This window comes from Elaeis guineensis, chromosome 1, assembly GCF_000442705.2.
Source record: "Elaeis guineensis isolate ETL-2024a chromosome 1, EG11, whole genome shotgun sequence".
In the NCBI taxonomy this organism is placed as follows: Eukaryota; Viridiplantae; Streptophyta; class Magnoliopsida; order Arecales; family Arecaceae; genus Elaeis; species Elaeis guineensis.
In genome coordinates, this window is record NC_025993.2 from 115,335,591 (window position 1) to 115,396,538 (window position 60,948).

At 36.0% G+C, this 60,948-nt stretch overlaps 4 protein-coding genes and 1 long non-coding RNA gene across 6 annotated transcripts; 4 read left to right on the plus strand and 1 right to left on the minus strand.

Moving 5' to 3' along the window:
* The first annotated feature begins 7,566 nt into the window (after nucleotides 1-7,566).
* LOC140859111 (cytochrome P450 71A1-like) lies at nucleotides 7,567-9,654 on the plus strand. Of its 2 annotated transcripts, XM_073260620.1 has the most exons (3): nucleotides 7,580-8,317; nucleotides 8,393-8,610; nucleotides 8,824-9,654. In XM_073260620.1, exons 1-3 carry the CDS (start codon nucleotides 7,729-7,731, stop codon nucleotides 9,439-9,441), a joined length of 1,425 nt encoding a protein of 474 aa, XP_073116721.1. In that variant the 5' UTR covers nucleotides 7,580-7,728; the 3' UTR covers nucleotides 9,442-9,654. The 2 variants fall into 2 exon arrangements, with proteins under 2 accessions (XP_073116717.1, XP_073116721.1); XM_073260616.1 differs by having other exon boundaries at nucleotides 7,567-8,610.
* Nucleotides 9,655-44,578: 34,924 nt separating this feature from the next.
* On the plus strand, nucleotides 44,579-46,687 carry LOC105038724 (cytochrome P450 71A9). Its single transcript, XM_010914588.3, has 2 exons — nucleotides 44,579-45,641; nucleotides 45,857-46,687. Exons 1-2 carry the CDS (start codon nucleotides 44,769-44,771, stop codon nucleotides 46,472-46,474), a joined length of 1,491 nt encoding a protein of 496 aa, XP_010912890.1. The 5' UTR covers nucleotides 44,579-44,768; the 3' UTR covers nucleotides 46,475-46,687.
* LOC140859112 (uncharacterized) lies at nucleotides 45,666-46,400 on the minus strand. The gene is made up of 2 exons (XR_012142595.1): nucleotides 46,263-46,400; nucleotides 45,666-46,123 (listed from the first exon to the last, which is right to left on the minus strand). It is a non-coding gene; the product is annotated as an uncharacterized lncRNA (long non-coding RNA).
* A 5,183-nt stretch (nucleotides 46,688-51,870) lies between the features above and the next one.
* On the plus strand, nucleotides 51,871-53,869 carry LOC105037438 (cytochrome P450 71A1). The gene is made up of 2 exons (XM_010913102.2): nucleotides 51,871-52,820; nucleotides 53,030-53,869. Exons 1-2 carry the CDS (start codon nucleotides 51,936-51,938, stop codon nucleotides 53,615-53,617), a joined length of 1,473 nt encoding a protein of 490 aa, XP_010911404.2. The 5' UTR covers nucleotides 51,871-51,935; the 3' UTR covers nucleotides 53,618-53,869.
* A 4,811-nt stretch (nucleotides 53,870-58,680) lies between these two features.
* Nucleotides 58,681-60,207, plus strand: LOC105038821 (myb-related protein 315-like). Its single transcript, XM_010914727.2, has 3 exons — nucleotides 58,681-58,813; nucleotides 59,211-59,340; nucleotides 59,497-60,207. The coding sequence occupies exons 1-3, from the start codon at nucleotides 58,681-58,683 to the stop codon at nucleotides 60,047-60,049; spliced, it is 816 nt and encodes a 271-aa protein (XP_010913029.1). The 3' UTR covers nucleotides 60,050-60,207.
* Nucleotides 60,208-60,948: the final 741 nt, after the last annotated feature.

Sequence of the window (60,948 nt, forward strand, 5' to 3'; positions counted from 1 at the left end):
TGCATATTGTGGGAATCCTCATCGGCCTTCTTCTTCCGCCCAAATCTGATACTCACTCTAGGTTTATGGGATTCCTCATCGATCTGGCTATCCGCATCAAATGAAGATTTGTATCCATATTATTTTGGGTTTATAGGATGTATGATTGTGCTTGGCTTTCTAAAAACTACGAAGGTACTTGCCTTTATTTGTCACTAGTTGTGCCATACGGTGTTTGTTACTGATTGTGCCCTCGGTCAAATGTTGAGATTGATTTGGAAGGAATTTGGTAGAGGTTTTTATTGTGTTGCTTATATTTAATGAATAAGTGATACTGCATATTCAAAATATTCTTGATGCCTTGCTAAATAATGGTTTCATTTGTCTGTAGTTGTGGCCTAGGGTTTAGATATGGCTATCGATTTTTTTTCTATCACATTTCGTTAGGGTGGCAAGTTCATATTCAGACCTACAGTACAATAAATTGGGTGCCAAATTTCTATATATGATAGTGTTGATCCTGATAGAATATCTATTCTGGAGTTGGAGGGCATGTTAGAGGATATTGGAATTTTTAACATCTCAATTTTCATAAACAATGGCTTGAAATTTATCTTTGGAGATCAAGATATGTTAAATATGATTGTAGACATTCCAACAGATGGGATGATATTTATTTATGTGGAACACGGAAACAAAAGTGACAGTAGTCATCAAGGAGCTGTGCTGGAGCCGGAACCAGAGCAGCAGACTGAATTGCAGTCTTGTTCAATTGCAGTCCCACGCGTTGGCCCTGTCTGGGCCGCGCACTACCACTGCTCCGCCAGTCCGCCGGTGGTCCTCCGCCCCTCGGATCTTGTGCCGACTTCAAAATTTCGTATCTCCTCCATCCGAGCTCCGTTTGGAGTGATCTTAGTCTCGTTGGACTCCATTTTTCGCCGCGAACCTCGCTGTAGGCTCAATGTGGACTGAATCTCGAGGCGTCAAATCCTAACACTTTGCTATTACAAAAAGATACTACTGATATTCTACATCGGAAGGCTGTAAGAGTGAATCCACTATGTTTCCTCTAGGGTGAGGAAGAGGAGAATGGCAACCATCTCATGTTTGGCTGCATCTTCGCACAGCGTTTTTGGCACTATCTCCTTCAAAAACTGGGCATTTCTGAACTACCGCTGGATGTCAAAAGGGCCCAGATCGAATGGATACATCAAACTCTTGTGAAACAGCTCTTCCCAGCAATCGAGGGTTTGCTGGCAATTGGTTGTTGGATGCTGTGGAGAAAAAGAAACAATCGAAGATTTAACTTTGAAGCTAAGGCTTTAACTGAATCAATAAATCTGGCTGTTTTCTTGTTTCAAAGATGGACAACAGCGCTAGCGGCAAAAGGTGATAAATGCAAGCTAGTAGCAGCCACTTTGGGCTGTTTAACCAACCCAAGGGAAATAGAGGAGAGGGACGTTTGTGGTTCGTTATGGAAACCCCTTGCGTGGAAGGCGCACGTCCCACGTAATATATCATGCATGGCGAAATAGTCACATAAGATGGGATGGAATTTAGGAAGCTGGGTTTGTAAATTAGTTTACTCTGAAGGGAAATGGGGTGTCACCGTAGTGCAAAAAAGAGAGAGGGTGGGGACATGAGGCCTCTTTATGATTGGTCACCCAAACGTATTTGGTGTTTAAATCGTCCCAATCGTGTTGTGTTCTTAAAATAGACTCTGGTGATTACTCATCCAGTCATTTTGAATAAAAGATAGGAAGTGTCTCACTTCCACCACCTATATCTCAAAAAAAATATATGTTACTAGGTAGGCATGATTATCCCACACCTGCCTCTCTCATTAAACGTATACTTCACTTCTGCCAGCTTCAGCCAATCCTTACAGTTCGGGGTATATTGCAACCAAAAAATGATAGAATAAACCAGCTGGTTGTTCAGTTTTGGCATCTCATTATTATTATTATTTTTTGATTGAAATGGGAGGTGGAACCCACCCATGTTTTAATTAAGCATGATGAAGATTTACAGCGTAACAAATCAAGCTGAGGGAGCTAGATTCGAAGATGGCAGAGAAAATTTACATGTTTTTAGGTTTAAAAGAAAAAAACTGTAAAAAGTGATCATGGACTTCAGGTTTTCAAAGTTTGAAGTCACAAATTATAGGTTTTGTTAGGGCATATGTGATTTGGTTGCGGCTCTTTGGTGTGACCATACAAAACATGAAATTCAATCTTCAGGTGACGGGCTACCAAAAACTCTATTTTACTCTATTAGCAGGTCCCTCAGTGAATTAAACAGAGGTGTAGTCAGCTCTTGTTTCCACCATTTAGCAGCTTGAAGCTAGTCTTTTAATACTAATACTGCCAATCCTATCTCAATTGTCTTTCCATAGGAGTATGCTTCAAAGTTAAAAATCCTTCTATTTTGTTCCTTCCATAGACACAGAATTGCTGAAATTATGCTATACATTTCCTGTTTAGCATTTCTTGTTTTCAAATTAATCATCCAATCGCCCAGCAGGCCTTGAACAGTAAGTGGTAGAGGAGGAAGTGAAAGACGCTGTATGATCACATTCCAAACCTGAGAGGAAAACTGGCATGCAAGGAATAAATGGTTGACGCTTTCCTCTGCAGAACAGCACAGAGGATAGTGAATAGGTGCTGGGAATTTACACTTACGTAGATTATCAGCAGTGAAAACTTTGTTGTGAAAAATTAGCTACATGAAGATTTTAACTTTGGTCGGGATAGGCAGAGACCAAATAATCATGGGGAACCATGAGACCATCCCACTATGAATAAAGAACTTGTATGCACTGCTGACAGAGAAGATTCCATTGACTGTCTATCTCCAGCATAGGGTGTCAGTATCAGAAGAAAGGTGAATAGATCTTAAAAGAATCTACAAGTGGTTGAATTCTGATCTAGCACTAGAGTTAAGGGGGTCTCGGAAGTTCTGTTGTCTATCTGCAGCATGAAGAAATTCATGGACTATAATATTCAATGAAAGTATAAATCTAAAGAGGTTTGGGAACAAGTCTTGCATATAATTTCCTTCATACCAGCGGTCAATCCAAAGAGAGTCCGTTCTCCATTTTCTAATCTGCTTTCAATGCAAACATTGAACAGTGGGTGGACCTTTAGGATACTTTTCCAAGACTGAGATGCCTGCAGAGATCGTGATATTAGCACTGTAAGAACATTCATGTCATCATAGTATGCATTTTGAATTAACATTCTCTATGTTTTTGTAGGTTCATTCATATATCTCCACCATCTTTTAAGGAGTAGGCATTTGTTAAAAAGTCTAAGGTTTAAAACACCCTGAACTCCAAGCTTCTTTGGCTTGCAAACATTTTCCCATCTTAGTAAGCAATGTCCTCCGTTGCATTGCTTATGCCCTCTCCATAATAAAAAATTCTTTCTTTACTGTTGTGGGAAGAAGGTAGCTTGACATCCAATATGAAGGCAACGATGTCAACACTGAATTAATCAAGGATAGACATCCTCCCATAGATAATAGCTTACCTTTCCAAGAAGCCAATTTCTTGTCTATCTTTTGTATTAAGTTCCAGTCTGTGATAACCCGGCCCGATGGGCCAAAAGCCCACTAAGCCCACCTAGGAAAAAAAAAAAAAAAGAGAGGGGGGAAGAAGACTCCTAATCGGAGTCTTCTCCTTCCCCGATCCTGATCGGAATCAGAGTCCTACGGTCATTAAAAGACCCTAGGACGAGCCCTATAAGAACCCCCCTCCTCTCCTCTAAGAGAGGACACAACAGTCACCGACGATCGCCGGAGTTCTTCTCTGATTTTTTCGATTGAAGCCGTGGCCCCTCGACTCGTGCTCGCCGCGATTTCACGCCGGTGGGGGTCATTGGAGGCCATGGTAAGTCCCTCCTCTTCCTCTCTTCTCTCTCTTCTTTCTCATGCCTGTGGACACGACCGCCGACGACAGGAGCCATCAGATTTCGTCGGAGAAGAAAGCCCTGTTCTTCTATCCCTTTTCCTGATTTTTTATGGCACCGACGGTCACCGCCGACCGCCGGCTTCGGCCTCCGAGCACGGGAGAGTCGCCCCTTCCCGTCGGTCACCGTCGGGTGGGGAATGGCCGTGATCGGCCAGTCAAAGGCACGGGGACCTTTAGGTCCCCTGTTTCGGCCAAAGAAGGCCACGGGAACAAGAAAAAGAAAAAGAAAAGAAAAAGAAAAAAAAAAAAAAAGAAAAGAAAAAAGAAATAATAATAATAATAAATACATATGAGAGAAAGTTTCTCTCATCTCTCTCTCTTAAGTCTTTCTCTCTCTAAAATTGGACTTTCTTTCTCTACCTTCTCTCTATATTTTCTCTCTCTAAATTCTCTCTCTATTTTCTCTCTCTAGACTTTTTATCTCTTTTTATGGATTTTATCTCTCTAGGATCATTCTCTCTCTCTGATTGCTTTATAGACCCTAGGATAAACTTGAGATGAAAATATGATGATCTGAGACTGCTCCGAAATTCGTGCAGTAGATTGGATCCTGATCCGATTCATATTCGAAATTGATAACATCGATCATGGTTAATCTATATTAAGTCACCCTGATATAATCTCTAATGATCTCAATCAGATATGTGTGTGTGTGTCAGATTCTCTAGCATCTGCTTTGTGAGGTCTTGAATTGGAAGTCTCTCTTCTCCAAGACTTTTTCATGTTTTTAGTTTTTCATTTGCGATAAAAATTTTGCCTTATTTTAAAATCATTGTTTAGAATTAGTTATATTTGTGACACATGGTTTGGTCACCTAAATTTTGAAGGGTTGGAAAATCTATGTATCTCATCTCATCGTAACCAGTCATCATTGTTTGTTCATTGTTTTAATATGCAATTATGCATGATTATCCCACACCTACCTGTCTCATTGAACATATAGGAAATGCTATGGCGCTCCAAAGGCCAGTATCGTCATTTTCTTTTATAAAAAAATTTCACCGTTCGATTAAGAAAGAACGGTTGTAGATGGGACACCGACTGTTCACGTGGCTGGTGCAGGTAATTGTTTCAACATCCAGAGGCAAATTAGCACTTTCTTACCGGATATCATTTTTTTATTATCCGAAAGTGATAGCCGGACATCAAACAGCTCCAAAATCTATATGGAGACGCCCTGCCTTCTCTCTTCAGTCTTCTTTTTCTTGGGCAAGGGGCCCGGCTGTTCTCTTGTACCTGCTACTGCTAACGTGGGAGGTGGGGTTTGGTTTACCATGGGAGATGGCTCCTCGGGGGGAAAAGAACCACGCCAAAGAGTGAACGTGAGACAGAGCGAGAGGAAGGGAGTTAGAGAGATAAGATGGTGGGCTTAGGCGCCGCGGGGATGGAGCGGGCAACCGGACGGTGGCGGCGCACGATTGGACGCACCGATGAGAGAGAAAGGCGACGGAAGAGTTTTTCCAGAAAAAAGAAAAAAAAAAAAAAAAAAACAAATGGATATGGATGACCGGTTTAGCAACCGGCTGGAAAATAAATTTACTTTAATAACCCTATCTAAGCAACGGCTAGGATGTATTCTATCTTCTAATAAAATATATTTAAAAAGTACTCTGTTCTGCCAGCTTCAACTTATTGTGGTGTAGAGAAAACTTCTTTAATCTCACATCGATTATGAGTCAAAAGGGAATATGGATTATATAGATTGAAATCTTCTCTCCCAATGTGAGGCATCTTTTAAAGGACAAAATCGTGACGCTCTAAATGATCAAGATCCATTGAAGCCTAAGATCCACTGAAGCCTAAAGATGAATCAAAATGGACAATACCTCACGTATGCAGAGACGAAGGCATAAGCCAACCATCTGGTAACAATTCGACAAAGTCCCAGAAAGAGGAAAAGAGAAAAGAACTCGAAAGAAAGACGAAGTTGACTTGAAAGTTGGGAGCAATAACCTTGGGCATTGGGGCAACAATCCGGCCGAGTCCCAGCACCAAAAGCAGTGAAAAGTAAAAATTTGGCTGAGAGTAACCCTATATATAGGATCCCCCTCAACGGTCAAGATGAAGACGGTCAAATCGAAGATTTACCAGATAATGACACATGGCAACATCTGGACCGATCATTGATCGGACGGTTCGACGCACTTGCCCCAGATTAAGCCACGTCACCTCTATCCGTATGAACGATTCCGATCCAATAACATTCGGACACTGACAATTGATACTGAATCGTCCGGTCAGTGTGACAGAGATACGATAAAATAGCTGATCACCTATATCTCGAAGAAAACGGTATCAAAATCGGGATTCGATGTGACAAAAAATAACTCCATTCATCCAACGTGACAAACTACGTGGTAATATACACGTCAACTCATCTTGGACTTGGGAGCAGGGGGCAACTGTTAGGATAAGTCAATCAACCCCCGACTCAAGTCAATCGACTACCGACTCTGACTCAACAATAGCCGACCAATCGACTGAATATGCGATTCTGACTCTTCATCGACCAACCGAACGAACCACACCGACCTATTGCCGACTGACCGACTAATGATTCGACTACTACCGATCGACAGCGAACGACTTAGATCTCGGCATAACAGAACTACTAGCCGACGATCGCTCATGAATTCTACCGATATATGGTCAGTTATACCGACATATGATCGGTCCGTTAACTCAGATATTCTATAATCGTCATGAACGGCTATCGGCCGCATGTCACGATGCAATCAGTGGGAATTAATGATTCACTACATGATTATGATTCGATAATTTAGCATCGTAAAATACGGGATCACGTCCGACAATTACAAAAACCTCATCTACAAAAGGGATAAGAAAAACGGGACTGGTAAATAAATTCTGGGCTAAAACTCTGCTACTGTTTACATTCAACTCCTGTTTACCAACTTCTCTCTCTGATTTAAGCATCGGAGGGTCTCCGCCGAACACACATTCGATCTATACGGATGCTATTTTGTAGATGTTCATTCTCCGTGATAGACGATGGAAAATTGGCTGCAACACAGCTAATCTTTACAGCTTCGGGTATATCGCAAACAAAAAACGATAGAATAAACCGGTTAGTTGTTCCGTTTTGGCATCTTGTTAATTAGTATGGTTTTGGATTTTAAAAACTACGGGTAAATAATCAATAAGCCAATCGAAAGAAGATGGATAGAAAGAAGATGCCATGTTATAGGAACTTAAATTAATCTAAGAGGATCCCATCAATCCTTCATTCTTTTTATAATATTAGATATTTTGGTAAGAAGTAACTGTCATCCGCCTAACATTTAGTTTCCATAACATCTTAAATTAATCTAAGAGAACCTCATTACCTTAAAAAAACAAAAACAAAAAGACAAATCTAAGAGGGCCTCATCAATTCATCATGTGTTTTTCAATATTAGATATTTCGATAAGAAGTCGATGTTCCCCACCAGGCATTTAGTCGATGTTCCCCACCAGGCATTTGATAAGTTGTAGTAGCCTTCCACCACCCTCACCACCTGGTCAAACATTATCTGAATCTTATCTCAAAAAAACATTATCTCAATCTAGTTATGTCCAAATACATGTGCTCATGTTTTGAAGACTAGCTTGGATTTTCTGATCACCATCAGCCAAGGAGACCATGGGTCCATACCATGCATCCAATTAATAACTCCTGAAATACTAAGAGTCCACAATGGATTGTCCTCTCTAGGAACAAGGCTGCCACAAATAAGATCAACCTCCAACTCTTTGCCTTGGGGTGCCTCCTAGTAATCATGGCTATCTGCATCATATTTGCATGGCTTCTTTTTGCCACACTTGCCTCCCTTCTTCTTTCTTTCAGATACAAAAGAATGGAACAACGAAAGGCAGTGTACAAGCTCCCTCCTGGCCCGAAGAAGCTTCCCTTAATTGGGAACCTGCATCAAGTTGGTAGGCTGGCTCATCACTCCTTATGGCAACTCTCTCAAAAATATGGCCCTCTCATGTATTTAGAACTAGGTAGCATGCCAATAGTGGTAATCTCATCTGCTGAGATGGCCAAAGAAGTAATGAAAACTCATGATCTCGATTTCTGCTCAAGGCCCCGCCTTGTTGCTGGCAGCAAATTTTCTTACAACTGCTTGGATATCAGCTTCGCACCCTATGGTGAATATTGGAGAGAGATAAGAAAGATATGCATCCTTGAACTTTTCAGTGCCAAGAGGGTGCAATCATTTCAATTTATAAGGGAAGAAGAGATTTCACTAATGATCAATAGTATCTCCCTTTCTTCAGCAACTCCTATAAATCTTAGCAGGCTGATGATGACACTGGCAACTAATATAATTTGCAGAGCTGCGATGGGTAAGAAGTACCAAGAAGGTGATTATGAGAAGGGTATATTTCACAGGCTTTTTACCGAATTGCAGGCTTTATTAGGCAGTTTTTATATTGCAGACTTCTTTCCATCAATAGGCTGGATGGACAAGCTAACTGGACTTGCAGGTAGGCTCGAGAAGAGCTTTAGTATGTTTGATGCTTTCTATGAGCACGTCATCGGGGAGCACATAGACCCTGAGAGGATAAGACCCGAACATGAAGACATAGTTGATGTATTGCTTCGGTTGCAAAGGGATGGACATCTAACAAAAGATCACATAAAAGCAGTGCTGACGGTATCCGTTTCTTACACCCTCATATTCTTCATCAAAATTTGCAAAGTCAATTTGCTTTTGCTTGCTTGTTGCGAAAAACTCTATTAAAATTTACAACTTTTGCTTTATTTTTGAACTGTACAAGGCTTTACTACTCATGCTTTTTATTGAGATTCTTATGGAGTTTCGCTAAACCGGATTTTAAAGCAATTCTTTTTCTTTCCTTTTGCTTAGGATATCTTCATTGCTGGAACAGATACAGCTTCTGCGACCTTAGAATGGGCTATGGCGGAGCTTGCAAGACACCCAAGGCTGATGAAGAAAGCTCAAGAAGAAATAAGAGCCTCTTTAGGAACTAAAGGGAAGGTGGAAGAAGGAGATCTTCACCAGCTTCAATACCTCAAGTCTGTGGTGAAAGAAACATGGAGGCTGCACTCTCCTGCCCCATTACTGCTTCCTCGAGAGTCCATAAGACACTCTAGGATTCATGGATATGATATCTTGCCAAACACAACACTGTATGTCAATGCTTGGGGGATTGCAAAAGATCCTAAATCATGGGATGACCCTGAAGAGTTCATTCCTGAGAGATTCATGGATAGTTCTATCGACTACAAAGGACATAATTTCGAGTTCATACCATTCGGTTCTGGTCGAAGAATCTGCCCTGCAATAAATCTGGGGACTTTGACAGTGGAGTTAGCACTTGCAAGCATGTTGTACCATTTTGACTGGGAACTGCCTGTTGGGATGACCAGAGAAGACATCGACATGAACGAGGCACCAGGAATTACGGTGCACAAGAGTTCTGCTCTGCACCTTGTAGCTATAAACCACCACATCAAGAAATAACCATAAATCATATCAGTTATAGTCTCATGTAAGATTAGGTGCAAGAAGTGTTTGTAGAAACCAAGGGAAGGAATATGTGCATGATGTTTTTTATGATCTGTGAATATCATGGCAAGAGTGGTAATGCTCTATCCAAATGGAAAAGTCTTTACTTGGAATATGTATGCACTGAACTTTCTTCTATAAAATTTGAGAGTATTTATGTTGTTTGAAGTGATAAATATTACTGCAGATTGAGTTGCTGATAGACATTAGCATGCTTAAGTGGGGAAGATCAAGCATTGTTCACCATATAATTTCTGTAACCGAGAAGGGACTCCCGAAAGGAGTCCACTTCTTCTCGCCGATCCCGTCGGAGAACGGACTCCTGGAGGCCCTTCGGCCATTGGACGACTCCTCTCTTATCCAATGAATTCCGATCCACCACCGATGAAAACCCTTGAGATTTGGCGATTTCTTTTCCATCGGTGTGCCCCAGCGAGTTGCCGCCGATTTGGCGCCGGGAGTGATGTAATCCGACCTGATCTCCCCTCCACGGTCTTCACCGAGTCCCATGGTCGTCGTTGACGGCTTCATCATCTCGATTTGCTGCCGGAGATCGCGGGATTTGGTTGAAGAACCGGCTGCCCTGCTTTGGTATTTTCTTTCCCCTGCTTTTCCTTCTATCTCTTCTCTTGCTGAGCCCGCTACCGTCGTGAAACATGGACTGCACGAGCTGCCAAGTGCCGCAGCCAGCAGGGTTGCTGCCGTCATGGGCCGCCGCTGTGGGAGTGGCGGACCTAGAACCCTTCCCCTGTTTTTTTTTTTTTTTTTTTTTCCTTCCCATTCTTCCTTCCTTTTCCTCATCGCCGGCTGACCGCCGTCGCTGATAATTCTGCGGCTGAGCGCCGCCACCACTCTCTCTCCCCAACTTTCCCTCTCTTTACCTGGTTTATCGGTCCCAATCGAGAGTCCGACAGTCATAATTTGTGGACCCAGGATGAGCTCAGTGTGGTGTCCTGGATTGGTTTCATAGGTGCCCATCCTTTTGGCCTCCACCCTAACCATCATCAGCCATCCACCGATTCATCATCGACAATCTCTTCTGACTTGTTACGGATGCCGACATCCATTTATTGAAGTTGAAAATTTGGTTACGCTATTCTGAATGATTAAAGCCACTGGTTGTCAATTTCTAGTCAGCCTCACCGTTATCATGCCTTCTGTTTTCATGATTAATATTGATATTACGTAGAAGTATGATTGATTTGAAGAGAAATACTGAACAAAAAATTTTATGTCCGTTTATCAATTAAATTATGGTTGATAGTTGATAATCTATTCAGATTATTGATAATTTAAAATAAATTTATCAAATTATTATATTTGATATATTTTTTGAATGGTAATTCAGATTATCTTGATAATATAGATTACTTTCAGGAGGCAATCCAAATAATCTTGGAGAGATGTGGCTATTCAGATTGCTACTTATTTGACAATATTGTAAAAAAAATTTTGAACAAAATTATTTCTCAAAAAAATTCACACAAAATCCACCCCTCCACCCTCTCCTCTGACGACTCTCACCCTCCTCTTCTTCTTCTTCTTCTTCTTCGAACTCTTCCATACCCTCGCCACCCTCGATCGCCTCCCCTCTGCTTGTACCCTTGTCATCTTCAACCACGACCCCTACTTCTACACGGACATCGACTTCTCCTCCCTCGCCTCCATCACTACCTCCCCCTCCTCCGACAACCCAATAGCCATCCTAAGTTCCGAAAGACAACTGTCGTCGAATATAGGAACACTACCGATGTGATGGCCCGGCCCGAATAAAAATTCCAGCCCACCAAAGCCCAAACGAAAAAAAAAAAACAGAGGAGAAGAACTCCCGAAGGGAGTCTTCTTTCTCCGTTCACCGGCTCCCAATCGGAGTCGGAAAAGAGCTCCCTCCAGCTCTATTTAAGGAGGAATCCCTCCTCTCTCCTTTCCACCGAAAATCCTAAGCACAATCGGCGGCAATCGCCGGAAAACCACCGCGAAAGATCGACCTGTGCCCGTCAAATTGCTCACCGGAAAAGCCTCGCTGGCGTTGGAGGTAAGCCTTCTCCCTTTCCTCTCTTCTCCTTTTTCCTTCCCGTGCCGGTGTGCACGCTCGCCGGCGACCGGAGTTGCCGGATTTTGTTATGGAAGAAACTTTTATTTTTGCTGTTTTTCTTTGATTTCCGATGCCGGTGCTCACCGCCGACCATCGGTATGGCCCTCCTCTCGTCGTTGGGTCACCCCCCTCCTGCCGACGGCCGCCCCACGCTGGTTGCACCGCCGGCCGGCCAGCCAATAGGGGATTGTGAGATCCCCTGTTTCGGCCCAAAGGAACCCACGGGAAGAAGGAAGGAAAAGAAAAAGAAAAAGAAAAAGAAAAGAAGAAGAAGGAAAAGAAAAGAAAAAGAAAAGAAAAAAAAAAAAAAGAAAAAAAAGAAAAAGAAGAAGAAAAATAAAATAATAATAATATAATAATAATAAATAGGATTTTCTCTCCTCTCCCTTCCGTGAAGAAAAAGAAAAAAAACAAAGAAAGAAAGAAAAGAAGAAAGAAAAAAAAATAAATTAATTAATAAATAATAATATAAATAATAAAATATAAGAAAGAGAGTTTCTCTCTCTTTTCTCCCTCTCTCTTCAGCCTGAACTAGTATTTTCTCTCTCTAAAATTAGACTTTCTCTCTCTACTTTCTCTCTTTAGAATCCTCCCTCTAGATTATTTCTCTCTCCTAAAATTTTCTAAAATTTTGAGAAGAATGATGATGAATTTAAATGATCCTAGTGATGAATTTTTGATTTGTGATTGTCGGACGGTACACCGACATCCACTTTGATCAGATCAGGTATTTTTAGATTTTATTTTTTATGATTTTATTGAATTATCCACATGATAATCCTAGCATGATTAGACCTGATCGATCGAATTTGTTGAATCATATCGTTCGAGGAGTCCAAGATGAATTTTTTCTCTCTAAAATTTTCTCTCTCTAAAATATTCTCTCTCTTGATTGATTCTCTCTCTAAAAGGTTAGTGAATGAAGAAATTTTTTTTAATAGTCCTGATCTGATTCTAATGAAGAACTCTAATCTATGGTTGTCAGATAGCGTACTGGCACCCACCTTAATCAGACCATGAATCTTTAGATTTGATCATCCATGATTTTGATCTAGCCGTGACTTGATTTGATCATATTGATTTCATCAATCGAGATATTGGACCAATCATAATGTTGGATTGTGTCATTTGATCAATTCGAATTATACCTCATGAATTCTCTCTCCTCTAATTGTCTCTCTCTACTTGATATTATGAAATCGATGAAGAAACCTCGGTCCTATCACTTCGAATCCAATTTGATCTGATAGTCAAACTTTTGACCGTTTAGATCCTAATTAGATTTTGATTAGATAAAATTAGATGATCGGACCCAATCTAAACCGTTGAAATATGGTATTCGTATTCTTTCTAATTATTAAAATTGATTCTGTATAGGATTGTGGATGTTTGATCATGGGATATCGCGATATGATCTATGAACAGAATTTTTGAAAAAAAATTTATAGAATTATGTAGATTTATTGGAATGCGTTCGAGGTGAGTAATATTTCATTTTTTCTAGATTTATCGATAAATTATAATATATTTTTCTGACATGATTTGTGAAACGATGCATGAATTGGATGAATGATATTTTGTTATGAAAATATCTTATTTGAAATGTTATGATGAAGCATGATTGAGCATATTGATTCCATGATGCATTATATTGATTGATTTCGATACTACATGATTATATATTTTATTATCGAAATTAGAATATGAAACATGATTTATGAAGAATTCTAATATAAGAACAATATGAATTGACAACCTGACTATGTAAAGGACCCTGCCAATGGGGGCATATATGTTGGTAATTGATTTGACCTGAGGATTTACGTCGCCAGAGAGACGAGCGACAAACCGTCAGAGAGACCAACGGTTCCGAAGGACTTTGCTGCTAGATGATTCGCAGCTCACCGCAAGAAGATATGCGGTGTTATGACCCTGCCACAGGAAAAATATGGCCATAGCTCATGGTTGACGAAAAAAATTTAAGAACGAAAGAAATTGAAATCTGGAAAGAAACTTGAATTTTTGAAAAAAAAATAAATTTGGTATGAATTATATTGTATAATTAAAATTGATTTCGAATTGATGAACTCTATATGCTTATTTTCTATAAATGATTATTTACTTAAATACCTGATGAAATCTGTTGAAAAGTGATCATTGCTTACTGGGCTGTCTAGCTCATTACCTCCTATTTTACTGTTTTTACAGATGTTGAGGAATTAAGATGATACAAGATATGAATGGAAGGGTGATCAGAAGCAGAATCTTTATACTTTTATTTTAGGTTGAAAGGCTTATTGAATTTGATGTAAAGCCTATGACTCGTTATTGAATTTATTGAGATATTAAAAAAAAATTTTAGGTCGTTATATTTTGGATTTAAGTTATTGACTAATTATTCCACTGTTATTTTAGGATAGAATGATAAGATGCCTTGCATGCTTATGGAAAGAGTTTTCTATGAGTATGTGGCGGTTGCCATGACCCTCGATTCACAATCTCGGATCGGGGGCGTGACAATTAAAGTGGTATCAGAGCATAAGTGGATGAATTATGAAACATAAAAATAGATATAGAATGGGTGTAAGTGGATAGACACCAGGGACATTATAGTGTAGATCTTTGATGATTGTAGTGGGAGAAATATTTATAAATTTTGATTAAACATTGAGATTATGTATAAAAAGATCGTAAGAGATTATGACATATGGAGTTTGAAATATGATGGATAATCTATAGATCATGATATGATTAGTTAGATCTTGATCGAAAGTAATCACTAAAGGATTTACATAAAATTTTATTGTGCATTATGGTTATTAATTTGATCATTGGTTATTCAAGTGAATTGTAAGTTCAAATTCAATGTGAGAATAATACTATGATATTACTTTTAGTTGAGAAGTTGACTATTATTGGCAAGATAAAGATTTGATAATAAAATGTTGTTCCAGAATGGGCTAAGAAAGTTTTTTTTTATGATGCTTGATTGGAATATTTACCGAAAGTGAACTTGGTATGTGAATCATATATAAAGTGGCATATTAGGATGAATACATATTTGGAGATATTGCAAAGAAGCCTATTTCTTATTGATGAAATTGATTTTGAGGTTGTAGAATATTCATCATACTGAAATCTTTAATCATCATCCTTAGATCTAGATAATGGATCTTATTATGTCTCTTGGAGACTACACGATGTGTATAAAATTTTAATTTAAAGATTTTGTATCTAAGTTGATCAAGAGATTTTCTGATATTATTGTTGAGGTTGTTAATGAAAAATTGATATCTTTAGATTAAGATAAAAGATCTGATTTATATTTATTTCAGATTAAGGGATCCATGTGAATTTACAATTTAGAAATTTTGGATTTAAGAATTGATATGGAGTTCCTTTGCTTTTGTTAACGAAGTCCCTAAATTGAATCTACTATTAAATAGAGATTTGATTTTTGAAGCTTGTATGATTGTTATGAAAGGATATTTGATAGATATTGAAGATCCTGATGATAAAAATTTTAGAAAAAAAATAATAATGATTTGAAATTCTTATATATATTCTGATTATATCCAAATTTGGTGGAGCATCGAAGGATTTTTTTTCATTGATTTAACTTATGAGAATTTTTGGTTTGAAAATTATCGAATTGAATTGATACGAGAATTAAGATTCGATTCATATTGATTATAGTAAATTTATATGATGGTTTAAATATGATATTAGACTCAAAGGTTAATCAAGATTATTGTATACCAGTAAAAGTATGAATGAGAATCGAAAGTTAATCTTTGACTTCAATTAAAATTTAAAATTTTAGATCTTTTCTATTGATAAGATAAAGAAATAATTTGATCAAAATTTTTTTGGTAAAGCTAAGAAATTTTGATTGTTAGATCAGAGTGCGCAGCGGAAGCATGGTAATCTGGATTACTTTGAAGAAGTCAGGAATGTTGATTCTTTGAGTCAAAGAATTATGATAGATGATATGGTTTGATACAAAAAATTTATTGATATTAGAAAGAATAATTTTGGGATATCTCTAATATGATTTTTAAAAGTAGTGCTTCCACCTACTATGCTACAAAAATAATTAGCATCCTAATTCTAGGATGAGTGGACTTTTGATTTTTGATTTTAGATTTAGAATATTTAGAGATAAATTTTCTCTATCCTAGAATTGAATTTTATAATTTTTAATTTATTAGAAAGAATTTGAGATTATTTATCGAATGATGATTTTGATCTTAAATTATTATACTCAAATATTTATCTCCAGGGTATAATAAAATTTGAAGTTTGGACTCTTTTGATCATTATTATTTCTCTGACTGAATGAAAAAGATTGAGGTTATCTATTGATATTGACGATTGTTCTACAAAAGATGGATTGGAGTTATTTATAAAAATAAATTGATTAATTAAGAGTTGTTAATGTTTAGATAAAGAAAATTGATATACTTACTTAGAATAGAGACATTGATTTTGATTATAAGAAAAATATAGTTTTAATTTAGATCAATTTTTGAGTTATTGATTTTTATTATGGAATGACTTAATGATAAAATTTGCTTCAAGAATTAAAATATTTAAGAGTTTGAGAGTTTGAGTAAGAAAATTTCGATGACTAGAAATAGTGATATTGATTCAATCAATATTGGTGATATTGATCTTTATGAAATGACTTAATGATGAAGTTGTATCGAGAATTAAAATATCAAAAGTTCGAGAATGAGATTGAAATGATAAATCTTCAACCTTTCAAAGTACGAATAAGAGAAAATATTTTTGAATTTTGATTGATTGGGATGTCATCATATGATTCATAGAAATATATTTTTCTATCTTATGATGGGTTGAAATTAAGAGTGGTTAATATTTTGAAATAAATAAATAAATGAATGATGATGAATGAAGTTCTTATGCAAGAATAGAGACATTTACCTTCTTCTATTCACAAGAGATAGATTTGATTTTAATTTGAGTCATGAGATATTGACATTAATTTTTATAAGAAATAAAATCATAATTTTAAAATTTTTAAAATATTAAAAATCTTTGAGATGTTGATCTTGATAAATAAGAAAATGAATGGTTCCATTTCAGATCGATATTTGATGTATCGATTTTTTCTTATAAAATAATTTAAGAATAAATTTTATATCAAGAATTAGAATATTAAAATATTTGTGGATGAGATTCAAGTAAGAAACTATGAAGACACAAGCAAAAAAAATTTCGAGGACGAAATTTCTTTTAGAGAGGAAGAATGTGATGGCCCGACCCGAATAAAAATCTCAGCCCACCAAAGCCCAAATGAAAAAAAAAACAGAAGAGAAGAACTCCCGAAGGGAGTCTTCTTCCTCCATTCACCGGCTCCCAATCGGAGTCGGAAAAAAGCTCCCTCCAGCTCTATTTAAGGAGGAGATCCCTCCTCTCTCCTTTCCACCGAAGATCCTAAGCCCAGTCGGCGGCAATCATCGGAAAACCACTGCGAAGAGCGACCTGTGCCCGTCCAATTGCTCGCCGGAAATGCCTCACCGGCGTCGGAGATAAGCCTTCTCCCCTTCCTCTCTTCTCCCTTTTTCTTCTCATGCCGGTGTGCACGCTCGCCGGCGATCGGAGTTGTCGGATTTTGTTGCGGAAGAAATTTTTATTTTTGCTGTTTTTCTTTGATTTTCGATGCCGGTGGTCACCGCCAACAACCGGTTTGGCCCTCCTCTCGTCGTTGGGTCGCCCCCCCTCCTGCCGACGGTCGCCCCACGCCGGTTGCATCGCCGACCGGCCAGCCAACAGGGGATTATGAGATCCCCTGTTTCGGCCCAAAGGAACCCACGGGAAGAAGGAAGGAAAAGAAAAAGAAAAAGAAAAGAAGAAGAAGGAAAAGAAAAGAAAAAGAAGGAAAAGAAAAGAAAAAGAAAAAGGAAAAAGGAAAAAAAAAGAAAAAGAAGAAGAAAAATAAAATAATAATAATATAATAATAATAAATAGGATTTTCTCTTCTTTCCCTTCCGTGAAGAAAAAGAAAAAAAAAAGAAAGAAAGAAAAGAAGAAAGAAAAAAAATAAATAAAATTAATTAATTAATAAATAATGATATAAATAATAAAATATGAGAAAGAGAGTTTCTCTCTCTTTCCTCTCTCTCTTCAGCCTGAACTAGTATTTTCTTTCTCTAAAATTGGACTTTCTCTCTCTACTTTCTCTCTCTAGAATACTCTCTCTAGATTATTTCTCTCTCCTAAAATTTTTTAAAATTTTGAGAAGAATGATGATGAATTTAAATGATCCTAGTGATGGATTTTTGATTTATGATTGTCGGACGGTACACCGACATCCACTTTGATCAGATCAGATATTTTTAGATTTTATTTCTTATGATTTTATTGAATTATCCATATGATAATCCTAGCATGATTCGATCTGATCGATCGGATTTGTTGAATCATATCGTTCGAGGAGTCCAAGATGAATTTTCTCTCTCTAAAATTTTCTCTTTCTAAAATATTCTCTCTCTTGATTGATTCTTCTCTAAAAAGGTTAGTGAATGAAGAAATTTTTTTTAATAGTCCTGATCTGATTCTAATGAAGAACCTGATCCATGGTTGTCAGACAGCGTACTAGCACCCACCTTAATCAGACCATGAATCTTTAGATTTGATCATCCATGATTTCGATCTAGCCATAACTTGATTTGATCATGTTGATTTCATCAATCGAGATATTGGACCAATCATAATATTGGATTGTGTCATCTGATCAATTCGAATTGTACCTCATGAATTCTCTCTCCTCTAATTGTCTCTCTCTACTTGATTTTATGAAATCGATGAAGAAACTTCGGTCCTATCACTTCGAATCCGATTTGATCTGATAGTCAAATTTTAGATCGTTTAGGTCCTAATTAGATTTTGATTAGATAAAATTAGATGATCGGACCTAATCTAAGCCGTTGAAATATGGTATTCGTATTCTTTCTAATTATTGAAATTGATTCTGTATAGGATTATGGATGTTTGATCATGGGATATCGCGATATGATCTACGAACAGAATTTTTGAAAGAAAATTTATAGAATTATATAGATTTATTGGAATGCGTTTGAGGTAAGTAATGTTTCACTTTTTCTAGATTTATTGGTAAATTATAATATATTTTTCTGACATGATTTGTGAAACGATGCATGAATTGGATGAATGATATTTTGTTATGAAAATATCTTATTTGAAATGTTATGATGAAGCATGATTGAACATATTGATTCCATGATGCATTATATTGATTGATTTCGATACTACATGATTATATATTTTATTATCAAAATTAAAATATGAAACATGATTTATGAAGAATTCTGATATAAGAACAATATGAATTGACAACCTGACTATGTAAAGGACCCCGCTAATGGGGGCATATACGTTGGCAATTGATTTGTCCTGAGGGTTTACATCGCCAGAGAGACGAGCGACAAACCGTCAGAGAGACCTGCGGTTCCGAAGGATTTTGCTGCCAGATGATTCGCAGCTCACTGCAAGAAGATACGCGGTGTTATGACCCTGCCACAAAAAAAATATGGTCATAACTCATGGTTGACGAAAAGAATTTAAGAACGAAAGAAATTGAAATCTGAAAGAAACTTAAATTTTCGAAAAAAGAAATGAATTTGGCATGAATTATGTTGTATAATTAAAATTGATTTCGAATTGATGAACTCTATATACTTATTTTCTATAAATGATTATTTACTTAAATGCCTGATGAAATCTGTTGAAAAGTGATCATTGCTTACTGGGCTGTCTAGCTCATTACCTCCTATTTTACTGTTTTTACAGATGTTGAGGAATTAAGATGATACAAGATATGAATGGAAGGGTGATCAGAAGCAGAATCTTTATACTTTTATTTTAGGTTAAAGGCTATTGAATTTGATGTAAAGCCTATGACTCGTTGTTGAATTTATTGAGATATTAAAGAAAAATTTTAGGTCATCATATTTTGAATTTAAGTTATTGGCTAATTATTTCGTTGTTATTTTGGATAGTATGATAAGATGCCTTGCATGCTTATGGAAAGAGATTTCTATGAGTATGCTGCGGTTGCCATGATCCTCGATTCACAATCTCGGATCGGGGGCATGACAACCGATCTAGCACTCACAGGGCGACAGGCCTTGATGTCAGAGGCCAAGGCTATAGAGCTCGTCTCAAGGATTTTCTTTTTTTAATTATTTGGCATATTTTGAGAATTTTGATTTAAATTTAAAAAAAAATCAAACGCTTCCTCAGTAATTTAAAATTTTATAAAATTTTATGAGGATATTTTAAAAATATTATCGATAATTTGATTGTCATACCAAATATGTTAATCAAGATTTTCAGTAATTTTACTTTAATCAAGATTTTCAATAATTTTACTATAATATTATCTATGTATCTCAAGCACAGTAATCAACATTACTAGCAGTTTAATGGTGGCAATCTATCTTGAAGGCAATCAAATTACTTTCCAAGATTATCTGGCGATGCACCAAATGCAACCTCAAGATAAAGCTCTAAATTATTTAATTATTTAATTTTAACATAGAATTAAAAAATTAGATTTAAAATTAATTCAGATATTAAAGCTTAGAAATTAAAATACTAGTAATAATTTATTATTTTCTTATACTGATGGTTGATTGAAGATGAGTTCGAACTATATCGATTGAGGGACATACTAGGCACGGACTCATAAATATCGTGATCGAGTTTGTAGTTACTAAAGATAAGAATCCCTATATATGATCACTATTATATATACTATTTGCATCGTTGGATTCACATTGATAGATTTATCTTATTTGAAATAATATTGTTCTTATATGAGTTTTCAGTACAAATACATTGTGTTAACTATATATATGTACCAGTGATTAATGATATGGTTATATGCTTATGATATGCTTATCTTGATCATACTATGAACTGCAATTGATGTACTAAAGTTAATATATAATAATTAGATAGAAAAGATATGATTTGGAGTAACCTTATCATGTGGATAGTCGAATAGCTGGTAAGGAGCTTATATAGCTTCTATGAGCTTATGTATAGGATAGCCAGTCAGAAGCTTATACTTAGGATAGCCTCCATAAATTTATGTATGAAGCTTATGCCTGAGACAGCCTCTATAAGCTTAAGCATGAGATCGCCTCTAGGAGCCTATATCTGGGATAGCCTCCACGAACTTATGCATGAAAATTTGATCAGTCATAGACTGAGGCATGATCTTTGTTAGTCCAAAATCACAAAGAAAAAAATTAAGAAATCTAAAATTATGATAAGAGAAACAGATGATAAGATATAAAACTAATGCTGAATAAAAGATTTCACTGGTTGACATATAGTGACACACCTCTTTTGACAAGATAGATATTTAATATACATATTTATATGAATATTTGAGATGTTCTGAATATTTAATATAAGATTTCATGCTTTATTGCTTATTATTATTTTTAAATTATACTATTATATTTGTGTGGATATGCGAAGATTCTTACTAGACTATAAAGCTCACAACCCTTCCTCTCTTTTTTTCAGAATTATAGTATACTTATACTTAGCTAAGATTAGGATCATAATTTGCTAAGATTAGCATCTGATCTTGTTGGGGTCCCTCGTCTTGGACCTGAATCATCCTCATCGTAATCCTCTACCGCTCCGTCTGCTGCCACCTGCTCCACCAAAAATCGTCAAAGCTGAGCTGTCGCTATTTGAGCTCGAAGCCTGATTCTTCCGCTTGAGAATCTCATTCTGAAGAATCATCACAATGATCTCATCATCTTGATGGTATTCTTCTCCAGTAGAAGAGTAGTCACCAAAGACTCATACAAAGAAAAAAACGACGCTAGCAAGACCAACGTCCTAGTTTTCTCCTCAACCTTCTCACCTACACTGAGAAGATCGGTGAGAATCTTTTAGAAGTGACTGAGATGCTCTTGCATGCTCTGTCCCTTATCCATCCGTAGTTGGTAGAACTGTCTCCAGAGGAAAAGAGTATTGATGAGGGACTTCATCATGTACAACTTCTCGAGCTTCGACCATAGCACCATCAAAAAATTATCATCAAGTACATGAATCACCACCTCATCCGCTAGGTACAAGCGGATGGTACTCACCACCTGCATCAATAGCCGCTCCTAGGTCTTCTCCTCCATGGCAACCACTTTCTTCTCGTACAAGAGAGTGTCGATCAACCCTTGTTGGATGAGCACATCTTTCACTTTGCTTGCCATAAGAAAAAATTGCTCTTCCCATCAAATCAGTTGATCTCTACCTTGATTGGACGCCGCAACCGGCGGCGCCGGTGGCCGGAAAAGAGAGGGAAGAGTTCGGCCGAAACAGAGCAAAAACGGGGTCATTTTATTCATGAATTTTTCGACGATCCTGACGGCCGGCGAGGGTGCACGAAGCCGTGGAAAAGATGGGAAGGAAGAGAGGAAAGAGGAGAAGGGCTTACCTCCGACTCCGGTGAGGTCTCCGGCGAGTATTTGAGATGAACACGATGAGGACATCCGCGGCTTCAACGAAAAAATTCGAGAAAAATAAAAAAAAAATTTGGTGCTCGTCGTGACCAACCTTAGAGGGAAGGAGAGGGGGTTTTATAGGGTGTAGGGGAGGTCGAATCCGCCTTGGATTCAACCTCTCCATCAGTGATTTGGGTGGAAGAAGACTCCCAGCGGGAGTCTTCTTCATTCTTTTTTTTTTTTTTTTTTACTTTGGGCTTTTTGGGCTGATTTGGGTCGGGGTGTTACATTCTCCCCCCCTTCAAATAATTTCGTCCTCGAAATTAAGTTATATTGTTGAGATATATTTCAAAGTATACATTCTTCATATCATTCTCAAGCTTACAATAATGTCATATATATTATTTATTTCTCATGATCTTGTTATAACAAAATTATTTGAAATTTTAAACTCATCCCTTCTTATTGATTGCTCAACTTTTTTTTTGAAGAACTGTAACATTTTGGACTTGTATTAATATACCACCTTATTTGTCTAATACATTTCACTCGAAATTCATAATTATCTCAGACTACTCTTGATAGAAAAATAAAGAAAAGTCGAACATTGGACACTCTTCACGACTATCGATTTCTTTCTTCACTTGATTTTCCAACAAATTTTATATATAGACTCTCATCTTAAGAAAAATCTCAATCTTCTATATCAGTTCAAGTAACAACATTAAATTTAAAAAAAAATATGAGATCTATGTCAGGACATTCTAAGTTTGAACTGATATCAGAACTATCAAGCTGTTAATAAACTTGAGATATCTAAGATTTCTTGGCATTATCTACAATGAAGCAACCTACTAACAAAAATTATTCGACTATGATCAGATTAAAAATTATTCTTTATTAACAACTAATGTATTCCATAATATCTTCAGAATCAAAGAATTAATATTTCTAATCAATTTAACCCACCATGCTTTTGTTGCGCACTCTGATCTTAATTTATCAAACTATATAAGTCTATCAAAGATAAAGATATCCTTTATGTTAGATCAATCCAGGATAGATCCAACCTTCAAATTTCATATAAGACTTACGGTAAAATTTTATGTTTCTTTATCTTTACTACCTTCGGGTATAGCATATAAAAATTAAAACTTGATCCACTTTCTATGTTTGAAATCATTGCATAAGTTTCATCACTCTTCAAAAATCCGACATGTCAAGAATTAATTGGAGTTAATCTTAAATTTACCTTACAATCATTTAGATAATTTCTAAATCAATCTTCCTTTTCAAAAGAATTAATTCCAACTTGACAACTAAAAGAACTCAAGCCAACATCCTTAAGTAGAATCATCTTGATTATTTCTTATAGAGCTCTCTTCATCACAACCCTTAATATTAATCGATAAATCCATACAAAATCTTGTCCCTTGTATAAGTCATTCAAAATTTAACATTAGCAAGATGTCTTAATTTAATTTAAAAATCCAAACTTTGACTTGAATAATTAATACACTTCACCATTTTCAATAATCACAGAAAAAAATCTAATCCAAAGATAGTAATATGAATTATTAAAAATTTCATCATAACCTGTATATCATTCTCTGACACAATAAATTTTCTTCTTTAATTTAACAATAATATCAAAATACTTTTGAACCACTTAGAGAAGTAAGCTTTTGACTTGAAATCCAATGTAACTTGAAAGATCAAGGAATCATATTCAGAATATGATATTTTGAGTAACCAAAAATTTCACCAAGATGTGTATCTCATATTCTCATAATAAAATTTAAGTATATTTTTCATCTAAGATTGAGTTTCATATATGACCTCTTATAGGTTCAATGTTCAAAAATATTTCTCTCTCATATGATGTAATTTCTTCTTAGACCATACTCTAATTAACTTTCTTTGATAAGTCTAAATTCATAATACTCAGACAATTATCATCGAAATAAAAAAAATTATCATGATCTTCAATCATAAAAATTTTACATTCCAAAATCCTCTAGTATACTCAACATAACTCATCAATACCTCCCACTTTATTCCAAGGTCAACTCCTTTTATACTTAGGTCAACCTTACTGATTGAAATCTAAGATATAACTCATCAATTCTATTATAGATATCATATGCCACTTATACATAAATTTTATCTTAATATCTATTGATTCGAAATCTAAATATTGAATCTTCTCTATCATGTTCCTCATGATCATAACCTAAGTTAAAATTACAATTCTGAATAATTATAACCTTAAACTCAAATACCACTTAAATCATATTTTTTGATGATCATAACCTGAACTATAATATTATTCTATCATACCTTTAATAATCATAATCTTAAACTCTGATTTTATCAATCATACTCTATTGATTATAATCCCAAAGTTTTGATATCACTTATATGACAATCCTTAGTGACCTTAAACTTGGGTTCTAGTACTGTTCTGTCATATCCTAATCACTTGTATCATTATCTCCAAATAAACGTAACCTAACCTCTAAGCTCAGATGCCACTATGTCACATCCTACTGATCTTACATAAAGTTTTAATATCACTTCATAATCTTAGGAATTTTAAACCTAAGCTCTGATATTATTCTGTCATATTCCAATCACTTATATCATAATCCCTAATGATCCTAACCTATGCTCTGATACCATTCTGTCACGCCCCGAACCCAACACCCGGGTCGGATACGTGATGGCCGCACACTCCTTAGAGCAAGCCCTAAAGAATATGCAAGGCCAAATTAAATCACTACAACCTTAACATCCATAATAATTAATTTCAATAATAATTCATAAAATCTTGCATAATTACAATTAATATTCCTTCAATCCTCTGATCAGGTATCAACGGTACTCTATCTATGCATCCGCTCACTCACAAATCCATACCATAGCCAACCATGGACATCTTGTAACTCTGAGAAGAAAAGAAAATGAAGGGGTGTGAGCTTTACAGCCCAGTAAGAATTTCCATATCACACCAATATAATAATATAATCTGAAAATAAAGATAAGTAATAACACATAAAAGTCGATGTTCACTGTCCAGAAAACTGCAAATATTTATAGATTATCTGTTTTATCAAAAGAGATGCATCATCATATGTTAAATAAGTGAAACAATTTTATTCAACAATTGTTTCATGTCTTATCTTTCTATTTTCTTCTATTATCACATCATCTTTAATCCTTTCTTTTTGGCTTTAGCTTTAGCTTTGGCTTTGGCTTTGGTTTTGGACTACCAGGATCATGCGATGATCTTTTATTCGGATCGATTTCTGTGATCTTCCTCAGATCGAAATATTCATGATCTTCCTCGGATCAAAGTGGCCATGATCTTTCTCGGATCAAATCATTCATGATCTTTCTCGGATCAGATTCTTCATGATCTTTCTCGGATCATATTCTTTCACACATAAGCTTGTGGGGGCTGTCCCAGGTATAAGCTCCTGGCAAGCTATTCCACATGACAAGGCCAGTCCAAACCATATTTCTCTTTTTTTTTATTTTCATGAAATTAAAATATTTGACTTCATTAATCAATTCAAATTTTACAATGTAATAAATATGTCATATCTATATAATCATGCCATCAATTGCTGATACATATGTATTGATATAACATACTCATGCTCAAAATCACATAAATAACAATGTCTCAGATATAACAAATTCATCGATCTCAAATCCAACGATGCAAAATTAAGGAGATAAAACCAACGGTAAAATAACATATATAATGATGATCATGTACAGAAATTCTTACCTTTACCGGTGACTGATCCAAACACAGAAATCAATGTTCTTCTTTGATTTATAAATTTCTCTAATAAGATATTCCACTTGATATCTTATGCAGACAATCATATATCTTCATAACCCTGATCAATATAAAAATCACATATGGAGAAAATTACCGATAATTGATCTGATAACACAAATCTAGGATTTCTCTTAGGATAAATCAAAATTAGGATTTATCTAAGTATCTAGATCCTCCACTGATCCATAAGACTTCTAGAGAGAGAAAATCCATGAAGAGAGAGAAAATTCTAGAGAGAGAAAGTAGAGAGAGAAAGTGGAGAGAGAAACTTTCGTATCCTTCCGATGAGGCACTCATGATTGAGATCATCAGAGGTCCTATCAGGGTGACTCAATATGAATTAAGTGTTACAAATTTCGAATAGGATCAGACTGGAATCAGACCTACTGCACGAATTTCGGAGCAACCTCGGATCATCTTATTTTCATCTTCAAGTTTATTCTAGGGTTCATGATGAAATCAGAGAGGAAGAAAAGATCCTAGAGAGACAATCCGTAAAGAGAGAGAAAAGTCTAGAGAGAGAATCTAGAGAGAGAAAATGTAGAGAGAGAAGGTAGAGAGAGGAGAGAGAAAAGAGAGAGAAAGGAGGGAAAAAGGAGAGAGAGGAAAATTCTCTCCTTCTTCTTCTTTTTATTTTATTTTATTTTATTTTTATTTTTATTTTTCTCTTTTTCTTTTTCCTTTTCTTTTTTTTTTTCTTTTCCTTTTTCTTTTTCCTTTTTCTTTTTCCTTTTTCTTTTCTTCTTCTTCTTCCTTTCTTCTTTTCTTCCCGCGGCCACCCTTGGCTGAAACAGGGGAGGACCGTGAGGTCCCCCCCTCGGTGGCTCGGGCTCCGGTGGCTTGGCCGGAGATCCGACAACGGCCGACGATGGGGTTCGGCCGGCGGCGAAGAGGAGGACGGCGGCAAAAACAAAGAAAAAAAAATCAGAAAACAGGGGATCCGTCCCCTTTCTTCGTGATTTCCGGCCATTGGCCGATCGCCGGCGGTCGAAATTTTCAGGGAAGGAAGAGAGGGAGATGGGGGTTCGGTCTCGAGAATGGGACGCCGCAACCGGCGGCGCCGGTGGCCGGAAAAGAGAGGGAAGAGTTCGGCCGAAACAGAGCAAAAACAGGGTCATTTTATTCATGAATTTTTCGACGATCCTGACGGCCGGCGAGGGTGCACGAAGCCGTGGAAAAGATGGGAAGGAAGAGAGGAAAGAGGAGAAGGGATTACCTCCGACTCCGGTGAGGTCTCCGGCGAGTATTTGAGATGAACACGATGAGGACATCCGCAGCTTCAACGGAAAAATTCGAGAAAAATAAAAGAAAAATTTGGTGCTCGTCGTGACCAACCTTAGAGGGAAGGAGAGGGGGTTTTATAGGGTGTAGGGGAGGTCGAATCCGCCTTGGATTCAACCTCTCCATCAGTGATTTGGGTGGAAGAAGACTCCCAGCGGGAGTCTTCTTCATTCTTTTTTTTTTTTTTTTTTACTTTGGGCTTTTTGGGCTGATTTGGGTCGGGGTGTTACACATCCACCAATGCATTTGTCATGAAAGTCAGTACCATTCTGTCTTCTCATACATAATCTAAGCATTTGGATCTTGTTGGCTAAAGATTCAATGAAAGTTACGAGCAACTAAAAGTTAGAGTAGTATGTCTTAAGAGTACAATATTCTCGCAAAGCTTAAAGTTCATGGTTCACCAACCATAGGAAGGAAAACAAGTGATGTGAACCATCCATTGGAAACTAATCAACTTGCCTAGACAACTGTTATGTTGTTTTTATGATTTTAAGATCATATTATAAAGCAGATAGACTACTAAAAATAAAATAAAATATTGCAAAGAGCTGGTCTACATGGAGTTGTATAGGAACACCACCCTAAGAATGTGATTTGCCCCCTCGTATGGGTCCGCGACAATCTTGTCTCCAGGTACAAAAACTTGGCTCAGCTCGTTCCTCCTCCAACGAGCATGATTGCTGTGAAGCTTGATCCAATTGACTCCTTCAAATGCCCAAAAAGGAAAAGGAAGATGGGAAGTACGAGATACTGAAAAGAGAAAAAGGGAGAAAGAGAGTGTAATATCCTGCCCAATCAGACCTAAACCACCACAAGCACATATCTCAAAGTGAAAAAAAAAAAAGAAAAAAAGAAAATTGGACCAGCACCTGCTGTGCATGTGCTGGGTGGGAATTGGACTTCCGTTGGGAGTCCTCTTCCATGAATCCTTCACCCATGGAGATGGAAATCGGAGAGGACTCAAACTCCACCCCCGGAGCTCTTTAAAGAGGGGCCAACCCTCCCTTTGAACCCCACTGGGCTCCGACAACCACCCATAGCAAATCTCCCTGTCTCTCTCGCCATCTTCCTCTCTCTATTTGTCTCTTTTGTTTCTGATTATCATCACCGTGTTCGACGAATCATGGGCTGAGCATCGTCAAGAATCAAGTAAAAACCCCTTAAGGAAGCCCTTCATCAAATTCCTTTGATAATTAAAATAGATTGCAGCCGGTTTATTGGTTGATTTTGGAAGGGCAATCAGATTTCAAACATGCCCTGTTTTCCCTCCCATGTTTAATTTGATTTCAGCATCGTCTGTTACCGTTGTTCGTCAGACCAGAGATCTACGACCTTACCATCGTGGGCTATACCTCCGGCCACCTTCTCTGGGCAAGACGCCTTTGGAGTCGGGGAAGATGAAGGGGACTCAAAGATCCCCTATTTTGCAGAAACAAAGGAATGAAGAAGAAGGAAGAAAGAGAAAAAGGAAAAGAAAAGAAAGAAAAAGAAGAAAAAAAAAAGAGAAAGAAAGAAAAGAAAAAAATTAAAAAAAGACTCTCTCTCTGCTCTATTCTCTCTCTTTCCTCTCATTCTCTCTCTAGTTTCTCTCTTCATTTTTTCTTTCTAAAATTTTTTTCTTTAGATTATTTATCTCTTTTCATGAATTTTTCTCTCTAGAATTGTATCTCTCTAGAAGTTTATCTTTTTAGAATTTATCAAGAAAAAAATTTTATTTTGATAAATTTAAGTGATTTTAATGAAGGGATTCTAATCCATGATCGCTGATTGGCATATTGACACCCATCTTGATCAAACTAGATATTATTAGATTTTATCGTCTATCATTTTGTTGAGTTATTTGTAGAGTGATTGATTCATGATTTGATGAAAATCATCTTGTTCGGATCAATCGAGATGTTGGACTATATTACCTGATCAATTCAAATTGTACCTTATTAATTCTTTCTCTTCTAATTTTCTCTCTCTACTTGATTTATGAACTCAATAAAAGATTTTCAGTCCTATCACTTCAAATCTGATTTGACCTAAATAGTCATTCTCTAAACCACTTATGTTCTAATTGGATCTTAATCAAAAGAAATCAGATGATCGGACCAATCTAAACCGTCGAATATGGTATTCGTATTCTTTCTGATTATTAGACTTGATCTTGTATAGGGGTTGTGGATACCTGATAATCAAATACTGTGATATGATCTATGAACTAAAGATTTTGAAAAGATATTTTTAAAATTATATAGATTTATTGGAATGCGTACGAGGTAAGTAATGCTTCATTTTTTTCTAAATTTATCGATAAATTATAATATATTTTTCTAACATAATTTATGAAATGATATATGAATTGGATGAATGATATTTTATTATGAAAACTATCTTATTTTAAAATATTATGATGAAGCATGATTGAACATATTGATTTCGTTATGTATTATATTAATTAATTTCGATACCACATGATTATATGTTTTCTTATCGAACTAGAATAAGAGATATGATTTATGACAATTTTTGATTTAAGAATGATATGAATTGACAATCTGATTATGTAATGGATCTTGTCAATAGAGGCAAATACATTGGCAATTGATTTGTTTTAAAGATTTATATCACCAGCAAGATCAACGACAAACCGTTAGTAAGACCAACGGTTTCGAAGGACTTTGCTGCCAGATGATTTATAGCTCACCATAAGATGATACGTAGTGTTATGATCCTGTTATAGAAAAAATATGATCATAGCTCATTGTTGATGAAAAAAACTTAAAAATAAAAAAAATTAAAATCTTGAAAGAAAATCAAATGTTGAAAAAGAAATTGAATGTCATGAACTATATTGCATACTTAAATTGATTTTGAATTGATAAATTCTATATGCTTATTTTCTATAAATAATTATTTTTTTATTTTATTATCTAATAAAATATATTTAAAGTGATCATTGCTTACTGAGTTGTCTAGCTCGTTATCTCTCTATTTATTTTTCAGATTTAGCTTTTAAATTACAAACATGGAACCTATTTTGAGAGTGAGCTAGAAGCAAGAGACAACAGCATAGATTTATTGCTATATTTTTACATAATTATTATTTGAGATATAACTGATGTAAGATATATTGAATATTACTGAATTTATTGAAACATTAAAGTTAAAATTTGGATTGTTAAGTTTTAGATTTAAATTATTAAAATTTATTGCACTGTTATTTTATGATAGCATGATTAGATGCCTTGCATGTTTATGGAGAAAGTTTTTTATAAGTATGCGGTGGTTGCCATGATCTTCGGCTCATAATCTTGGGTCAGAGGCATGACAATTAATATGGTATCAAAGTATTAGTGGATGAACTATGACATATAGAATCAAATATAGGACGAGTGTAAGTGGGTACACAATAGAGATATTGTGGTGTAAATCTATGATGATTATAGTATGAGGTATCTTTATGATTTTTGATTAAATATTGTGATTATAAAAGGATCACAAGACATTATAACACAAAGTTTAGAATATGATGAACAATCTATGGATCATGTTATAATTTACTGGATTTGATCTAAAGTAATTGCATGAGGATTGATCATGAAAGTTTATTATATGTTATAATTATTAATTTGATCATTAGTTGTTCAAGTGAATTATAAACTCAAATTTGACATGAAAGAATACTATAATATTTCTCTTAGTTTAAAAATTAATTATTTAGTGACAAAATAAAAATTTATTCATAAAAGTGTTACTTTAAGTTGGACTAAAAAAAGATCTTTCATAATATTTGATTGCAATATTCTTTGAAGTTTATACTGGAATGTTGATCTTATATGAAATTTGCATGTAGAAACAAAAATATATTTGAGAAATATTGCAAAAAAATTTATTTCATATTGAAGAGATTAATTATGGGATAGTTGAATATTCATTTGGGCGGAATTTTAACTATCATCTTAGATCCAAATGATAGATATTGTTTATGTCTATCGAACATTATATGATATATATATATATATATATATATATATATATATATATATATATATATATAGACACACACACACTTCAATTCAAGTTGATCGAGAGATCTTCTGCCATTATGGTTGAGGTTGCTAATAAAATCCTTAATTGCTCTCTTTGAATTGAGATAATAGATCTAGTTATCTCTATTTGAGATTTTGGGACACCTATAAAATTGCAATAAATCTATTGTTAATTGAAGAAATTGATTTGATTTGAGATTGTCGAATATTTGTTTAGTGGAATCTTGATTTGCCATCTTGGAATTAAGATAAAAGATTTTAGTTATATCTACCGGAGATTATAAGACGTAATGTAAAATTTTAATTTGAAAATTCTGAAATTATGAATTGATCTAAAGTTCTTTTACTATTGTTATTGAAGTCCCTAATAAATCTAATATTGAATGGAGAATTTGACTTCAAGTGGCTTGCATGATTATTATGGAAGGTTTTTGATAAATGCTAAGGGTCTTAATAAAAGAAACGTTCCAAGAGATGAGTGAGTTAAATTTTTCTAACGTGTTTGATGAAAGACCATAGAACTTGATTGGATCGATTGAGAAAATTCATCTAATTATTTTTATTCACTAGAGTTTGATATAAAATTATTTAGATGAATTGACAAGAGAATCAAAATTTAATTTATATTGAATTATAATAACTACTTATATAATGATTTTGATTATGTCGATTGACTCAAGGATTAATTTGGACGGAGTTGTTTGATGCATATTAGAGACAACAACTAAAAAGTTCTCTTGAGTTATCTGGAATTTAAATTTTGAATATTTTTACTACATAGTAGTGTTTAATTGAAAGTCATTAATGTATCCAAAGAATTTGATGGTCAAGATCAGAGTCCACAATGAAAATATGGTAGCTTTAATCATTTATAAAATAAAATTATGTTCTCTTAGTTTGAAAAGTTTTATGACAAAATACTTAATTTGATTTTTTCCTTATGGGATGACCTTATTGTCAAGAAAAAAAATGGCTTAAATTGTTGACTAAGTTGAATGTCTTGGTGTGATTTTCACTGGCAAGGTCTCTTATATACTATGTTTTAAAAAAAAAATTGGCATCCTAAGTCTTGATGAGTGGACTCTTGATCTTGATTTTGAATTTAAAATATTTAGAGATAGATTTTCTTTATTATAGAATTAAATCTTATGCTTCTCTATTTATTAGAAAGAATTTGAGATTATTTATCGATATTTGATTTTGATCTTAGATGTTCACCTACGGAGAGTATAGAAAAATTTATCTATGGTCTTAGGATAAATTGATCAAATCATAAGTAGTTAAAGATTTTGGCAAAAAACTTGATATCCTTATCTAGAATTGAGAAACTAATTTCAATTACCAAAAATAATGGTTTTGATTATGATCAACATTGGTGGTATATTGATCTTTTTCTTATGAAATAATTTAAGGATGAAGTTGCATCGAGAATTAAAATATTAAAAAGTTTGAGGATAAGATTAGAATAGTGAATCTTTAACTTTTGAAAGTACGAATAAGAAAAAATATTTTTGAATCTCGACTGATTTGGATATCACCGTGTGACTCATATTAGTATGTTCTCCTATCTTGTGATAAGTTGATTAATTAAGAGCAGTTGATATTTTGATAGAAAAAAATAAAATTCTTATTTAAAATTAAGATGTTGATTTTCTTCCATTTACAAGAGATGGGTTCGATTTCGATCATCTATAAGAAGAGTCAAGTCATGAGATATTGAACTTTATTCTTATAAGAAATAATATCATGATTATGAAATTGTAAAGTTCGAAAATCATTGATAGAAAATTTCGGGACAAATTTTTTTTTAAGGGAGAAGAATGTAATATCCTGCCCAATCAGATCTAAACAACTTGATCCCAATCCCCACAAGCATAGATCTCAAAGCGAAAAAAAAAAGAAAGAAAAAGAAAATTAGACCAACACATGCACAAATTGGACTTCCGTTGGGAGTCCTCTTCTGCGAATCCTTCACCTGCGGAGATGGAAATCAGGGAGGACTCAAACTCCACCCCTGGAGCTCTTTAAAGAGGGGCCAACCCTCTCTTTAATCCCCACTGCTTCGGCATCCACCCACAGTCGATCTCCCTCTCTCTCTCGCTGTCTTCCTCTCTCTATTCGTCTCTTTTGTTTCCGATTATCATCACCATGTTTGATGAATCATGGGCTGAGCATCGCCAAGAATCAGGTAAAAACTCCTTAAAGAAGTCCTTCATCAAATTCCTTTGATTATTAAGATGGATTGCAACTGATTTATTGGTTGATTTTGGAAAGGCAATCAGATTTCAAACATGCCATGTTTTTCCTTCTATGTTTGATTTGATTTTGATGTCGCCCATCGCCGTTGTTCATCGGACCGAAAATCTATGATCTCACCGCCGTAGGTCGTACCTCCAACCACCTTCTCTGGACAGGACTCCTTTAGAGTCGGGGAAGATGAAGGGGACTCAAAGATCCCCTATTTTGTTGAAGTGAAAGAATGAAGAAGAAGGAAGAAAGAGAAAAAGGAAAAGAAAAGAAAGAAAAGAAGAAAAGAAAAAGGAAAAAAAAAGAGAAAGAAAGAAAAGAAAAAAAAAGAAAAAGATACTCTCTCTCTCCTCTATTCTCTCTCTTTCCTTTCTTTCTCTCTCCACTTTCTCTCTCTAAAATTTTATCTCTTTAGATTATTTATCTCTTTTTATGAATTTTTCTCTCTAGAATTGTATCTCTCTAGAAGTTTATCTTTTTAAAATTTATCAAGAAAAAGAACTTTATTTTGATGAGTTTAAGTGATTTTAATGAAAAAATTTTAATCTATGATCACTGATTGGCATGTTGATACCCATCTTGACCAAACTAGATATTATTAGATTTTATCATCTATCATTTTGTTGAGTTATCTGTGAAGTAGTTGAATTATGATTTGATGAAAATCATCTTGTTCGGACCAATCGAGATGTTGGACTATGTCACCTGATCCATTCAAATTGTACCTTATAATTCTCTCTTCTGATTTTTTCTCTCCACTTGATTTATAAACTCAATGAAAGATTTTCAGTCCTATCACTTCGAATCTGATTTGACCTAAATAGTCATTCTTTGAACCACTTATGTCCTAATTGGATCTTAATCGAAAGAAATCAGATGATCGGATCAATCTAAACTGTTGAATATGGTATTCATATTCTTTCTGATTATTGGACTTGATCTTGTATACGGATTGTGATACCTGATAATCAGATACTGTGATATGATCTATGAACTGAAGATTTTAGAAAGATATTTCTAAAATTATGTAGATTTGTTGGAATGCATATGAGGTAAGTAATACTTTATTTTTTTTAGATTTATTGATAAATTATAATATATTTTTCTAATATGATCTGTGAAATGATGCATGAATTGGATGAATGATATTTTGTTATAAAAAATATCTTATTTTAAAATGTTATGATGAAGCATAATTGAATATATTGATTTCATTATGTATTATATTAATTGATTTCAATACCACATGATTATATGTTTTCTTATCGAACTAGAATAAGAGATATGATTTATAAAGAATTTTGATTTAAGAATGATATAAATTGATAACCTGACTATGTAAAGGACTCCGTCAATAGGAGTAAATATGTTGGCAACTGATTTGTCCTGAAGGTTTATGTCACCAGTGAGACCAGTGACATATCTTCAGTGAGATCAGTGACAAACTGCCAGCGAGACCCGCAGTTCCGAAAGACTTTGCTGTCAGATGATTTGCAGCTCACCGTAAGATGATATACGGTGTTATGACCCTATCATAGAAATAATATGGTTATAGCTCATGGTTGATGAAAAGAATTAAAAAATAAAAAAATTAAAATCTTAAAAGAAACTCGAATTTTGAAAAAAGAATTGAATGCCACGAACTATATGGCATAATTGAAATTGATCTTGAATTGATAAACTCTATATGCTTATTTTTTATAAATAATTATTTTTTTATTTTATTATCTGATAAAATTTACTTAAAGTGATCATTGCTTACTGGGTTGTCTAGTTCATTACCTCTCTATTTTATTTTTCAGATTCAGCTTCTAAATTACAAACATGGGTACTGTTGGGTATAAAATACCCCCCGGCCGAAGTTCGTAAAAGATCGACCCTTACAAAGCTTTTCCGGACTTCCGACCTTGTGTGGCGTCTCTCTGAACCCCCTCGACCGTCCGAGCTCCCGGACTTCTCCGACAATGAGCTTCTTTATCCATCTATCGGGCCGCTCCAAAGGCTCTCTAGGTCTCACTATCAGCGACCTTCTACAGTGATCAACTATTCTCCGAACTTCTTCCGGACTTCGCCAATATCTGAGCTTCTTCGACAATGAGATTTCTACAGTAATCAGACTCCATCCAAATTTTTATGGCGGTCGACCACCTTCAGGATTCCAACTGAGCTCCTGCGAGAGCCGAACTCCTACTACGAGCGGTCTACTCCGAACTCCTACAGCGGGCGGTCTACCCCAGACATCTACTGTAAGCAAATTCTATTCGGGCCTCTACTGTAAATATATTTCTTCCGAACTTCTATTACAGGTAGGCTTCAGTCGAGCTTCTTCGTAGCCGGATCCCAGATGAACTTCTACAATGGGACAGGACCCACCAGCCAGGTCGCTACTCCGAGCTTCCACGACAACCGATCTTCGATCAAGCTTCTACAATAAGCGGCCTCCTTTCAGCCTTCTACAAGAATCAGACTTCGATCGAACTTTCATAGCGGATGGATATCGGACGAGCTTCTACGATGGACGGACTTCGACAGCTGGATTCCTACAACGATCGATCGCCTCCGATGTCTGTCGAACCTCCCCAACGCCATCCGAAGTCCATCACTGATCGATCCTCCACCAAATCCTTCATGAAATCAGACTTCTCCGATGGATCATCTTCAGACGAGCTTCCACATCAGGCGAATCCCAGACGGACTTCTTTAGCAATCGGACTCCTACCGGGCTTCACCAACGAAAAGTCTCCATCTGAGCTTCTACAGCAGATGACTCCCACCTGTAGTATTAGCGCCTAAGGTATCCGATAATAGTAGACTCGTCAGCAGCTTCGGAGACATCCGAACTTCTCTCAGATCGACAGAATAGAGAGCCATTCCGCTCCATCAGATGTCCCAACTGAGCTCCAACCGACAGATCCAAACTCTCTGGCAAGTCACGACAATGGCCACTACCCTGCTCCACTCTCTGCAATGAATTCCACGTGGCTCCACTACTTCTGGCAAGTCACGACAATGGACACCGCTTCACTCTCTGGGCTCTACTACTCTCTGGCAAGTCGCGACAACGGATATCACTCCACTCTCCGTAACAAACTCCACGTGGCCCTGAACGACCCCTGACGCCACTACTCTCCGTAACAGACTCCACGTGGCTCTGAACAGCCCACTACCAGGTGGTTACCGATGTCGCTGTCAATCCATTACGCTCTCCGTCTATAAAAAGGGACCCCCAGATACGTTCTTCTCTAAGCTCAAAAACTCTATCCCAAAACTCTGCTAAAATTTTCACTTGAGCACTCCATTTCTATTGAAGCAGAGTACTGACTTGAGCATCGGAGGGTCTTGCCGGAGCACCTCCAACTCCGGTTTAGACTTTCCTTGCAGGTCCCGACAGCGGCCGCGGTCATCTCGACTCCAGCAACTCCGGCTTCGGTGAAATTCTGCACCAACAGGTACTATTTTGGGAGTGAGCTAGAAGCGAGAGACAACAGCGTAGATTTATTACTATATTTTTACATAATTATTATTTGAGGTATAACTAATATAAGATCTATTGAATATTATTGAATTCATTGAAACATTGAAGTTGAAATTTAGATCGTTAAGTTTTGGATTTAAATTATTAAAATTTATTTCGTTATTATTTTATGATAGCATGATTAGATACCTTGCATGCTTGTAGGAAGAGTTTTCTATAAATATGCAGTGGTTATCATAACCTTCGGCTCACAATTTTGGATCGAGAGTGTAACAGAGAGTCTCTGTCATGGAGTTGAAGAAGAGTCTCACCCTGCACAACACACTACACGAATAGCTCGATCGATCAAGTGAGCATGCACAGTCATCAGCCGACTTCCACCAAAGCCCAAATTTGCCTTTCTAGGAAAGAAAATCTATTTAAGCATGGAGACTTGCTTTCACATATCCGATATGGGACCAAAAATGCTGATGTGGTCCCTCCTCATATGGGACCCAATATCTTAAAACAAAAGAATAGAAAAAAAAAAGAAGCTTGGAGATCGTAAACCACAAAAGGAGATAAGGAGACAGAAGAAGAGAGGCTTGAAGGGTGTTTCGTTCAAGAAAAGAAGATTAGAGAACGTCGATTGGAGGAGTTCGCTCAACCTTGGATTAGAGTTATTCCATCGAGGGTTCTACTATAGATTTGTTTAATTTTGAATTTTTTTTCCTTGTATTAGAAGCAGTGTTTCCCAGTATCGTGTTAGGGAAGGTTTTTTATACTCTAAACTATTATTATAATATTGGAAGCTCTTTTTTACTCTGATTTCTGTGTGGATGTAGACTTCGATCGAACCATAAAAAATATTGGTATTCTTGCGATTACTATAATTTCTTTATGCTGTTGATATTATCGTTAGCATGATTTTTGTTCTATCTATTATCATCTAATACTCAAATTTCAATAAGTGGTATCAGAGCCAGATTTCACCAAATCTAGAGTACTTAAGAAAGAGTTGAGACGCTAATAGATGGAGGATCAATCTTTGTCGGATACTATGATCAAGCTGATATCAACCAACTACTCGATTTGGAAGCCTCGCATGGAAGACCTCCTTTACTGCAAAGATCTTCACGATCTAATCAAAGGAGTTACAATAAGATGTCAGACAAAGAATGGGAGAAACTGAATCATAAAATTGTTGGACTTTTCTAGCAGTGGATTGACGATAGTGTCTTCCACTATGTTTCAATGGAGGTGAACGCCCATGGCCTCTTGCTAAAATTAAAAAGCCTATACGAGAGAGATGATGCAGAACAAGATGTTCTTAATTCACAAACTATTAAACATGAAACATGAGGGGGCTTCCATGGCAGAACATCTAAGTAACTTTCAGAACATGGTGAACCAGCTCACAGCGATGAAGATGATGTTATATGAGGAGCTCCAGGCCCTACTTTTGTTGAGTTTCTTGTCTGATAGTTGAGAGACTCTAGTGGTGTCTTTAAGCAATATAGTTCTTCACCGAAGGGTTCGATAGTCTTGACAATGGTGAAAGATTGTATGCTTGACGAGGAGGCCAAGAGGAAGGAACAATAGGTCTCGAGCCACAATGAAGCCCTCGTCATAGAAAGAAAGGGAAGAAGCAAGCATAGGGACTCCCAATCTAACTTGGATGATGGCCACGCTAAATCACGAGAGAGATCCATATCCCAAAGTAGCAAATGTTATAACTATGACAAAGGGGCCACTTTAAGAAAGATTGTAGATTACTGAAGAAGGAGAAGTCAAAGAACAAATAAGACAATGACTCCAGCTCAAACAATGAGATGACAGTTGTTGCTATAGGTGGAGAGGTGATCATTGTCTAAGGCACAACAGATTGTTGTCATAGGCAATCAAAGTTAATCACTGATTCAAAACTCTATAGATAATAGTAAGTCAGGATCGTATCCATAGAGACTGTAGGCTGAGTTGTGGTTACAGAAAAGTTAAGATCGTTGGATTAAAGGCATTGCAAAGAAAAAAAATAAAATAAAATAGAAATAAATTATATTAAGAGTTGGATCAAACAGAAAATAATTATCTCAAGAGGTTATGAATCGATCTTGCATAAAATAGAGTTGTATTTCTTTAATGATATTAGATACTTGTAATTAGATCTTGGACATAGCTTATCTTCATTTGAGCACGATCTATATCCTTGGATCACGACTTGTTCCTTCGGGCATAAACTATTCTAGGACTTTATCTCATAAGTAAAGAAGAAATAATAATAAATCAAAGCTAGAAACCACCTATCTTTCCTCGGCATGCCCATATCCATAGATCACGGTGCATCTCTAAAAAGTACAGAGTTTACAACCTACCTCTCCTTAGCACGCCCCGTATTCGTAAATCACGGTACATCTTCAGAGAGTAAAGATTGTTCTAACTACAATCTAACACATAAATATAAAAGAAAGTGTAAAAGATAATTGTATAATAAAAGAGAAGCTTTATTGATTCATATCGTAAAAGAAGTACAAAAAGGGATAGAATATTAAACTGCTCTGTTGTTACAAGACTTCCTCTCTTTTTCCGAGACTAATAGATTTAGCCGCTCATGGGTTGGCTCTTGCTAATTAATGGCTCCATTTTCTCAGCAAAATCTCCTTATGTCACCTTAAAAAATCTTCTAACACCTCACAATCTCCTCTTTTATTTTTCTCTCAATTTTTTCTGTCTGATCCCCTCTTTTTCTTTTAAGCATCTCCACGTTCTTTTTTATAGCCTCAGGGTCCCAATCGTCACAAGATTTTAGAGTCCTCACGTCTCTCTCTTTATATTTTTTAAAACCTTAAAATCTTCTGTGTGTTGCATCATAGGCTCGTGTAAGCCACGTGAACTAGCATCCCAGGCCCGCTCGTGTCTGCCCGGTGCACACCCAAACCGGTCCCAGTCCGCATCTGCTCCCACGCGCCTGCTCCCTATGAACCACGCTATAAGCTGCGCTTCATTTCTGCCACGCATGTACCGCATCAAACATTGAACCCGCTCGCTCGCCCAAATGTGCACCATGTAACGACGTAAATAGACCCCCTTGCCTATGAGCCATGCATAAACCGCACCTCTTTTCTTATGCGCCGTGCATGGACCGCACTGTCGCCTCCTTGTGCGCCGCGTGCGTGGACGGCATGGCGTCTTTGGGCCATGCCTCCATGGGCCTTGCTGTTGCTTTGGGCCATTCGATCCTGTGGCTTGTGTGCTTGCTTTCTTCTAAGTCATGTGCTCATTTTTATGACTAAAAATTTGGGCTTAATTTTAGACTTCGTCACTATAAATGTTAGAGGCCTTTGCTAGTTGGTATATGAATAATTTTTTATAATTAATAATTTTTAAAAAAATATAAGAAGTATCAAATACTAAATAATAGAGATTAAATAATAAAGATTTTAATACTTTTTATATCATATTTAATGCACTGATCACACCCTCCAACTTGAACTTTGCTCGTTCTCGAGTAAAGAAAGAATTTAGGGCTAAATACCATTTAGCTTAGAGTTTCGAGTTTTCACCAGATAATTTTTAAAAAGGCCATTGATGTTTGGTAGAACGTGAGTAAGTTATGTCTTTGGGATATTAGTACTAATCAATATGAAAATTAAGTCAAGAATACTAATTTTTTTTGAACCTTTTTCTAAATTGCCTTCTACCTTTATCTCTAATCGTTTAACTTTCATATGAACAAGTGTAGTGTTACTTTCATTCTTTATTTATTATTTTTTTTAATATTTTTTAAATATTATCTTACTATTGAGTGTTTTAACTCCTTAAGCTTTCTGTCTGATCCATGTTGCGAGTTTTTAGCTAATGACTCTCAAACCAGATTGCTTTAGGGCACCAGGTATAAAATATTTCTCAGACTTTTTAACTCGAATCAAACAGACTATGAGTTAAGACTAGCTTTACAATAAAATTTCTTTATCCTTCACACCTTTTGAAATGAAACTCAATACTTGCTTAGACAAAAAGATCCGATTACTCAGCGTGAAGTACTAGAAAACTATCTTTTATTCTATAAAATAGTTTATTTTATGAAAAAATATATAGTTACCCTGTACAAGCTCAAAAAAAGTAAACTCTTCTTTGATGTTGGTAGAAAAAATCAAAAATGCTCAAAAAGAAAATTATTTCTATTCTAAACTTCACTATTTATTAAGTTTTCTTAATACTTGATCCCTCGATATCTCACAAATTTTTTGAATTGTACATCAATTTTTTTAAAAAAATACTTAATTCAACTCGATTTTTAAGCGCAATCGGATACCTAAACGCTAAATACTAACTTACTCGAGGACTTATACATCTATTAGCTTAAGAAACGAATACTAGATTTATAATTCAAAACAAAGATGGGAGAGAGGGTGTTGAAGGGAGTTGTGAGTTGTCATGAGTTGGCACATGCTAAGAAAAAGGAAAGAATTTGTTGGGATTTCAATGTGAAAGAAAAAAAGAATGTAGGTGCCTCCTTTCTTGGCCTTTGGATTAAGAGAACTCACTTCCTATCCCTTGAATCTTAGTGTGGTACTCCATCTCTAGGGTTTTCATGGAGTGACATCATAAATCTTGACCGTTGAGTAGAGCATTACTTCTTAACCATTGGGTTACTTTCTTATTTGATCAGTCCTTCAAATTGGTTGCTCTTAGCACCTTGGTTCTTGAATTTAGCTTTGGATTTGAACCAATTTGAGTTTTGATTAGTCCAATCTCTCAATTTCCTGCAAAAGAGGACAAGAAGCATCAAATTTCAACTAATAGAGATTAAATATTATAAAATTTGATACTTTAAAAATCTAATTCATGTATTGATCACACCCCCCAACCTGAACTTTATTCATCCTCGAGTAAAGAAAGAATTTAGAGCTAAGTACCGTTTAGCTTAGAGTTTCGAGTTTTATCAGGTAATTATCAAAAAGACCATTGATGTTCAGTAGAACGTGAGTGAGTTATATCATTAGGATATTAATACTAATCAATATGAAAGTTAAGCCAAGAACACTAAATTTTTTTTGAACTTTTTTCTAAATTACTTTCTATCTTTATCTCTAAATCGTGTAACTTTCATATGGACAAGTGTAGTGTTGCTTCCATCCTTTATTTATTATTTTTTTATATATTTTTTTAATATTATACTGCTGTTGAGTGTCTTAATCTCTTAAACTTTTTGTCTGATCCATGTAACGAGTTTTCAACCAATGACTCCCGAACCAGATGGCTTTAAGATACTAGGTATAAAATATCCCTCGAATTTTTTAGCTCGAATTAAACAGACTACGAGTTAAGACTAGCTTTACAATAGAATTTCTTTATCCTTCATATCTTTTAATGCAAAACTCAATGCTTGCTTAGACAAAGAGACCCGATTACTCAGCATGAAGTCTTTAAAAACTATCTTTTATTCTATAAAATAATTTATTTTTTGAAAAAATATATAGTTATCTTACACAAATTCATAGAAAGTAAACTCTTCTTTGATGTTGGTAGAAAAAATTAGAAATACTCAAGAAAAAATTATTTATATTCTAAACTTAACTATTCATTAGATTTTCTTAATACTTGATCCCTCGGTATTTTACAAACTCTCTAGACTGTGCATCAATTTTTTTAAAAAAAAATACTTGATTCAACTTGATTCTTGAGTACAATCGGATACCTAAATGTTAAATACTAACTTACTCGAAGACTTATAGATTTATTATTCTCTCCTCCCAACTTAATCGACATTACCCTTAATGGAGTAAAAGAATCAAACAAAAGAAAATGAGAAAATGCACTTTGGGTAATTGTGCTGACAAGTGCCTTTAAAATTCTAATCCAAGTCCCCATGAGCAAATACAACTGAGTCAATTTATTATTATTTTTAAATCTAAAAAAATTAAGATTAAAAAATCGTGTTGCCTCCCAAAAGCACTAAGTTTAAAGTCTTCAGTTGAACTTTATGCCTCTTAAAGTATATCTTCAACCCACTCCTTTCTTAACCACCTCCCTCCTATTAAGGTTTAGTCTAACTCTGCATGTCTCTATGCAGCTTTGCATCAAGCTCGCAATGAATGTGCTGCATGCAGATGGAGGGTTCTATGCCTTTCAAATTAGCAATAGCCCATCCAATAGCTTCTTTGTATTCTTTTAGCACACCTACAAGTTTGGCAAATAGGGATTGAATTTCTCCTATTAACGGAGTCCGTTAGTTTCATAATTGAAATAATAAAAAAATAAAATAAAATACATGCCTAAGAGAGACATGTCGTGACCGTCCATATCCTTTTTGTTCCTCATCAAGTCTCTCCATCCATTGTCTTCCTCATCATGCTTTTCTTCCATCCATAAGGTCTTCCTTCTGAGTCTCTTTCTCCTCTTCCAAACTCCATATGCCATTTCTCCTATCCATGAGATCTTTTTTGAGTCTCTTTCTTCTCTTTCAAATCCCTCTTCTTTTCTAAAATTTTTGCATCTAAAATTCATGAAAACTGTTGAAATGTGTATTGAGACATCGGATAAATATTTTACTAGATGTGTATCAATTGAATATATATTATGTATTAGTGGATATTAAGTTCAGTAAACTATATATCAATTTATCTATATATATGTATTAGATCATTGCTGGATATATATCAAAAAAGCTTATAGTATATACCAATAAGCCATCTAGTGTGTATCATTTGCTCATGTGCTATGTATTAATAAGTGCTATGTTTTGAAAACTTTATATCGCTTTATCTAGATGTGTGTATTGAGACGTCGGATGAATATTTTACTGGATGTGTATCAACTAATCATATACTATATACTGGTGAGTACTAAGTTCGATTAACATATATTAATTTAGTTGTAGATATATATTGGATCGTTGTTGGATGTATATCAAAAAGCTTATAGTATATATAATCTAGCTATATATTTAGTGTGTATCGTATAATCATATAATATGTATCGCTAAAAAATTTATACTGAAAATGAGAAAGAAAAAGCATATTTTAATCACAAGACTAATAACTCCGTTAGTAGAAAGGTTTTTGACTTTTAGATTTATTCTTTAAGATTGATATTAAGTGAAAGATGGTATAAAACCCATCCTATATGATATTTTGTAGTGCCCCCCCTATATGATTTTTGTTCTTTTGGCTCGCTCTCCGAAACAAGCTTCACATAGGGATAGGTTCTTGATAAGAAAGGATGGCATGTTAGCTTTAGATGTGCTCTGTGTAGTGCTGATTCGGAATCCATCTCCTATTTTTTAATCAAATACTCTTTTACCTGAGGTATTTGGATAACACTAAAGATTCAGCTTAATATTAGAGGATAGCCCGCCACATTACATAATTTTTGGATGGATTAGAATATGTGTTAGCTTTTATTACTAATGCTCCGTATATGCGATCTGTGAAGACGATGGAGGCTGTTTTTTGTATTTTGAGGTGATATCCTTCTTTTCTATTTTGATTTTCAGATAAAGAGTTTTTTTTTTTTTAGTGGTCCATAATTTTCAACACTTCTGCTCTCTTATAAATATCTTCCTTCTCTAAACAAATATGGGTGGCTGATCTATTCCACGCTCCCCTGCTTCTCAAAAAGACTAGCTTGGAATTTTCTGATTACCATCACATAAGAAGTCTGTGGGCGCATACCTGTCATCCATTTAATAACTCCAGAAATACTAAGAATCCATAATGTATTCTCCTCTCTAGGACCTGGGCTGCCACAGATAAGATCAACCTCCAACTCCTTGCCTTGCTCTGCCTCCCTCCCAGTTATCATGGCTATCTGCATCATATTCGCATGGCTTCTTTTTGTCACGCTTGCCTCCCTTCTCCTTTCTTTCAGATACAAAAGAATGGAACAACGAAAGGCAGTGTACAAGCTCCCTCCTGGCCCGAAGAAGCTTCCCATAATTGGGAACCTGCATCAAGTTGGTAGCCTGCCTCATCACTCCTTATGGCAACTCTCTCAAAAATATGGCCCTCTCATGTATTTAGAACTAGGTAGCATGCCAACAGTAGTCATCTCATCTGCTGAGATGGCCAGAGAAGTAATGAAAACTCATGATCTTGACTTCTGCTCGAGGCCCCGCCTTGTTTATGCCTGCAAATTTTCTTACAACTTCTTGAGTATAAGCTTCTTACCCTATGGTGAATATTGGAGAGAGATGAGAAAGATATGCATCCTTGAACTTTTCAGTGCCAGGAGGGTGCAATCATTTCAATTTATAAGGGAAGAAGAGATTTCACTAATGATCGATAGTATCGCTCATTCTTCAGCGACTCCTATAAATCTTAGCAAGTTGATGGTGACACTGGCAAATAATATAATTTGCAGAGCTGCGATGGGTAAGAAGTACCAAGAAGGTGAGGATATATTTCACGGGCTTCTCATCGAAGCAAAGGCATTAGCCACTAGTTTTTATATTGCAGACTTCTTCCCATCAATAGGTTGGATGGACAAGCTAACGGGACTTGCAGGTAGGCTCGAGAAGAACTTTAGTATGTTTGATGCTTTCTATGAGCAGGTCATCGGTGAGCACCTTGATCCCGAGAGGACAAGACCCGAACATGAAGACATAATTGATGTATTACTTCGGTTACAAAGGGATGGACATCTAACAAAAGATCACATAAAAGCAGTGCTAATGGTATCCATTTCTTACGCCTATATATTCTTCATCAAAATTTGCATAGTCAATTTGCTTTTGCTTGCTTGTTGCGAAAAACTCTACTAAAATTTACAACTTTTGTTTTATTTTTGAACTGTACAAGGCTTTACTACTCATGTCTTCTCGTGAGATTCTTGTGGAGTTTCATTAAATTGGATACTAAAGCGAATTTTTTTCCTTTTTCTTTTGCTTAGGATATCTTCATTGCTGGAACAGACACAGCTTCTGCAACCTTAGAATGGGCTATGGCGGAGCTTGCAAGACACCCAAGGCTGATGAAGAAAGCTCAAGAAGAAATAAGAGCCTCTTTAGGAACTAAAGGGAAGGTGGAAGAAGGAGATCTTCACCAGCTTCAATACCTCAAGTCTGTGGTGAAAGAAACGTGGAGGCTGCACTCTCCTGTTCCATTACTGCTTCCTCGAGAGTCCATAAGACACTCTAGGATTCATGGATATGATATCCTGCCAAACACTAGAGTGTATGTCAATGCTTGGGGGATAGCAAAAGATCCTAAATCATGGGATGACCCTGAAGAGTTCATTCCTGAGAGATTCATGGATAGTTCTATAGACTACAAAGGACATAATTTCGAGTTCATACCATTCGGTTCTGGTCGAAGAATCTGCCCTGGAATGAATTTGGGGACTTTGACAGTGGAGCTAGCACTTGCAAGCATGTTGTACCATTTTGACTGGGAACTGCCTGTTGGGATGACCAGAGAAGACATCGACATGAACGAGGCACCAGGAATTACGGTGCACAAGAGTTCTGCTCTGCACCTTGTAGCCATAAACCACCACATCAAGAAATAACCATTAATCATATCAGTTATAGTCTCATGTAAGATTAGGTGCAAGAAGTGTTTGTAGAAACCAAGGGAAGGAATATGTGCATGATGTTTTTTATGATCTGTGAATATCATAGTAAGAGCTATAATGCTCCATCCAAATAGAAAAGTCTTTACTTGGAATATGTATGCACTGAACTTTCATCTATAAAATTTGAGAGTATTTATGTTGTTTGAAGTGATAAATATTACTGCAGATTGATTTGCTGATAGACATTAGCATGCTTAAGTGGGGAAGATCAAGCATTGTTCTATAATGATCACCATATAATTTCTGTAACCGAGAAGGGACTCCCGAAAGGAGTCCACTTCTTCTCGCCGATCCCGTCGGAGAACGGACTCCTGGAGGCCCTTCGGCCATTGGACGACTCCTCTCTTATCCAATGAATTCCGATCCACCACCGATGAAAACCCTTGAGATATGAAGATTTCTTTTCCATCGGTGTGCCCCAGCGAGTTGCCGCCGATTTGGCACCGGAAGTGATGTAATCCGCCCTGATTTCCCCTTCACCGAGTCCCATGGTCGTCGTTGACGGCATCATCATCTCGATTTGCTGCTGGACATCGCCGGATTTGGTTGAAGAACCGGCTGGCCTGCTTTGGTATTTTCTTTCCCCTGCTTTTCCTTCTCTCTCTTCTCTTGCTGAGCCCGCTGCCGTCGTGAAACACGGACAGCTCGAGCTGCCAAGTGCCGGAGCCTGCAGGGTTGCTGCCGTCATGGGCCGCCGCTGTGGGGGTGGCGGACCTAGAACCCTTCCCCGGTTTTTTTTTTTTTTTTCCTTCTTGTTCTCCCTTCCTTTTCCTCATCGCCGGCTGACCGCCGTCGCTGGTGATTCTGCGGCTGAGCGCCGCCACCACTCTCCCTCCTCAACTCTCTCTCTCTCTCCTCAACTTTCTCTCTCTTTACCTGGTCTATCGAGAGTCCGAGAGTCATAATTTGTGGACCCAGGATGAGCTCAGTGTGATGTCCTGGATTGGTTTCATAGGTGCCCATCCTTTTGGCCTCCGCCCTAACCATCATCAGCTATCCACCAATTCATCATCGACAATCTCTCCTGACTTGTTACGGTTGCCTTTACTGGACGTCTATTCATCGAAGTTGGGAATTTGGTTACGCTATTCTAAATGATTAAAGCCACTGGTTGTCGGTTTCTAATCAGCCTCATTCTTATCGTGACTCTTATTTTTATGATTAATATTGATATTATATAAAAATATGATTGATTGGATAAAAAATATTAAAAAAAAATTTATACTCGTTTGCCAATCAAAATACGATTGATAGCTGACAATCTATCCAGATTACTAATAATTTAAAATAAATTTATTAAATTATTATGTTTGATATATTATTTTAAGTGATAATTCAAATTATCTTGATAATCTAGATTATCTCTCGGGAGACAATCTAAATAATTTTGAGAAGACGTGACTATTCAGATTATCACTTATTTGATAATATTATAAAAAAAAATTTTGAATAAAATTATCTCTCAAAAAAATTCACACAAAACCCACCCCTCCACCCTCTCTCCTGATGGCTCTCCCCCTCGCCTTCTTCTTCAACTCTCCCATACCCTCGATCGCCTCCCCTCTACCCGTACCCTTATCATCTTCGATTATGGCTCCCACTTCTATGCTGGTATTGACTTCTCCTCTCTCACCTCCATCACTACCCCCTCTCCTCCGACGATCCAATAGCCGTCCCAAGTTTCGAAAGACAACCATCGTCGAATATGGGAACACCATTGATTTAGCACTCACAGGGCGGCGGGCCTTGACGTTAGAGGCCAAGGCAATAGGGCTCATCTCAAGGATTTTTCTTTTTTAACTGTCAGACATATTTTGAAAATTTTGATTTAAATTTAGAAAATAAAATCAAACTCTTTCTCAGTAATTCAAAATTCTATAAAGTTTTATAAGGATATTTTTGAAATTTAATTTCACATTATCAGTAATTTAATTGTCATACTAAATATGTTAATCAAGATTTTCAGTAATTTTACTGTAATATTATCTGTGTATACCAAGCACAGTAATCAATATTACTGATAATTTAATAGTGACAATCTATCTTGAAAGCAATCAGATTACTTTCCAAGATTACCTGACGATGCACCAAATGCAACCTCAAGATAAGGCCCTAATTTATTTAATTATTTAATTTTAATATAAGAATTAAAAAATTAGATTTAAAATTAATTTGGATATTAAAGCTTTGAAATTAAAATACTAGTAATAATTTATTATTTTTTTATGTTGATGGTTGATTGAAGATGAGTTTGAACTATATTGATTGAGGGACATGCTAGGCACGGACTCATAAATATTGTGATCGAGTTTGTTGTTACTAAAGATAAAAATCTCTATACATGATCATCATTATATGTACTATTTACATTGTTGGAATCACATTAATAGATTTATCTTATTTGAAATACTATTGTTCCTATATGATTTTTTAGTACAAATATATTATATGTTAACTATATATATATACCAGTGATTAATGATATGATTATATGCTTATGATATGCTTATCTTGATTATACTATGAACTGTAATTGATGTACTAAAATTAACATGTAATAATTGGATAGAAAAGATATGGTTTGGAGTAACCTCATCATGTGGATAGTCGGATAGCTGGTAAAGAGTTTATACCTGAAATAGCTTCTATGAGCTAATGTATGGGATAGCCAGCCAGGAGTTTATACTTAGAATAGCTTCTACAAACTTATGTATAAAGCTTATGCCTGAGACAACCTCTACAAGCTTACACATGAAATTGCCTCTAAGAGCTTATATCTGGGATAGCCTCTACGAACTTATACATGAAAATTTGATCAGTAATGGACTGGAGCATAATTTTTGTTAGTCCAAAATACAAAAAAAAAAATTAAGAAATTTAAAATTGTGATAAGAGAAACAAATGATAAGATATAAAACTAATGCTAAATAAAAGATTTTACTGGTTGACATATAGTGACGCACCTCTTTTGACAAGATAGATATTTAATATACATATTTATATGAATATTTGAGCTGTTCTGAATATTTAATATAAGATTTCATATTTTGTTGCTTATTATTATTTTTAAATTATACTATTATATTGGTGTGGATGTGCGAAGATTCTTACTAGACTATAAAGCTCACAATCCTTCCTCTCTTTTTTTTCAGAATTATAGTATGCTTGTACTTGGCTAAGATTAGGATCATGATTTGAAAAAATTGATTAGATAGAGCATCATCAATATCAATTGGATAATCAAATTTATAAATTATATAAGATTCAATATTTATTAATTTGAAATATTTGTTATGAATCAATATCAATAGTATTCTTGGTATTTTGAGAATGTAGCCAATATTAACCTTTTGCATATCCTTTAGGATCTTACCATAGGTAGTGTGCCGCTGCCAACCTGAGTATTGGGTTCGGGATGTAATAGATTAGATGAATTTCTTTTTGATGATGCTATTGTTAAATAACTAAAAGCATGATTTCTAGTTTTATATACACCACAAATAACGGATGCCCGCTGTGCTTTCAAACATTTAAGCTCTTAGTTTTCTTGAAAGGACACTTCGAAATTAATACATAAAAAATCTTTCGCGATACGTCATGCTATACTCAAACATAAGCTGTAGTAAGTTAGCTGGTTTCACTTAGATAATTCATCCAGTGCTTGTTTTCCAAATAGGACCAGCCTCCTCTTCCTCATGGTGAATCCTATTCTTGTGTCATGCACTGCACACGAGACATCAAACTGTAGAGCTTTAGGCAAGGTCGAAAACTTCATTCAACCATGTCCAGCGGGCATTGATATACTTGGATGATACGCCCTCCCCAAGGTGTATCATATCACCTTCTTGTCAATTTTCTACTGCATTTGTTTCAGGTTTCAGGTTTTTGTATGATAACGTGGTTGATTCTTCATCGACACCTAAGTCTCAAGGTCCCCTTATGGATGATTTCGGGCAAAAGAATGGTGAAAATCTATTAAAAATTTCAGAAAATATTAAGATTAATGAATAATCTCTTCCTTGGAATCTCAAATTTATTGTTCCCATGGCTCATTTAGTAATAGTAACATATCCTTGTCAAGCTTCCGTATCTCCTCCATCGTTGCCACGTGAGCTGAAATGTTGACATCCACCAAGGCATTTGTCATGAAAGTCAGTGTCATCCTGTCTTCTCGTACATAATCTAATCATTTCGATCTTGTTGGCTGAAGATTCTTTGGAAGTTACAAGCAATTAAAAGTTAGAGTAATACGTCGAGTCTTTTTCTGAGTAATATAAAAAAAAAAATTTAATTATCAAAATAATTTAAATTTATATTTATTGATCGATTTGATATAAAAATAATAAAAAAATAATATTTTATCATACCACGTCACCTCTTCATTTTCCCCTCATTTTCCACGTTGGCGAGGCGAGGAAAAAAAAAAAAAAAATCATTTGGTACGGTGTTTTTAAAAACGCCATTTCAAACGGTATTTTTAAAAACGTCATATCATTTGACGCTTTTAATTATTTTTCAAAAAAAAAATTATAATTATAATTTTAAATTTATAAAAAAATAAAAATTATAATTTTGATAAAAATAAAAAATTATCATTTCAAATTAGTATCTTCATTTCAAATTATCTTTTTAAAAAAAATTATAAAAAATAATTATAAAAAAATTAAAAATATCATAAAAAAGTATTGAAAAAAATAGAAATTATAATTCAAAATGTTAAGAAAATAAAAATTTTAATTTTAATTCAAATAAAAATTATCATTTCAAATTACAATCTCTTTTGAAATTAACTTTTTTTTAAATATCATAAAAAAATTAAAAAATATTAAAAAAATAATTAAATTTCTATACCAATTTACAATTGGACATTGTTCCTCTAATCTCTATACCAATTTACAATTGTAAGTTGGTTATAGCTTCCCTTTCAGAGTAAAATGCCACTACAATTGAAAGATGTGTACTTTGATAATGACGTAAAATCAATTTTTTATCTTCTCCTCCTCAGAGAAGAAATCAGGAAAAGTTGTAGTAGCATTTCACTACCCTCATCAGCTGGTCGGGCCATAGTGTGAAAATTCTTTTATCTGATTCTGGTTGTGTCCAAATTCATGCATCATGTTTTGAAGACTAGCTTGGAATTTTCTGATCACCATCAGATAACAAGGCTATAGGGCACAAATCATGCATCCATTTAATAATGATTCTGGTTATGTCCACATCATGTTTTGAAGATAGCTTGGAATTTTCTGATCACCACCAGAAAAGAAGTCTGTGGCACATATTTAATAACTCCTGAAATACTAAGAATCCATAATAGATTGTCCTCTCTGGGACCAGGGCTGCTGCAAATAAGATCAACCTCCAACTCTTTGCCTTGCTCTGCCTCCTAGTAATAATGGATATCTGCATCATATCCTCATGGCTTCTTTTTGTCACGCTTGCCTTCCTTCTTCTTTCTTTCAGATACAAAAGAATGGAACAACGAAAGGCGGTGTACAGACTCCCTCCTGGCCCAAAGAAGCTTCCCTTAATTGGGAACTTGCACCAACTTGGCAGGCTGCCTCATCACTCTTTATGGCAACTCTCTCAAAAATATGGCCCTCTCATGTATTTAGAACTAGGGAGCGTGCCAACAGTCGTAGTCTCATCTGCTGAGATGGCCAGAGAAGTAATGAAAACTCATGATCTCGACTTCTGCTCGAGGCCCCGTCTTGTTGCTACCAGTAAAGTTTCTTACAATTGCTTGGATATCAGCTTCTCACCCTATGGTGAATATTGGAGAGAGATGAGAAAGATATGCATCATCGAACTTTTCAGTGCCAAGAGGGTGCAATCATTTCAATTTATAAGGGAAGAAGAGATTTCACTAATGATCAATAGCATCTCCCACTCTTCAGCAACTCCTATAAATCTCAGTAAGCTGACGATGACACTGGCAAATAATATAATTTGCAGAGTTGCGATGGGTAAGAAGTATCAAGAAGGTGATCATGAGAAGGGTATATTTCACAAGCTTCTCCTCGAAGCACAGGCATTATTCAGCAGTTTTTATATTGCAGACTTCTTCCCATCAATAGGCTGGATGGACAAGCTGACAGGACTTGCAGGTAGGCTCGAGAAGAACTGTGCTATGCTTGATGTGTTCTATGAGCAGGTCATCAGGGAGCACCTTGACCCCAAGAGGATGAGACCCGAACATGAAGACATAGTTGATGTATTGCTTCGGTTACAAAAGGATGGAAGCCATCTAACGAAAGACCACATAAAAGCAGTGCTAATGGCATCTTTCTCACACCTTCATATTCTTCATCAAAATTTGAATAGTTAATTTGCTTTCGCTTCTTTGTTGCAAAAAGTTCCACTAAATCCACTACTTCTACTTAATTTTTGAACTGTACAAGGCTTAACTAGTCATGTCCTTTTTGAAGATTCTTGTGGAGTTTATTGAACTGTATTTTAAAGCGAACTTTGTTCTTCTCTTATGCATAGGATATCTTCATGGCTGGAACAGAAACAGCTTCGGCGACCTTAGTATGGGCTATGGCAGAGCTCGCAAGACACCCGAGACTGATGAAGAAAGCACAAGAAGAAATAAGAGCCTCTTTAGGAACTAAAGGAAAGGTGGAAGAAGGAGATCTTCACCAGCTTCGGTACCTCAAGTCTGTGGTCAAAGAAACACTGAGGCTGCACTCTCCTGTCCCATTACTGCTTCCTCGTGAGTCCATAAGACACTCTAGGATTCATGGATATGATATCCCGCCGAACACAAGAGTGTTTGTCAATGCTTGGGGGATAGGAAAAGATCCTAAATCATGGGATGACCCTGAAGAGTTCATTCCTGAGAGATTCATGGATAGTTCTATCGACTACAAAGGCCATAACTTCGAGCTGATACCATTCGGTTCTGGTCGAAGAATCTGCCCTGCACTGAATTTGGGGACTTTGACAGTGGAGCTAGCACTTGCGAGTATGTTATACCATTTCGACTGGGAAGTGCCTGTTGGGATGAGCACAGAAGACGTTGACATGAATGAAGCGCCAGGACTTGTGGACATAAGAGTTCTCTTCACCTTGTAGCCATAAACCACATCATGAAATAGCCATAAATCATGTAAGTTATAGTGCCTGTCATCTGCTCCTGTAAAATTTGGTAAAAGAAGAGTTTGCAGAACCAAGGGAAGATTATGTGCACGAGATTTTGTGATTTGTAAATATCATGGCTAGAGTTAGAATGCTCTAAACACAGAGAAAAATCTTTGCTTGGAATATGCATGTGTCGAGCTTTCATCTATAAAATTTGAAAGGATTGATGTTGTTTCAAGTGATCAATTTTGCTCCAGATTGATTTGATCATAAACATTAGCATGCTTATGTGGGGAAAGATCAAGCATTATTCTATAACCCCCGCTAGAAATGACTGTACACCAATAACGATAACCCACTGATAGGACAGTACATAACTATTTGAGAATTCATAATCATATTCTTAAATTATTTTTTTTAAATTATAATTTTTAAAATATATGCAAATAAATAAAAATTGAAAGATATTAAATAGATTTAAAGAGTCATAGCCAATAAATAAATTATTAATAGTGAAACAATCATATAATCATTCTTTTCATAACAAACATGCAGGCTTCACAAATATGAAGTTCATAGTTCGTAAAGATCATAATATTAATATTTATAAAATTATATTTTTCATAACAATATATATTTTGCAAGACATCGTATGCTTAATTTTTAATTTAAAAAATATAAAATCATCAATATTTAATATATTTTTTATATTTTATAAAATTTTAAAATTAAAAATAATTAATAATTTAAAAATTAATAAAAATCTATATTATATTTATCTTCAAATTCAACTATGGAATCCTTGAAATTATTCAAAACTATTAAAATCCATAACCAACAACTTCAAAACCCAAAATAAGTTAAAATTGCCAAATGATCCAATTTGGGTATCGGAGGGTGTGTGGGTTCCACCCCAATTAGGACGAACGAAGGACAAGGCTGGCCGGGCAGCAACGTCCGACTTCCCGAGCCGATTTGAATAGAATGAACTCAACTTAATCAAGACCAATTATGGTTTAGATAACACATGATGATGACCGGATTACAAAGGTATCCGCAAGGATCGGATCAGGGTAATGGGTCCATGGCAGCTACCCTTTTCCAAGGGTTAGATCAGATAAAGAGAGAAAGAGAGTGGAGAGAGAAAAAACAAGAGGCTTTTTGTTTTCTTCTCCAGCAAGACAGGGGAAGAAGGGGGTGGACTGCGGCTGTGGTCCGGCAGGCTGGCAGCCGGCGACGGCGACCGACCGGCGAGAGTCGCAGAAATCAGCCAAAAACCGGGGCGAACGGGGCCCTTTGCTTGACCGTTCTCGGGTCCCAGCCCGCTCTCCGGCGGCTGGGGCTCCGCTTCCAGCCAGAGGCCGGTGCATGGGAGAGGCTGAGGCCCTCGGCGACGACCGCTGGTGGTGGAAACGGCCGGGTAAAGAAAGGAAAATTTGCCAAAACAGGGGACGCAAACAGAGGGTTTTCGGCCATTGATTCCGGCGGATTTCTCAACCAGCGGTGAGCTCCAACGTAAGGGGAGATGAGGAGAAGGATAAGCGAGGAGATCGAGTTCTTACCTCGACTCCGGCGGGGCGTGGAAGCCAGCATGGTTAAGGTTGTATTTGTATTTGTACAAAATAAAAGAGTGAAAAACCTAAGCAAAATAGCAATAGACCCCACTTGAGGACTCAAGTTGGAAACAACATGATCAGTATGGTTAAGGTTGTTTTCTTATGGGCTCATAAAAGAAATATGGCAGAGACCCTTTTTTTGTGTGTGTGGCGGTGTGTTCATGGAACATATAATCCCTAAAGCAATATGGCAGAACATTCTCCAATAATACCTTCCCCCCTGAACCACTGGAAACGCACACTTTTCGTCCTTTAGGTGATAGATTAGATTTCCTTCGCTTTGGGCTGCCTTCAAAGTTAAAATGACACTAAATGGTTTGGAAGATGGTATTAAATGATTTGTAGGTTCTATACAAAAAAAAAAAAAAAATGTAGTTTCCTGTTTCTCAAAAGAATATTCAAAATGGGTTCAAGTTGGATATGGGTAATGATACGTCCACTCCGAATTCAATAGATATAACTTAGACTCATTTGGTGCATCACTAGGCCATCTTGGAAGATAATGTAGATTGTCTTCAATATAGATTATCATCATTAAATTGTCAGTAAGGTTAATTACTGTATTTGGTCTAGCAGGTAATGTTGCAGTAAAATTATTGAAAATCTTGATTGACATACTTGATATGACAATTAGATTATCGATAATGTGAAATCAAATTCTCAAAATATCTCTAGTAATTTTTCCTGTATTCTTCTTTTTCCTTGATAAAAGTGGTGGAAGTGGTGTGGTGTAATAGTGACACGGAGAAGTGGCAGACTGAGGGTATGAGAAACCACGAGCACTAGGGGTTGGAGGGGGCGGACGCATGGGAGCCATCGGAGTGATGGGGACGAGCATGGAGGAGCCACGAGGGGATGGTAGGGGGATGAAAACGGAGGAGCCACAGACAGACAGAGAGAAATGAAGGAGCTGTGGGCGAAGCACGCAGCAGAGGGGGTGGGGGGAGGAGAAGGGAGGATTGGGTGATGGGTTTTATTGATTTTTTTTAGAGATAATTTTATCCAAAATTTTTATTGCAATATTGTTAAAAAAGTGGTAATCTGAATATCAACCCTCCCCAAGGTAATCTAGATTGTCTCATGAGAACAATCTGAATTATCAAGTAATCTACATTACCATCCAAAAAGTATAGTAAATACAACAATCCAATTGGCCACTTTAAATTACCAGCAATCTGGATAGATTGCCGGCCTCCAAATGCAACCTCAATGTAAATCCTATTTCAAATTTACAAATATTTTATGATATTTATATGATAAGTTCCTTATCCAACCCAATCACTCTTATCTACGTGATCCGACCCGACCTGCACCTCTATTTGATCAGATTCAATGCAGGTATGGGTAATAAGATTTTTAATTATCAAGCAAATATGGATATTGGCCGATCTAATCCGTACCGATCTGTTGCCATCCCAAGGATATCAATGTTAGTATTCAACTAGCTAAAATGTTTACTAATTAATAACTTTGTTCATGAATATTGATATTGATATTGAAAATAAACAAATTAGAATTGTAAATAGTAACTAAGTTATTTATAGTTATTTTTACATGCTTATATTTTGCACTAAAAAGTGAGCTAGCATGCATTTCTCAAACTTGGTTGGAAACAACTTTAAATTCAATGCTTTTCCTATCTTTTTCCATCTTTTTCCTTTTTGAGGCAGAAAGTTAACTCTAATGCTTTGTGAGTTTATGCTCTTGTTTAGTTTGTTTGCCATGTGAGCCCTTATTGAGCCATATATCGTGCCAAGTTTGAGCTTCAAGGATGACTCACTCATTTCCTTAGCCTCTTGCTTTCATAATGTAGCTGTAAATTTCCAAGAGTAAAAGATTTGAGCCAACATTCTTTCCCTTTCTGAATGAAACTTGTATAAGCTCCAATTCATTGCTCCACTTAAATTTAAACCTCTATTTCTTTAGCATCCAATTTGGTGTCTGATCCAGCTAACAAGGTATATTTGTTCTCCAACCACAGACAACCTTCATAATATGACCAGATTTCTATGTCTATATCTCCATGCATCAAACACATCAATCTGAAAGGAAAGGACCGACCTCCCCATAATTTTTGGGAGATATCGAGCTGGGATTCAAGGATGGATAATAGTTAGACATACATGAAGGGGATTAAGGAATGGCCAAGCTCAAGCTGCTGCATAAGTGCTGCTACTCAATGTCATCATGAAACGAGGTGTCATATGGTTGGACCAGCCAACCAAAAATGTACATGTACTTGAATAACATAAACTTGTGTATGTCGGTCCATACTACGTTGTTAGGTTATACAAAAATGATTAACCTGACCCTATTCAAGCAAATGCCTTCTTACTCAAAAATCAAAGAAAGAAAACAAACTCTTCTAACTCAAGAACCAACCAACATATGAGGAGCATACTACAGTATTTATTTAGTCCCACTCGACTATACATCGAAGGAATCTTATATAGGATTAGAGAATCTAAATAATATCTTCCAACTAATTTTTCTGAATGAATTCTTTAGTTGTGACAAATAATATTTGAATACATCAAACCCATGACTATATAGACTAAAAGATATTGCAACACGAACCAATCGGTACTGACTATAGATCAATCATAATGCTTATGATTAAATTTGAATGGATTTAGATCCTACCTGATGAGAACGTCAAAATTTAAATGATGAGAGTACGTGAGAATCCATTCGGATATATATTTAGTCTTACATCAATAATACACTAGATAGAATTTGAATATTTATTCAGAATTAAAAAATTTAAATGATATTTTCAACTAATTTTTTTGAATAAGACCTTATGTACAATACAACCTAATTCAAATAATAATAGCCTATAACATTTGTCCAATTGGCTCGCCCCCAATCAAATATTAGGTTCTCTCCCCTTTCCATCCCATCGGATATGATCAGGAAAGAAAAATATGAAGTGGAATCTTAAAATGGGTAGCAGTATCTAAAGAGCAGCATCTTTAAAGATGCCTTTTAGGACACAGCCTCCCTAAACCCTCCCCCCTTCCCCGCCACTGTGACACAACTTGGAGACCACTTTTCCAAAGTTTCTGTAAAGAAAAGGTATGGGACTAAATGGACCTGGCTGCATGCATGCGTGCTCGGCAACCACCTCTCCTTTTTTATGCCCATCCAAAGAATCTTTCAACGAGACTTTCGAAGGTGATTTGTTTCGAGCCACTTTTGGTTTGGACAGTCCTCTATTCTATATGTCCGGCGAGCTCTGCGGGTTTGTGGACTGACTCCATTTGGTTTTAACCATTTCTTTAAGCTGGGCATGAACTGGCAAGAATCTTCGGTACTTGGGTCATAATACACCTTCTAAAGGGTGCTTCTCATGCACTAGCTGTCCACCCAAAGCTTGTGTGCTTGTTCTACTTGGTCCTCTCTCTCTCTCTCTCTCTCTCTCTCTCTAGCTCTCTGGCCATGGGGAGACAGCCGTGCTGCGATAAGATTGGATTGAAGAGAGGTCCATGGACAGTGGAGGAAGATCAGAAGCTCATCAACTTCATCATGAATAATGGGATACATTGTTGGCGTCTTGTTCCAAAGCTTGCTGGTATCTCTGTTGATTTCTTTGGTTAGCAATAAGTTTTATTGAAACCAGTCTACATGAGAGCAAAACGAGGGAGATTTATGAGCATGCTAGTTGGTTGGTTGCTTTTTGTAAATTCCATATCGAGGTTGATAGATTTTAGAACCTGGAAGATTAATGAGGCTTTCCATTCAAAAAATTAGCTTTCCCTTTTGGGAAGATCTTTTTGGCATGAATGAGGATTTAGAATCACTAGTTTTCATGAAACTTATTACAAACGAAAAAAAAAAAAACATGATGCATGCCTGCATTTGTGTGTACACCTCTGGTTACTTGCACATAATTTTGAGTTGAAATTAGTTCAGTGCAATTAGCTAAAAAGATGATGTGGATATGCTTGTGTTGTTGCCTTTTCGTGCAGGTTTGATGCGATGTGGAAAGAGCTGCAGGCTAAGATGGACTAATTACCTTCGGCCCGATCTTAAAAGAGGAGCATTCTCTGAGGATGAAGAGAACCAAATCATTCAACTCCATTCTTGCCTTGGTAACAGGTCTCCTCATTCAAGATTCTTCTCTGAGTCTTCATCTCAATTATCATGTTATCTTCTTGAGGCACAAATCATTTTATGTAAACATAGCAGCGAGGAACGAAGCATGTCGGTCACCAATCTTCCTTACATGACTTAAGGATATCTTATGCATGGCAGGTGGTCCAAGATAGCTTCATATTTCCCAGGCCGCACCGATAATGAAATCAAGAACCATTGGAATACTCGAATCAAGAAAAGATTGAAGCTCCTTGGTTTGGACCCTGTGACCCACAAGCCCATAGAACAGCCTGCAAAATATGACAGCTCAAGGAGTGACTGTGTTTCAGAATCTAATCCCTCGGAAGTCCAAGAAAAGAGCATGGAGATTATGGACATAGTTTCAAGCAGCCAAGAAGAACATTTGATGGATGATGAGAAACAAAAAGGCCAAGAAGAACATTTGATGAATGATGAGAAACAAAAGGAGGTCCAATTTGGCTCCAATAACACCATTGTTTTGCATGGGAATGGGATGTCATGGGAAAGCTTGGATGTTGAAGAGATGAAACCTCAGACCAACCCTTCAAGCAGCTTCAGCACTTCATTCTCCGTAGATGACACTGGTCATGCGGGTTCCAGTCTATGCTGGTTTGATACTATCGATTCTTTTCCTTCGTGGGAAGCATTGTATCCTCTTGAAGATGTCTTTCCATTTGGGAATTTCCCATAATTGTCATCCATTTTTTTTCATGTAAGAGTCCATGTGAGGCTTGTAAGTAGTCAATCAAAGCAAAGGGAGGAAAAGGAAAGCAATTATAAAAGAGAAACATATCTCAGTGGAAATTCTGTTATACTATGTAAGATGAAGAGTTTTAAACGTGAAGTATTTTAGTAAAATTCGATCCCACGATGTAACTTTGACTTCCAAATAACTTTTTCTCTTATTCTCAGCATTCTTGCAAAACCAATTTCTGGTATCCATTTGATTGGGTAAAAAAATAAATTAAAAATAAAAGATGAATCAAAGATCTACATACAGTTTTAGAGTATTTATACATTTACTGCACTTTTGTTGTTAAATATTAATTAGCAATTTCTGATAACCCCATAGTCCCTCCATTATTGCATGCACGATGTATACATGATCACCTTGAGTTTACGAAGAAAGCATAGATGCATCCTTGCCAAGTTGTGCTGACGAATTCTATCATACTTAATACCAGAATGTCAAATTTAATTGGCTGTTCTCTAAATATATATGACGATTACATTCACAATCTTGACACAGATGTTGAATTCATTGCTAAATCTATAAATTTGATAAACAAAGCCAAAAACAATCTGTTGGTTAAGTTTGGCTAATTAATACAGAAATACCTTAAATCCTAAATGACTGATTGGGTGAATTGAGTAGAGGTTGCAGAACCAAACTCATGTATTCTAAAAACTGCAGAAAGTTTATCAGCTTGACTCTTTCTCTCTCTTCCCCCATTCCCCTCATATGTGTGTGTGTGTGTGTGTGTGTGTGTTTATCTTTAAGTGCTTTGATTATACTGCACTATCACAAAATTTTGAGACCTTTCATATTATTTATGTAAATATCGATTTCATGAAAAAGATGTTTGCTTT

What these genes read in the sequence shown, in the direction of transcription:
- LOC140859111 (XM_073260616.1), top strand. Translation starts at nt 7,729, where the DNA reads ATGGCTATCTGCATCATATTTGCATGGCTTCTTTTTGCCACACTTGCC. An exon ending in ACATAAAAGCAGTGCTGACG is followed by an intron (nt 8,611 to 8,823) that starts GTATCCGTTTCT and finishes CCTTTTGCTTAG; the next exon opens with GATATCTTCATTGCTGGAAC.
- LOC105038724 (XM_010914588.3), top strand. Translation starts at nt 44,769, where the DNA reads ATGGCTATCTGCATCATATTCGCATGGCTTCTTTTTGTCACGCTTGCC. An exon ending in ACATAAAAGCAGTGCTAATG is followed by an intron (nt 45,642 to 45,856) that starts GTATCCATTTCT and finishes TCTTTTGCTTAG; the next exon opens with GATATCTTCATTGCTGGAAC.
- LOC105037438 (XM_010913102.2), top strand. Translation starts at nt 51,936, where the DNA reads ATGGATATCTGCATCATATCCTCATGGCTTCTTTTTGTCACGCTTGCC. An exon ending in ACATAAAAGCAGTGCTAATG is followed by an intron (nt 52,821 to 53,029) that starts GCATCTTTCTCA and finishes TCTTATGCATAG; the next exon opens with GATATCTTCATGGCTGGAAC.
- LOC105038821 (XM_010914727.2), top strand. Translation starts at nt 58,681, where the DNA reads ATGGGGAGACAGCCGTGCTGCGATAAGATTGGATTGAAGAGAGGTCCA. An exon ending in TCTTGTTCCAAAGCTTGCTG is followed by an intron (nt 58,814 to 59,210) that starts GTATCTCTGTTG and finishes CTTTTCGTGCAG; the next exon opens with GTTTGATGCGATGTGGAAAG. An exon ending in CATTCTTGCCTTGGTAACAG is followed by an intron (nt 59,341 to 59,496) that starts GTCTCCTCATTC and finishes TATGCATGGCAG; the next exon opens with GTGGTCCAAGATAGCTTCAT.